Source organism: Castanea sativa, chromosome 1, assembly GCF_040712315.1.
Source record: "Castanea sativa cultivar Marrone di Chiusa Pesio chromosome 1, ASM4071231v1".
Classification (NCBI taxonomy): Eukaryota; Viridiplantae; Streptophyta; class Magnoliopsida; order Fagales; family Fagaceae; genus Castanea; species Castanea sativa.
The window spans coordinates 27,366,044-27,438,132 of record NC_134013.1 but is presented as its reverse complement, the minus strand read 5'-3'; the positions used below and the strand labels follow the sequence as shown (position 1 = coordinate 27,438,132).

Below are 72,089 nucleotides of genomic sequence, written 5' to 3'. Positions count from 1 at the left end.
AAAAGTCATTCTTAGTGTCACTCCAAGTAGAAACCAACCCTTTATCTTTTGACTTTTTGGTATTTTCCTTCATAAGGTAGTTTGGGCACTCTATCCTTATATGACCAAAACCTTTGCACTCATAGCATTGGATGAGGGGTTTCTCATTCTTGCTCTTCCTTGAGGATTTAGATTTCCTAGAAGGTTGCCCTTATCCTTTTTCTTAAATTGAAGAAGCTTGATAATCTCCTCAGTTATGAAGGTTAGATCGTCATCCTCATCTTCATCTTCATCTTCAGAGTCCTCAATCTCTTCCTCTATACCCTTAAGAACCAAGTTTTTACTCTTTCCACCTTTTCTCATTGAGCTTAATCCTATCTCATAGGTTTGAAGGTTCCCTACAAGCTCAGTCAAAAGAAGTTGATCAATATCATTCACTTCTTCAATGACAGTGATCTTGGCATGGAATCTTTCAGGTAAGGACCTAAGGATTTTTCTAACAATTTTGGATTCTGCTATAAATTCTGCAAGGTTGAAGGCAGAATTCACAATATCTTTGAGTTTAGCATAAAACTCATCAAAGGTCTCATCCTCCTCTATCTTTATTTCTTCAAAACTAATAGTGAGTCTTTGAAACTTCACAGTCTTTATTGCCTTGATACCTTCATAGGTGGTCTCCAAAATGGTCCATGCTTCCTTGGCAACTTTTGTGGATGATATTTTCTTGAATTCCTCATTGGTTGCCCCACAAAACAAAGCATTCAATGCTCTACTTTTGAAATTTGCCACTATGATTGTTGCATCATCCCAATCCACTGGCGATTCCTTTAGCTTAATCCAGCCAACTTCAATAGCTTGCCATACCTGTTCACCTAGAGCCTGCAAAAAAACTTTCATACAAACTTTCTAGTACGCATAATTAGTGCCATCAAATAAAGAAGAAATCAAAAGAGATTATCCACAATCCATGACAACGGGGGTCAAGGATCACACTTAGGAAATTAATCCAATCAAAGTGTACCGGCTCTGATACTACTTGTCGGGAAATTTAGACCCGGTTGATAAAATTAACAAGTTTTAAACTCAAGTTGTTAATTAGATTTATTATGAATAAAACTTGTTAAAACAAACAAATATCAATATCATGTCAAAATCAAATGCAGCAGAAAAGTAAATAAGATAAGATATGATGACCCTAGAAAACCAATGAAACAAACTAGTTTCACAGTTAAAAACCTGGGGGGAAACCTTCCCGAAAAGCAATTCACTATAGTAAATAAAAGTTTCAGATTTAGTACAAAACCTTTGTCTCTAGACTCTACAATCTCCGTGGATGAACTCACAGTAGAAACCTTCTACCACTTCAGAACCTTTAAACTCTTCAATATATGAACGCCACCCTTTTGCACGAATCCCAGTACGTGACTAACTCCTTTGAGGAAGAGTACGTGAACTCTTTAAACACTTCAGAACCTTCTACCACTTCAGAACCTTTAAACTCTTCAATCCCACCCTTTTGCACGAGTACGTGACTCACTCATCAATTTGAGAAAGAAGAATGTTGACTATAAAGTTCTTCACTTTATCAACAATTAAAATCAAGAAGCATTTGGTTACAAAACCTTAAGGCGCAAAGACGCAGTAGCTTTTTTCAGAAAGAATAAGCACTCGGTCACCTTTTGCATATGTTCTCCTTGTATTCTCTTATGTGATGACCTTTAAAATAAGTTTTATACATGTCTAGGGTTGTGAGAAAAGAAACCCTAAACATAAATGTCAGCATGGGCCGAAAATCAAATCTGAAAATTATTATTTCGTAATTCTCAATAGATAGTTATCTGTTAATAGCTGTCGAGACCTCGATAGATAAAATCTGTCGAGAGCTGTCGAGACTCATTAAACCTTGATAGATACTAGCTATCGAGTTTTAATGAATATCACTTCTTCATTTGATTTTTGGACAGACTTGCATGTCTTTAATACTTAAACTTGAAATCTTGTTTCTTGAAGCATTAAATGCATCTTAGATCTACTCTAATACAAGTAAAATGTGTTTTGTTAAAGAATTAGCTAATACATAAAATGTTGACGTATGTTCCTAACATGAATCACATATGTCCTAACACCTATGAAACCCATTATCTTGAGTAAGTGAGAAGGGCTTTTAGCATTAAAATTCCATGGCTTTCGCAAAGAGTGATGTTCATCGAGAGTTTTTACAAACAATCAAATATCTCTCTAGTCTCTAATATGCTATTCTTTTTTATTCCTTTTTCTTTTTTGGTTAAAGTCTACTATGCTATTCAGTGGTGGACAAGTGGGGCTCAAAAATGCTTTTTCTATGTTGGATAGTTTAGAATCTGGTACAAAATAAATATAGCGCAAGTATGAAATCCTCGTCTAGCATTTTTTAGATAAGCTAGCATCTTAAAAGTAATTAGACTTTGGGTTTATGTTGGGCCAATAGATTCGGTTCAAACATGAGATTATTTTCAGCAATCTCTCAAAATTTTGGTACTATATGAAAAATAAATAATTAAATTTATCTTTTACCTATTTACTTTTTCATATAAACTTTTCAACAAATTCTTTATCATATTTAAATATTATTTCTTTGTTATTTCTTTTTTCATCCTAACAACAATATTTTTAAATCTCTCCATGTTAATATTTTCAAATTTTCCAAAAGCCTTTATTTTATTGGTCATATTTCTCAATGATTATGCATTTTTAGTATAAATAAAGACCAATGTCAATCCAACTTCCAATAATCATATTTCCCAATCTTTTTTTTGATAATATTTTTCAGATAGTCATATTTTACGGAAAATTCTTAGATACTCTCAGAGTACTGAAAAATTGTGCTCTCTCATCTCATGTTCATAGTAGACTCTACCATGAATTTGATGAGTGAATCTCACTAAGAATTTCTATTTTATCTACCTACTTTTTCATATACACTTTTCAATAAATTTTCTATTACATTTAAAAATTATTACTTCATTATTTCTTTATTCATCCTAACAACTATATTTTTAAATCTCCCCATGTTAATATTTTCAAATTTTCCAAAAGCCTTTATTTTAACGGTCATATTTCTCAATGATTATGCATTTTTAGTATAAATAAGACCAATGTCAATCTAACTTCCAATGATCATATTTCCCAATCTTTTTTTTTATAATATTTTTCAAATAGTCATATTTTACGGAAAATTCTTTGATACTCCCAAAGTGCGGAGAAATTGTGCTCTCTCATCTCATGTTCATAGTGGACCCTATTATGAATTTAATGAGTGAACCTCATGATGAATATGAGAGTAACGAGCATGATTCTCCGTACTCCGAGAGTACCTAAGAATTACTCATATTTTATAATGGTTATATATTTCAACTTAATTTGAAATGAAACTGTGATAACTAAGTGAAAATCTTTTTTTCTTTTTTCTTTTTTTGTGTGCAGGTTTTTATCTTTTGGAATCACTATCCATCAATTTCTAATTTCAATCATTTATATAAAAAAATTTCCACCTCCTATTTTGGATCATTAAAAAGTTAATTTCTATTAACTAATTTTTATCATTCATTATTCATAAAAAAAAAAATTGGATCATAATAAAAATTATTAAAAACCTTTACCCAATTACCCACTCCCATTTCACCTTTTTACATATATTTAAAAATATAAAAATCACCAAAAAAATTTCAAATTTAGTATATTGTTTTTTGATTGCATATCCCTTCCGTAGGCTGTACAGCTAGGGACAATTTCTCTGAAGCATGTAGCCTTTGTAAAAGCATTCACATTATTTTTTTTTATTTTACATACTTACTTTTCAAAATATGCAATATTAGATTATCTATTTTACAATACATTTTATTAAAATATCAGTTTTTCTTGTTTTTTAAAAATTTTCTCTTTCTTCACATACAACAATCATCCACTTTGCCACGACGCACCAATGACGCGATACTTACTTCACAAGTATAAGTGTTTAAAGTGGTGTGGGAGTAAAAGCCGGGGTTCAAGTATTCAGGAGAAAACTTTACACACATATACACTTAGATTAGATTATAGTAGAATTCTATTTATTTATTTATTTTTTAAATCATCATTCACTCTCTAACTTCACCATCAATACAAGAGAATAAAAAATTTAAATGAATTTATATTTTTTTAATTTGACTGATGTAAAGTGATTTTGAAAATTAAATGGGTAAAATTATATCATTTTCTATTTTTCTTCCTTTTTCTGTTTTATTTTTAAGCTTTGATACTAACCTGAACCCATAAAGAGTATCATTTAAAGCTAGCATGTTTTGCAATAGACTTGTAATTTCCTAGTTTAATGTTTATATCGTGCTTTACCCACAAAAAAAAAAAAATCATTAATTACGAAAGGACAAATACAATAGCTGAGAGAATTGCACGCAAAAGTGGTGGGATAGTACTCTATCAGATTGAGTCTCTTCACACCAAGAGCAGGATCTCAAATTCAATCCCCAAGAGCATTGAGATGTTTATGTAGTGTTCAGAGATGTTACAAACTAACAATCACAAACCGATCAATGTGTTGACCACTGACTTGAATTGAAACCCAACATAAAACGGATTTGATTTCCAATTCAAATCCGCCACTCACACAAACGCATTGAGATCTTTAGCTTTCTTCTTCATGCTGTCTTTGTGTTTGTGAATGTGGTTCACACGCAGCTTTATTATATGTACAGAGTATTTATTCCCTCTCTCACCAACCAGACTTGAAAACCCAATCACCGCAATGAGTTCTCTGATCGAAAAATGAAGTATGTGAAGATGAGGTGATAAGAGCATCCATCAGATCGGAAACTTCTACTAATTTGAATCAGAAACTTCGCAAGAAAGAAGAAGAAAACTATTAGAGCTATCCACAGATCGGGTTTGGGCCTGAACAGAACATTTGGGTTAGACTCAATGTTTTGGGTCATCGGTTAGGCGGGTCTGAGTTGTTGGTTAGCCGGTTTGGGCCATAGATTAGCCAATTTTTTTTGTACTTTATTAAAATTTTCATATATTCATTTTTGGAGGGGGGGGGGGGGGTATTTTTAGCCCAGACTAAAAAGGTTTTGAAGTTTTATATATTACCTGTATTACAGATTATTTGAATCTCCTACACATGAAAATGGTCCTCTTTTTACATAATTTATTTTGAAATTGGCCTTCATGCTAAAATTATATTAAGAACTAAACAGACTACTTTTACATTTTTTGGGCCTCCAGGTCCAGGACATATCAATTCGAAAATAATCATTCTCACATATTAACTACAAAAAATAAACCCAACAAAGTAGATTGTAAAAATTGGACAAAATAACACAACTCAATAGTCAAAACACACCCAAAAAAAAAAAAAAAATCTTATTTTTACCACCTTTGATCTATTAAACAACACAATAGAAGCACCTAGGCAGTAAGCTAGTAGCTCAACACTAGCCATTAATATTTTACTAATTCTAGTAAGATACTAAGATAGCTCAAGATGTCAAGAAAACCTATAGGCTAACATATCAATCCAAATATAATCTTTCTCCCATATTAACTACAAAAATTAAACACAACAATATAAACTCTAAAACCTGGACAAAATACAACGCAACACAAAAAAACATGTTTTTACCACCTCTGATAAACAACAGAAAAATAAAGCTAGTAGCTCAACACAAGTAGTCATAAATATTCTAGTTAGATGGTCAAAAAAACCTATAGGCATAAAAGCCAATCTTAACACCTATTAAACTTCCCAAAAGCAAATAAATCACAACCACAGCAAGCATAACAGTAGTATACTTCATATTTCCATATATATATAGTAAGCCATAAAGGTAGTTACTGCAAGTTTGTAAGGCAGTAAACCAAAAGACAATAAAGCCTATACAATATTTTTAGCAATATAATTAGTTACAATTATGAATACCACAGGTATTTCCAAAAAATAGTTTTTCTAAAGCATTGAATGACAACTACTCTATTGTTAATAAGTCTATATAACTTATAAAAAAGAAAACCTATAAACTAAGATTTCTTTTCTATAAACATTAAGAGTTGAGTTTGGTGTTTTCTTAACAATTTCATAAGAATGTCTTATAGAATGGTGATTCCTGTGAGGGCAATCTTACAAGTGAGCAATGCACATAGCTCACTCGTAAGATTTGGGCAGAGATTAGAGAGTAAAAGAGCCTCTTAGAGGTAGAGCCTTAGAGAAAGGAGTAATGTTACAAACACAAATTATTTTCCAACATTTTTATAAATTGTTGATGTGACAAATTCTTACTAATTTTCATTTGGTCCCACCACAAATATTACATTTTTGCTTGCTAATAATCACTCACAATTTACAAAAAAATAATAATAAAAAATTTGTAAAATGGTTGGTGCCTTTAGCATTTTTACAAAAAAAAAAAAAAAAAAAAAACGTTTGACCTATGAGTAGTGACTACCTACTATAAAAGAGCTTAGATTCATAAAGATTAAAAAAAAGGTTAAAGCTAATGTTTGGAGTTTTTACCCCAAAAAAAAAATCAAAGAGCTTTTCAGTTATTTTGGCCAAAATGGGCAAATGCCCTTTTTGCACCTAAAAAAAACAGCATTGTACCCCTTTTCCAAATAAATTAAGGAACTGCTCCTCTATTGAAACTCGATTTTCTCAAAATCGAGTTAAGCCCTATAGTGACGTTTTAAGGAGCCTATAGTGACTTTTTAAGGACCTATAGCAGCGTTTTGTAACTCGAGTTCTTGGAGCTCGAGTTATAAAACGCCGCTATAGGTCCTTAAAACGTCACTATAGGATCCTTAAAACCTCGCTATAGGACTTTAGAATTTTTTTTTTGAAACTCGATTTTTAGAAAATCGAGTTTCAAAAGAGGGGCCCGTTTAGCAAAGGGGGCATTTGCCTTTTTTTTTTTTTTTTTTTTTTTTTAAGAAGAAAGATATGCAATCTACTACATTAATTGCTACTGTTTATGTAGCCTAATGAAACATCAGCTGAGGTCCTTCTGTCTGTACATCAAAATTTGTTATGGGGATTTCTTTCTTGCATTTTGCCCACCATTATTGCAAGAACTGACAGTCTGATAATAGTCTTTACACAGTCCACGTTTACTGTATTTTTCACAGGATACAGGAATATGGCTGTCTCATCCATCTCTAGCAAAGTTTCTTGCTCATATATCGTGTGCCAGTGGCTTGTCGTCAACCATAACCATGTAGAGGCCTTATCTATCGCAGTTAATGTTATGTATGGACCCATGTGGAGCCTGTTGAATGAGCAGATGATTGTTGGGACCTCATGTAGTTAGCCTATAACGTCCTTTTCATTATCATAAATTTTCTAGGCTTGGAACACTGGGTTGGATGCCAAATTTGATTAAGTTGAGAACCCATTTGATGTCTTTATCTGGTGGAATCTCGTTAAAAACCAGCACAACAATTTTATAAGTGATTTAAAATCCATTTTTAACAAAGGGAATTCTCATTAAGCTTTTGGAAATTGGCTCCCAAGCCTTTTTATTCATAGAAAGACCATTTTGTAAATATTGGGAAGAAATACATTAATTTTTTGTATTGTATGTTGATAACGAGGTAAAATCCAATTCATTCATATAAAAATGGATGAATATGATTTCATGAGTTTCATGGTAGAGTTATAAGAAGTCTAAAGGATGTTAATCCAAGAACATTAAGAAAGATGCTCCCTTGCATCACTAGGTTATATATATATATATATGTGTGTGTGAAAAAAGTAATTTTATAAAATATTTAAATTACATAATTATAACATTGTTCATATAAATGGAGAAGGGGAAAAAAATGTGCATCCCCATTCTATGGAACACATGTAATATGTAACATAAAATATAAATTATTATATAAGTTTAGAATTGTAGCCTTTTTTTTTCCCTTCCAAATACAAGTATAGTGTTTATATTATTTAAACTTGAATTATAAGGTAATCTTTTGAATATTTCTCATTTTTATTACTTTTTTAAAACCTTATCTTTAATTTCTAATACCTATTTATTTGTAATTTTTGGCCCAAAATTAAAGAGTTTGTTCCAAATAAAATAAAATTTCATATCTTTCAACCCAAAAATTAAGGAAAAAATATTTTGAGCCAAAAATTGAAAAGGAAACTTACAAAAGAATCAATTTAAGGCCCAATTAGTCCAAAAATGGACCACAGAACCGAATGAACTGAAGTGAACTAAACTGCACCTAGTGGACCAAAGTAGACCAAATGGGTCCGAAGTGGACCTAAGTGGACTGAAGTGAACCGAAATAGATTGAATAGGCCGAAGTTAACCAAAATGCTACTCTAATGTGGCTTAAAAAAATGTAACAACAATAAATACTATGCTTCAATTTTTAAATATTATATAGATTTATAAAATTTATATGTGGTAAAATTTATACTAACCATATTATCACTAAAAAATAATTAGAAATTTATTTATTATGTTGTTGATGTGAAACTAATAAGTTATGTCACTTTGTAAATTTTTTTAGTTGGAAAATAATCTTGTTTTAAATTTTTTTGACTATTAAAAATTTAATTAAATGAAAACATTCATAAGATGCGTTATTTAAAAGATCTTATTGTTTTATTAATATTAGTTAAAAAAATGCTTAAATGATTTCATGTACTAATAAATTTGGATAAAATAATTATATTAACTCAATTAGTTATTTACTAATAGATCACTTACAATTGAAATGGACTGAAGTGGCCTAACAAAGTGAAATGCTACGTTGATGTGACTTAACATGAGTGTAGCAACAATAAATACAACATTTTAGCTTTTATATATATATATAGATTTGAGTGATAACCAAAGCTTGATTTAATAGTGAAGAATAAATTGAGTGATGACCATATAGTAATTATCGTAGAGCAATGGTTATTGCACAGTCACACACTAATTTCCAGTTTGGTGTTTGCTTAACAAGTTTATAAGAATGTCTCATAGAATGGTGATGTCATTAAGGGCAATCATACGAGTAAGTGACGCAGATAGTCAAGCTCTTTTATGGAATCTAATAGAATTTGGGTACAGATCAAAGAGTAAGAGCCTCTCAGAAGCAGAGCCTTAAAGAAAAAGAGTGCTTGATTACTTGCTATGAAAGAGCTTTAACATTATAGTTAGCGTAAATTTCATTAACATATTATGAGATTTGGGCTAATGCCAACTAAGTTCAAAATTTTTCAAAATTGACAGTTGAGAAAAATGACTATCTAGCCTAATAGTGTTTGGAGACTAAGTTGACTTTAGGGAACAAATTGGTAAATTTTAATTAATTTTGGACATGGTTGGCATTAGCCCAAACCTCAAAGTATGTTAATGGAATTTCCCCTAGGCAAATATTTAGAGATCTTAGGATTAAAGTTGTTCATGCTTTGTAATCTAGAATAAGGGACTATTCACTATAATTTGTCAAACACACACAACAGTAAAGAAATTTTATGTTAAAACTCTAAAAGCTATAATACAAGAAAGACCTGCAATTTACTGCAATAATCGAGACTGTTTATGTAGCCTATTGAAGCATTAGCTTAGCTCATTCTGTTCATCAAAATTGTTATGGAATTCTTTATTTACCCACCATTATTGCAAGAAGTGATAGCAGTCTTTGCACAGTCCACATTTGCTATAATATTTCACTGTATTTTTCACACGATACAGGAATATGGTGTAGTTTTGTGGTCTGTCCAATCCATCTCTTATTAATCAGTTACACCTAGCGAAGTTTCTTGCTCATGCATGTGCCACTTGCTTGTAGTCAACCATAACCATGTAGAGGCTTTATCTATCGCAGTAAATGTTATGTATGGACCATAAGAGGCAGAAAAATAGAATAGTGAGACACCCATGTGGAGCCTGTAGAATTAGCAGATGATTGTTGGGACCTCATATTAGCCTATAGCGTCCTTGCCTTGTTGTCTTTTCAAGACCCTTTTCATTATCATAAATTTTCTAGGCTTGGAACACTGGGTTGGATGCCAAATTTGATTGAAGTTGAGAACCCATTTCATGTCTTTGTCTGGTGGAATCCAGTAAAAAACAACCAGCACAACAATTTTATAAGTGATTTAAAATCCATTTTCAACAAAGGAATTTCTCATTAAGCTTTTAAAAATTGGAATTCTCAAGCCTTTTTATTCATAGAAAGACCATTTTGGGAAGAAATGCTTTAATTTTTTGTGTTGTATGTTGATGACGTGGTAAAATCCAATTCAATCATATCAAAATGGATGAATATGATTTCATGAATTTCATGGTAGAGTTATAAGAACTCTAGAGGATGTTAATCCAAGAACATTGAAAAAGATACTCACTTGCATCACTAGGTTACATGTGAGGCAAGAATGATTGATCAGAGATACATGAACGGCCCTTGGTAATAAATAGCCTCGGATGGATTGTTTATCTCACTATGATGAACGAGATAGACTAATTAAACATTAACTCAAAGTTTAATTAAGCTTAAAAAGCTTAGCTCTTGATGCAAAGGTCAGTGCATGTTTAGTTGCTTCATCAAATCTCCTTATGTACAACACCCTGTTGATTGCAGTGCAGTGAGTTGGAAATTTATATGATTATAGAATGCAAGTCTCCAACCACATCGGTTTACAATTTTTCTTTTTCATGTAGACTAAAACTTTTCTAAATTGTTGATATGATTTGATAGAGGAGTAGTTCATTTATATGTTCCTGTTGGATTTCCTCAAATTATTTTGACCAAACAGTCAAGGTATTGGCTGGCATATTGGGGCCACCCTTGCATTAATCAATCTAGGTGAATCATTGTGAAACTGTGAAAGTGGCCGGTGTGGAGGGGTAAATAAATACTAATGTTAGGACAACAGTTTTCATCATACTTTTTTTTTTTTTTTTGCCTTGGTCTATCACTCACATTACTTTAATTATGCACCAATCACCATAAACCATATCAAACACTTACGAAAATTGCAGTCTCCCTATATTTATTGTGTAAACAAAACAAGAGAGATTCATTAAGAAATATAGGGCACCCCCACCGCAGTTGGTATTAATAAGGATAAGGTGCATGTGATGTAACTTTTTCCTTTTGCAATACACAACCTGAAAGCAAGTTCCAGGATCAAATGGGCCTACCCCAATTGCTTTCGTGAGAGGGAAAATCCCCATTAGAAAAAGGAAAAAGAAAAAAAAGGAAGCAGCAAAGGAGAAAGCAAAAGGCTATAAAGAAAAGAACAACACATATAGAAAGAAGAAGGACATGGAGGAGATGATGGTGATGATGATGATCAGTAGCCCAGAAAATCCCAGAAATGAATCCATTTCTTCTGAGCCCATCACCACCTCCACTTGCCCCAGCTGGAAACTTTATGAAAATCCTTTTTATTATTCTCAGCATCATCAACATAATCAACAACAACAATGTCATAGTAACAAGCACCTTCATCACCTACACCTTCCTTGTTCTACACGTAAGATTGCTGCCTCATTCTGGGATTTAACCTTATTCAAGCCCATCATGGAGTCTGAGCTTGAATTTGCTCGAGCCCAGATCATGGAACTGAAGGCTGAGCTTGAATATGAACGTAAGGCACGAAAGAAGGCAGAGTCAATGAATAAGAGGCTGGCTAAAGAGCTTGCTGAGGAGAGAAGAGGAAGAGAAGCAATAGGGAGGGTGTGTGAAGAGCTTGCCAGAGAAATTTCATCAGATAAAGCTGAGATGAATAGGATGAAGAGAGACTTGGAAGAAGAGAGAAAGATGCTAAGGATGGCTGAGGTGTTGAGGGAAGAGAGAGTTCAAATGAAACTTACAGAGGCAAAGATTCTCTTTGAAGAGAAGCTGTCAGAATTGGAAGACTCTACAAGGATGCAAATTGAGAGTTCACCTTCCAAGTTAAAGGAAAAGAATCAAGAAGCTGATAATCCACTAGGAACTACCACCACTGCTTCGAATGATGTTGCTTCTTTTTCAAGGAAATTTAAACACTTGGTCTTGAATGAGAAATCGGCTCGCAATGACTATAGTAGTGGTGTTGATTCAAGGGAGTCCGCAAGATTGGTTTTTGACGAGAAATCAGCTTATTCTGACAATAATGGTGTTGATACAAGAGAATCTACAAGGCTGGTCTTGGGTGAGAAAGTTTGGAACAATAATGGTGGTGGTGTTTCATTCATGACAGTTCAGAGAAAAGCTTCTCCAGAACCTGAGAATCCTCATATAAAGAGAGGGATCAAAGGGTTTGTTGAATTTCCACGAGTTGTTCGAGCAATTGGATCCAAAAGTAGACATTGGGGTACAAAGCTGGAGTGTCAAAAGGCTCAGCTAAGGATTTTACTCAAACAAAGGAATCCCAATCCAATCCAGCAATCCTATTATGAGCTGAAGATATGAATGTCTTTTGTTCCCACCTCTCTGCATCTTGATTAATTTTGTTTGTTCTTCATGTGTAATTCTTATTATTGTTAGTTTGTTATGATTTTGCAATAGGGCCACAACCCAGTACCCCAAATTTATTGGTTTGAACAGTCATAAGAATGGAGTAAATATGTTTTGATTTTGTATCAGTTGAAAGTGTGGTTATGTAAGAATAGAAGTATTTTGTTCAAATGTCTGTGAATATTAAATACAGTGAAGTGTTGCTTTTGATCTGAGCAAGTGTTATTGCGAGATCCTTTAGATAGGCTCATTTGTTGAATTCTGAAGACACCTGCACATGTACTGATGTGCATGCTTGACCTTCACCACAAGTGGTGGTGGCCCTTGACAAGTCTCAACAAGGTATAACTAAACAATTTTGATAGAAGCGTTGAAATCTCTAGGAAGGAAAATGTCTCAAGTTTCTTATGATTTTATTGTAAAAGCAAAATCACAATAAATGTGATGAGTGTCACTAATAATTTTTTTTTTTTAATAATAGTGAGCCCATTGTCAAAACTCCTAATTTTTTTGTTGCTAATTCAATAGTTGAGGGAAAAAGGACCTGAATGTCTTTATTGTAAACACCACTAGGTGCCAAGCAATTCGGGTACAAGACTCTTGGCGTCAAGAGTCCTTTTAACTTGATGACATTGTCTAGTTTTTTTATGGTGAACATCTGGGTTTAAATCCCCTCATCCTCACTTATTATATGCACCCAAACACACACACACACACACACACACACACACAAATAAATAATTCAAACGTTTATTTATTATATTGTTAAAATGACACCAATCACATTAATTAATATGTCAAATTGTAATTCTCTTATAATACAGTTGATAGTAACTTTTTTTTTTTTTTTAATTTATTGAACCCCTAACATCACTCAAAAAGAAATAAATTATTGAAAAGAAATTGAGAATAAAATTGCTTATGGCTCATGAGTAGCTACAAACAAGTTGAGTGTTAAAAGTTCAAAATTGCTCTTTTAAGTTTTGAGTACAAGCCAAGCTCGAGCTTATTATCAACCTAGATTACATGTTTAAGTTTAATTCATTTTCTTATCGAATAAGCTCGAACTTATTCATGAGTTCAGGCTTGTCTTGAAGCTGATTTTGAGGATATTGAGCCTATGTTACTTCGTGATATGATGTATGTCTTATTTTGTCATTGGATAAAAAATAAGTAAATAAATTAAACCAATCTTGATTCTTTTTCTGATGATTCGTGTAACTTGTTTCTACCAAGAAACGATATCCTCTTTTTTTAGCTAGAAAAAGAAAACGAGTCTTTTGGCTAAAAATTGTAAAAAATGGAGTTTATTATTGTTATATATACTGTTCAAAGTTATTTAGCAAAATGAGGAGAGGAAAATTGAATTTCGATAATGAGATTACCGAAATTCTTGTCCTGCCCTCACTCGCGAGCCTGCCCGTGAAGTGCCCAAAATGCTGAAATGAAAAACCAATTGTGGCAATGGCATTGCCGAAAATGGGAGGAAAAAAAAAATTTGTGGCAACCAAGTTGCCGAAAATGGAGGGGGGAAAAAAAATTCTACCTCCACAACATTTTTCACAACAAATTACAGGTGGTTAGTTGTTATTGGTTCAAATTTGAACCTAACACTAAGATAACTTTTTTGCTCCAATAATAACAATAAGTAACAACTTGTCATTTATGATTTGTTGTAAAAATATTGTGAAAATGTTGTGAATGTATCATTTCTATAAAAAATTGTGGTGCCGAAATAGAAGGAAAAGAAAAAAAAAAAAAAAAAAAGTGGCAATGCCATTGCCGAAATAGAGGGAATTTTTTTTTTTCCCTCTATTTCGGCAATGGCATTGCCACATTGCCACTTTTTTTTTTTTTTTTTTTCTTTTCCTTCTATTTCGGCTCCACGATTTTTTTTGAAATGATACGTTCACAACATTTTCACAATATTTTACAACAAATCATAAATAGCAAGTTGTTACTTATTGTTATTATTGGGACAAAAAAGTTATCTTAGTGTTAGGTTCAAATTTGAACCAATAACAACTAACCACCTGTAATTTATTATGAAAAATATTGTGGACGTAGCATTTTTTTTTTCCCTCCATTTTCGGCAACTTGGTTGCCACAATTTTTTTTTTTCCTCCCATTTTCGGCAATGCCATTGCCACAATTGGTTTTCCATTTCAGTATTTTGGGCACTTCACGGGCAGGCAGGGCAGGACAAGAATTTCGGTAATGTCATTACCGAAATTCAATTTTCTCTCTCCCCTGACACATTCTACTTTTTCTTGCAATTTCGGCAATACAGTTTCCGAAATTCAGTCTCTCTCCTTATTTTGCCAAATAACTTTAAACAGTACCTATAACAATAATAAACTTCGTTTTTTGCAATTTTTAGCCAAAAGACTCAAAAGAAAACAACATCCTTTGCTAACATTATCTCCAGCCAGAAAATGACACAATTTCAAGATGTGTCAGTGTCAACATTGTATAGAAGTACACAGTTGCATGTATTCTTTTGAGTGACATGTCATTTCCTTTTGTTGGTTTTACACTATGTTTAATTGGGGTGAAAAGAGAAAGTATGGAAAATAGGAGAAGGAAAAAGAAGAGAAAAATGTAATTTATCATTATTTAATTGGAGTGAAAAGGGAGAGGAAATGAAATGGAGTGGATTGAGATTTCTATGTAACATTATATAGAAACACATTTTATTGCATTATATATGATTAGAAGCAACTAAACTTTATATATGATTACACATTTTATGTAAGTAATACTGTTTACTCAAAAAAAAAAAAAAACTTTTGCTTAAGCTTTTGAGGTTAGACTTAACTATGTTATATTAAATTATTAATTACTTATTCTTGTAATTATTATTTAATGCGGGACTTTACTCACATGTGAAGTGTATACACCCAACAGTATATTTGCATTTATAATATAATTTTTAAACTGATACTAGAAATATTACAAATTTTATTAAATCTTACTAATTAATGCATCACCAATTACAAAAATAAAAATAAAAATAAAAATAAAAATAAAAATAAAAATAAAATTCAGATATTTATTTATTATATTGTTAAAATAACATTAATCATATTCATTATCAAATTAATACCATAATTTTCATATTAAGGCACCCTCTTTGTTGCAGCACTTTTTTCTGATTATAAAAAAGGTATGATTATATATATATTCCAGTCTTTTTGTGTGTTTGTGGAGGGAATTCGAGTCAATTGCTTGAGGGCAAGAAGCATGAACTAGTATTATTTAAGTGATCATCAGTTGATGCTCCAGCTTAAAAAGGAACATTATTGAGTCTTTGGCTATGATTATTTAACAATGTAATAATGCATTGTAAAGCAAGAAAAGCAATGGCATATGATCAAAAGCCATGAACTTAAGACAGATACACAACCACTCATAATGAAAGCTATGATGCCAGCCACCACACCGTGGCATCTTTTCCGTGGAAAAGCAGCCTAACTTTTGGGGTTCATATCCCCTTAATTCAGTTCCCGTTTGCCCCTTTGCCTCTCTCAATCTCACCTAATCCGAAGCATGGGATAATTAAGTTTTGTTGCCTCTGATGAGATATAAAATGTTAATAGTACCTCTTTTAAGTCTAATTTTTCTTTATTGTACCAGTGATTGGGACCCAATGCATTGTCAAAGTATTTGAGTTTAATATCCTTGATTATGGCCATCACAACACTAAGTTCCCTTGTGGTAAAATAAGCTTATATTTTAAAAGCGTTACTGAAAGCCTTTTCTAGGCTGATAAAAAATAAAAACAAAAACAAAAAAGAAGAGCCTTTCTAGGTGTTGTGGATAACTAAATACCTTGCTACTTCTTCTCTCTCTGAGACCTTATCTCCCCGTGTCCATTTAGTTTGAATTTTTACCTAAAAGTTAGAGTCTAACATTTATTGTTACTACGCTCCTGATCAGCATAACACTTCGGTCCATTTTGTTATATTCAGTCCATTTTCGTCAACTTCGGTCCATTTCAATCTAGTTTAGTCCATTTCGATACATTTGGTCTATTTCAGTCCACTTCGATGATATTTTGGGAGGAGAGGTTTGAATAGAAAAAGGAGCTACTTCATTGACAACAATATCACATTCTTAGCATAAGGTTTGTAGTAAATGATAGATTTGCTTATATCTACTTCCTCTTTAGGCCATTCAAGACTCTACTCTAGTAGCATCCACCATCATGACAGAAGCATGGTTTACAACATACAATAACAGCATGCATGCAATGTCCTAGAGGTATCTATTCACTTTCTTTCATATATATTATTAAATATGATTTATTTTGATTTGAAGGAATTTCTTGATATCACGTTAGTATTATCTTTAAAGGGATTCTTTTCATACTAGGAGTGTGTTTGGCAAAAATTAAAAAGCCAACTTATTTTTCTATTCAGCTTATTTTTTGCTACTATTCATGAGTCCCACTGCACTTTTTGGTACTATTTATGGGTTTCACTATACTATTTCAACTAATTTTTACTTTTATCTATAATATTATCAGCAAAAAGTTTTCAGCCTCAACAAAATAAGCAAATCCTAAACAAACCCTATTTTCTGTTATGGAAAAGAAATGATAAGTTGACAATTATCAATTTGAATAGTAAGCACTTCTTCTTGGACCCTACAATCCATATCCCATGTGAGATTTGTTAAGTTGAAAGTACCTTTTTGCTTAGATTTTCAAGAATTTAAATTAGCATTACAATTATCGGTATCTCATAAGGTGCAAAGATTTTTAATCTAATGTCAAGCATTTTTAAGAACAAATGACATTGTATAAAGTTCATCATCTTCACATCTGCATCTCACTTTAATAAACAAATAAACATGATAAAAAGGGAGGAGGAAGAACATAAGATGATAAACGAGGCGTGACAAAGCAGAAACTTCAGAATACTGTCAGCATTGTAAAATTTTCATTGAGCTAAAGCCACAAGAGAGCATAAAAATTCTCTCTTGTTTGTCTATAAGCATTTGTCTCAAAAGACTCAACTAACCTTGTTTGGTCATGCTCGAATACATTTTTGATGTTATTGCCTGGTCTACAAAAGCTAAATATACAAAAGCATTTTACAGTAACATCATTGAATACCACCACTCTTCCCTCTTCCTCAAGAAAATAAAAAAGTATATGAGAATGGTAATTCATACAATCTCTTCAATCAAAACCTTGCCTTTGGTTTCTGACGTATTGTTCATTTTGACAGATTGCCTATTGCCTTCATAATTCATGACTGAACTTTTCACTGCCCCTACAATGGTTGCTAGGGAAGACCAAGCTTCACTTGGCTGCTCATAAACCCAACACATGATGAAATAAATCTTCCTCTCAGCAAATTTGAGCTTACTCCTAAGTTCTACCCTTCTCAACTTTTTTTGTTTCTCTGACTTCAGTTCCCTCTCCCCAGCTTGAATCAACCTATGCATATCAGAAAGCAAGCACACCAAAGCAGAACTTCCTAAAGAAAGTAGGCTTATTACATCATCAATGAGACCCAATCCAAATTGCAAGCCACCCATGTGCCTGTAAGCTGGAGAGCAAATTTGCTCTAAGCAATAAGACAAAGCTTCCAACACTGTTTCTGGCTGCCCACCTTGACCCAAGACAGAGGACATGCTCAACACCACCAGGGCTGATCCTATGGCATCTGATTGCCAATCTCCATTGTAGAGGCGAAGTGTAAAACAGTAGCTATATAAAATGTCCACGAAGTGAACAGCTAATAGTGGTGATGGCTCTGCAGAACTAAGCTTGTTAACTGGAGGTAGTGGGCTTTCGGGGCCATGAGGAATCTCACTTGATCGGTAACTTTCTAGATCATCATCTTGCAGTGATACTGATGCTTCATGTTCCGCAAGTGGTTGGACAAGTTGAGTTCCTTCCTTGCTAAGAGATATTCTTTGGGCAGAAGGCTTCAACCACCATGGTTCCCATGGCTCAATCATCTTACTCAATTCTCCAGATGCAATTGCTCTTTGGAACCTTTTTTTCTCTTCTGCAGATAAATCATCAAAACTTATTTGATCTCCTGCAGGGGAAAATCAAATTAATTCTAAGAAGCCTTAGGCAACAGCATAAAATCCCGAAAACAAAGGGAAAAAAAACCATATCAGATGATCTTCACACTCCAACTACAACCAAATGAGTGCAGAGATCTTGCTTTATTTGGCAATGTAGAAAAAGTAAAAAGATAGAAAAGAAATGAAAAGCTAGCATCTAGAATTATAACTGTACCAGACAAAATCTTTTGTATGGTCTCCTCAGTCAGAGTTGAATCTGCCAAATATAAGAGAAAAACTCAGTCAGAGCCTTTTTAAACAATCAGTCAATCAGCTTAACATGTCACAAAGTTAATAAAACAAGAAGCAAAAGGTGGCAATTTCTTTAGTTTATTTTGGGACTCTAAAGCATATACAAATTTAAAAGAAAATTTACCCATGTAGCAGAAACAACAGCTTACATACTGGGCAGCAAATATTTTTATGTCAGAATTTTCTATTTTCACTAAGGATGACATAAACAACTACATGCAATTCTTTACTAAACCTGATTAATGTTGGTCAGGCACCGTATCTAATTTAAATCCAATATAATCTGTAATAACCATATAATGAAGCTAGATCACCACTGAATATATCACAGTACTGGTATACCATCTGTTAGGATCACTTTGTTGAATGGTTGTCTTGGTTTGATCACTAAGAATAAAGTTTCAAAAACACAGGCATAACCAACCTGTATGACCAGAGAAGCTTTTGCAGACCCAAGTCCTTTCAAAAATGACAAAACCACTACTTTCACTAGTTCGTCAAAGGCCCTATAGCACCTTCTATAATCCTGCTGAAAGCATTACTTCAAATAGTTCTTTTATGAAACTATTATAAGAGCTAGTTGATCTACAGCATTTTCAAATACTAAAATCATTTTTCTGAAAATTCAACCAGAAAGCATTACATAAAATAGCACTCCTTTAAAACATCATCTCAGATATTACATAGCATTTTATCAATTTTAAAATCATCATTCTCAATAGTTCAACAGATATGTTATTACTTACAGCTTCTAATTCTACAACTTTTTTAGGACTTCTAGAGCAATTTTAGATGCGGTTCAGATTTTTTGGCAGTAAACATGCCTCAAATATGTGAAGTGGCACTAGCCTGGACCACCACCAAAAAATAAAATTCAAATGATCATTGACTTTAGATTCTAGCTGTGCTCTCATGATCTCATCCAATGACTTTTTTTTCCTTCAAATGAACTTTGATAATATAGCAATGCATGTACTAACAGATTTGTGAGCTTGGGATTAGACACATTCATTTCACTTTACTATACACAGATTTTCTGCATCACAATTAGCCTATTTCCTTCATTGAAACACAGTTGGTATAACAGTGCCTACAAAATCTTAACTTCATTTGTTGGAGATTTTTTTTTATTTTTTAATTTTTTACCCTTAACATGGCTGCTTCCTAACCTATATATGAATTTTGAAATTAGTTTCATGTTATATTCTCTCCAATAGTTAATAAGAGCCAACATTCCCAAAGCAAACAAAAGTACAATAACATACCATCCACATCCATGCTATCAGTTTCCTCTTCTGAATGGAACCGTTTCAATATGTCCAGCATTTTCTGTTTAGTTTCATCATCAGGTTGCATCTGTTGAAGCTCCTCAACTACATTTTCTCGCATGAAGGACTCAGTACATTGAAGACTATGAGACTGCCAAAAGAATTTATGTAATATTAAACAACAAAACAACCCACCAACAATGTCCACCAAAAAAAGATAAAAGAATCTCTGAGGAATCTTCAAATGATATGATACAAATCTAGGATAAGAAACTAGAACACACTTGTTGGGCTGCATTCAAAGTGATCAATAGCATCAAAATCCTTTCTTAACTCAAGGCTAAGCATATTCGATACCCTCCTTGCCTTTTCAAAATTTCCAAAAATGTAACATTTGCTTACAAAAGAACAGGAAGCACATTTTAAAAAAAAAAAAAAATGACAAGTACATTAAAATTACACTTACCTTATAGCATTGGAGGGAACAGTATCGCGAATTGCATCGGGGGCATGTATATTGTGAAAATTGCTTCTGACAACTATCTCAAAACAAAAAACATACATGATTATATAAAACAAACTGCCAATTAAGACCCCCCCCCCCCCCAAAAAAAAAAATCCCAACAAATGTAAATAGACTTCGCCAACAAGATAAGAGTCTAATATAATTAAACATAAATAAGCTATAAAAAAATAAACTTATTGTAACAGAGACACACTTACTGCAATTAATAAAAATCATAGTATGCTTTACTATGAAACCAATACCAACATTCGAAATGCAAATGAACATATTTCATGGGTTAAAAAACATTAAAAAAAAAAAACTAAAATATACCGAAAACAAAATTGTATAAAATAAAAAAAGAAAAGAGGGTTTGGGGAGGAACGTACACATGGCAAATGGACCTGGAAGGAGGGTTGAGTGGAGACGAGTCGGATGGTTTATCAGAGGTAAGGATTGTCTCGTCCATGACTCGGAAACTCGATTGAGAAACTCAGTACAGTTGCTCTTCGCTCTTTGGTTTGAGCTTCAATGGTTTTCTCCTCTTAAAACTTCTTTCCCCTTCTACTACTTTCCTCTCTTACAACCCAAAAAGCGACCACCACCGATTCAATACCGGAACTGAAACCCAGTAATCATGCATTCAACCCGGCCCGGCCCGGCCCAGACCGGCCCAATGACTGACTTTGCCGGGTTGATTGATTGTTTATATTTTTATTCTTGGTAGAGGTTGGGTTGGTTTGGGTTTCGATGGGCTTCTAATAACTCCAATCACTCAACCCAATATTATTAATAATTTAATAATTGTACAACTTGTAATACATTTACAAATAAGTACTGTATAATTGATTTAGTATTAGAGTTTTACCAAGTATATAAATAATATATATAAATTTTTTATTTGAAAAATATAAAATACCTACTATAAAATAAATATAAGTTTATTTGAAATAAATGGAAAAAAAATAACTATTTACATTGTTAGCTATGAGATTCTCAATCTTAGTTTTTTTTTCATCCACTATTTGTATAATACTAATGATATTGATATAAGAAAACTGAATCAATGATGGTAATTTTTTTATAAAAAAATATATATTAATTTTAATTCTATGTTTGTCTCACTTAATAACTCATTTAGCACAAAAACTTAAGAAAATTAGATTGGATTCCCCAATTTTTGTAGTATAATAAATAGTTACACCAAAATTAAGAAAATTGGATGTAACACATGACACAAAATTGGACTTCTAATTTAGATTCTAGTTGGATTTTCTCTGAATTTGATATGTTATTTTGATTTATTTTTAGGAGTTCTTAACTCAGTTTAAATTTATTATTTTGATTTATTTTAGTATTTTTAGACTTAAGCTTTAATGACCGTTAGAATATTAAGGTTAAGGGCGTAAATTGCAAATATTTATTTAATAATGAACTTATAATAGTTAATTATAAACCCAATTTTTTATAGACAAGATAAAATTGCCTCAATCCAATGATTTATGAGTTGGATGAACAAAATTTTAATACAATTTCTTAGGTATTGTACCTTAGATTTCCCATTTAAATTGAATGATGTGGTTACTTTGACCAATTAGTCACATAATTAATTTAATTATTCTTTGAGGAAGATAATATATTTTGTATTGCATTGGTCAATACAATCACATGTATGATTGGATTTAATTGGGAAAACTAAGGTACACCACTTAAAAAATCAAACCTAAATTTTGTCCAAATTAAATTGATTTTTCATTATGTTGATTGGATTGTTAATTCCTTAGGTTAGTAAAAATATACCACAAACCCAACATCATCCACATTGCATTGAACATTAAATGGTAAATAAATGATTTTAGGACATTGTGAGAGGTTCAGGGCAAATCAAGTTGATTCAAAAGAAGGAACTTTGAATTTGTTACCGCTAGACTACTGTGTTGATCTACTTATGCATTCATATTCGCATTTTGTCCCTATTCCTAGTTTACTCACCCCATTGGTAAAATTGGTCATATTGGAAAAGGACCGTTTCTTACTAGAGAAAATTTTGGGATATAATTTTTGTGCCACAGCTTTGATGTGGTTAGCTATGAAAGTAACATATAATTCATGATCTATAGCAAAAGTTGTAATCCAAAACTCATTCAATTATTGCAAATTTTTAATATGGATGTGCTCAACTTTAGTGAATGTGAAATTATTCATTGCACCTTTCAATAAATTGGACTCAATTTTAGAATTAACCATTGCTTCCATTAAAACCATTCCTTCTCAATTTCAAATAAGACAATGATAATAATTAATAACCATCTTCATCATCACCTTCACAATTATGTCACTTCATGACTTCAACCACCTTAGATCAGTTGTTGAACATGGAGAAATTTGTCCCCCAAGGCTCTCACTCGTATTATAACTAGCAGACAAGTTTGTCTGTTGCTCCATTCCGTAATAATAATACCCATTAAAGCTGGGGCTTCTCAAGTTCTGGCTAAGATCACTGCACTCAGTGCCAACACTACTACGAACCTCATGAACTGGGTATGATAAGCGCTTCTTTGCTGAACAAACTCGCTCTCTCTCGGGTGTTGAGGGCCTATGTCTTGGTGTACTTTGTGATGATCGAGCTCGAGCCTTTGCAGACTCAGTGGCAGCCATGTAGTTTGGCATTGCAGCAGTCATGCCACCACTGCTGTAGCAGTAAATGGAGCCTAAGTTTGGTGTATGAGCTGCTGAGTAACATTTCTCTTCTTTTAGGAATCGAGGGCTTGCTGAACGCACTTGCAGGGGTTTGTGTTTACAGGGTGAGGGTGTGAAAGTAAATTGTTTTTGACGATGATTTAGCTCTTGTGGTCTTTGAAGTATTGGACCAGAATAAGAGTGCGGCATAGAAGTGTCAATTTCTACTGTCTTTATAAGGTCTCTTTTATCAGTTGAAACTCTGTCGTTGTTCTGTTGCTTTGTGGCCATCCACCTTTCTAGCCATTTTGTTCTTTCTTCAAGCTCTTTTTCATCTCCTGCAGATATGTTCCGGCTCCTACGGGATCCCCATATCTTGATATGCAATAGAAGACATGGAAGAGATTAAGTTCCAACTTCCGCACAAACACAAAAATAAAGAAACACCAAAATTATTAGGTGTTATACATTATGTTCCCAATTAAATAAAATCATGTGGCTGACCAATGCAACATAAAATGTGTTATTTTCCCTCAAGTACAATCAAATTCAACTTAGTGATGTTAAGTATGTCACCAGCCACACAAAAATAATTAAGACATTTATTTATTATTTTGTTGAAATGGCACAAATCATTTATTTATTATTTTAACAACCATGTGGTTCATGGGCCACTTTAATCATATGAATTGGAAATCTAAGGTATGAAAACTGTACTTAAGTTTTGTCCAAAAACAAATTGTGAGGAAGAACAGACCTTGTGAGAGAAAGCATAAGCAAGAGCCTTTTCACGTTTCAAAGCAGCTTCTTTTCTACTCAACAACATGGCTTCAATCTCCTCACTTGTATGCGGGCGGTCATCCCAATCATCCACATCACAACATGTATCTTTGGACTGTGATACAATAGCAAGTTATAGTACCCATTTAAGAAGAATATGGTGTACTAAGAAGGATTTGAGAAGAGAGCTTAATTACCATGGACTTTCTGTCCCGGATGTCATGAAGATATTTGGACTCCCATAAGCTGTTGGTTTCGGCAAACATGGACCTTCTTCCCCCTTCATGTGAAAGCCTTGCACGTTGATCAGCACGCACCCGATCTTGTGCTCGAACCAAAGCTTGCATGCATTGTAGTGTTAACTTGGCCTGCTTTCGGACATTGTGCCCTCTTACTAGAGCTTGAAGTTTTACTAGCCCCTTTAGTGCACGAAGAGCTCTCCTTGCCTATAAGAAGTCAATATGTACTCTAAGAACAACAATATGTAAGAAATCAATACTACTACAAGAGACTTTTCTTGTAGTGATAAATGAAGAAATAACTATGACCCGCAAAAGTATATATGTTTCTTGCACTTCTTTTTTTATGCAATTGGTTTAGGGTCACAATATTTTTCACAATTACTGATATGGTCTGTGATTCATGCATAATAGAAGTGTTGTCAATGACAAGTTCGGATGAAAGTGATGTTGCTGCTATCAAAACAAGCCTTATCAGCAGATGCAGTTGTCAAAAATATTGTACCGCTAGCATTATACTTACTAAGTATCCTCTAAAAGCTGTTTGAATGACTATAGCAGCATAATGTTCTCTGACAAAACTGGAAGGCCTAGTTAGCCGAACAATCTCCACCGCTGCTTGGGCGGTTGCCATAGCAGCTTCAGCCGCCGCTGCAGTGGCAGCAGCCACTGCAATTGCATGCCGATGCTCTGCAGCTAAAACTGGAACCACGGGTGCAATTGCAGCAGTATTTGTTCTTGCATTTGCTTCACATTGTTGAACATGACTACCTGGCTTTCTGAAAAGCCATCTTCTTTTCTCTCTTTTCTGCACAAATTAACCCAAAATTAAATACTTTAATTAACAATTTTCATATAATAAAATAGTGTTATCTGCATGGTAAAACATAGATAACATTGATAATATTTGTTACTTTTTCTTCCTCTTCTTGATCATGTTCATCTCTCCTTTTGCTACTCTTTTTCTCATTCTCTTTAGTAGGAGACCTGAATGCCCTTTTCACTATTGTCAACCAAGAGCTACTGCTCTTCTTTGCCATATAAAGGTGTGAGAAAGTTTTGCTACATTACAGCTAAAAAGGAAGCATATGAGAGAGGTGTGAGTACTGTATTTGATATCTTTACTATTATAACTGTAGAGGGAAATTTATGAGACAGAAAGAGGGAAGAAACTAGTACGTTCATTTGTGTAGATTGTAATTTGTAGAACCTCTAGAGAACAAGCTCCAATATATTTGCAAAGCCTAGGTGTTTCGTAGTGGCACAGGCAAAAACTAATGGAGGTGTCAGAATTTAGAAATCATCAAGAAATTAAAAAAAATAATGCGTATTAAGATAGAATTAGATATTGAGAGAGAGAGAGAATCCAAAGTCTTGTAAAATAGCAGGGATTTTGATGAGCATGCTTTTATTTTTCTTGTAAATAACACTGACGAACTCTAATGGTTTCACGTGTTAGTATCTGCCTTTTTGTAAGTTCTTTGTTTGGCTAAGTTAATAAGACTTAAATACGACAAATGTCACGAATCAATATGGAAAACAACTTAGCTATCACTTATAAGGTCGCCCCAAGAAGACACTAATAAGTTCACTGAATTAAGAGTCAGAAGGGGACCCCTTTTTTGGTAAAAGTGACCGACTTGGCTTCATTTCCCAGTTGGTGGACTGGTCAAACTGTTTTGATTCTTTGGTCTGCTTCCCTATACTGATTCTTACACAAAGTAAGAGCAAATTACACCTACGCCTCAGACAAAACACAAAATACAAACTCATATAATAGTATTAGTACTACTGTACATATTCAGCCAAATCAAAAAATTACTACTAGACATAAACAATGACAGTATTTATAGTTTACCAGAAAATAACAACTATAAGTTTGGTAGCTCCAATGCTCTCCAAGGCTCCAACAATGGACAAGACAAGTCCTGCACTTCTTCAGTGAAATGCTGCGTTTATCAAGTCATTTTTCCTCTGCATTTCACATGGGAAATGAAAGAATAGGAAGAGCCAATCAACAGAAAACAATAGTGAAAAACTGCCTCCCTCCATTTTTCCATTCAAAAACAATAAACACCCTCTTCTGTCTACATCTTCTGCAACATATTTAAAATTCCTAGTTCACAATTACAAAATTATTTTTGCTACTGTGGGATATAGTCATGAAAATATTGAGGCAATCCTAAAAGCTTCCCATATTGTTAAAAATTCACTTCAATTATATTCATGAACCAGGGTTAATCAAAGACAAATTTTAAATTAGCCAATAAAAAAAGCCACAAAATAATAAAGCTAACCTGAATTTATTGTATTAATATGCCCACTGAAACTTTAAAGCTATTCCCAGTTGTTTTGTAACTCGTAACGGGGATTGAAAAATGAGCCCAACCCATTTTAAGTTCCCTTTATTCATACTCCTGGCCTTACCATCAGCAATAATAATTGCACGTCCAAAGGCAAAACATTAAAGTCTTTTTACTTTACCGATTCTGATTCTTTAAATTGAATCACTGGACTCCACAAACTCGCATTGCATTTGCATATGAAGAGTAGTACGGCGAAGCACCTTAAAACGCATCGCCCACTTCTTTCTTCGCCTACATTAGATTAGCCCAGACCTGCTTTTCTTCTTCTTATAGCTCTGTCTTTCTATTATTATTAATTTTTTTTTTTTAACAAGCTGGTAATAACTAGTGACAAATTATAACTTTTCCATCCAATTGTTTAGAAATTCTTTATTAAAAAATAAATGAATAAATAATTTCAATTATGGTAAAAAACTTGACCATAGAAAATTGAGTTCAAATATTCTCTCCAACTTTATCTACTCTACTTTATATTACACAAATAAAAACTTGCCACAAGTCTATCTACTTAATTAAATCCTAATTTTGTGGCTTCATTATTTTAGTTACCTAAATTAAATAATTAAAGAAAATAAGAAAAACCCAACAGTCAACATCCCACCACTAGCACCGCCACCATCATTCGCCGAAGCCACCGACACCTTCAGTCACAAATTTATAACTATAGTACTAAGTTCCAATTTCAAAATCCAAAATAAGTTTGCAACTAGCAACTAGCTAAGAAGCTAACTATAGTACAAAATTCGAAAGTAAAATCCAGTCATGTTGATTTTAGGGGTTTAGGGAATAATTTTTTAATTTAAAGACAGGTTTTTTATTTTTTATTTTTTATTTTTTATTTTTTTTTTTAGTATAGGGTATATTGGGTCATTTTTATCCATTGGGTTGATTGTACCTTTTCTTTTGTATGCCAATTCAAAACAAAATTGAGTTTTTAGTAGGACCATTTAGGATCATAAGATCGGTTCAACCCCACATGATCCAGCGATCCTACATGGGATCTTGAAAAATGAACAATCCTACTACAATCTAAGTCATTGACCTTAGGATCGTACAATTGTACAATCCGACTCCCTATCCTGACAACCATGAATATAGTGCACAATCAAAATTTTGCAAAAATCTACTAATTTCCATCCATAGGCTAGTTTAGTATAAAGTTTTCTAGCTCTATTAACATGTAGGAAAGTGTGACTCTTCATGACGTTTGATGGTCTTATACAACGTACATGATATGTAATTCTCATATACTAATTACATAGTGTAAAGTTGTAATTTACAACTATTTTGTGTTGGTTTTAATTCCATGCCAAATTTAATTTAATTTTGATCAATCTTTTGTACCATGTATTTTATGTGGGATTTATTTGTAAGGGTTGTGTGTGAGAGAGAGAGTGTGAAGACTCAAGGCAACATTGAAGACTAAAGAAGTTTTCGCGGGTAGCTCACGAGTAGCCTTCCCGCAAAGTGAAGCATGTGCTTAGCACATGACTGGAATGAGAAGAGTCAACACAGATGGTGACAGCTGGTTTTTGTGAGTGTCTCGCGGGTAAGGCCTTCCCGCAAGATACCCGCGGGTAAGGCCTTCCCGCGAGATATCTGCGAAACAGTCTATTTTGCTATTTTGTTATATCTGCTCCACTACATCCTCATACACACTATATATACCATCATTACCCACATATTGAGAGGAGTGCTTTTTAGAGAAAAAACTCTAGCCACAAACCCTTGAGAGTTAGAGATTGTCATACCCACAATCCTCTACACCATCCATTGTGGTTTTCCTTAACTCCTACCTTTCCATATCTAAATCCTTGAGAGGTTGATAGCCCAAACACTTACCACACCTATACTGAGTGTCAAGTGAGGTTTTGGTGCTGCTGAGAAGTATTGGAAGAAGCCAAGTTTTGGCAGATGCAATCGGGCGCATTGCAGGATCCGAAATGCTAGACAAGACACAGTTCCGAGAAGCCTTGTTAGTGTAGGAGCTTGGAGGGCTTAGGTGCACTGGGTAGATTAGGCTTGGAGGGTTTCTTGCTATTTGTGTATCCCAACTTATTGTCTAGTGGATCGACTTACCACTTGGAGGGCGGCGGAGAAGTTTTTTGCCGAGTTTTTCGGTTTCCTCTTCGATAACACATTGACGTGTTATTTTGTGTTTGCATTTCTCTTCCCTACTTTTTTAGCTTTCATTTTACTGCTGTGTTGTGATGAATATGGCTTATAGTAGTTGTTTTGCTTGTTCGCTCACATTTACTTTATTCCGCACTTAGTTTAAGTTAGAGTAAAATCAACCAAGCCGTAATTTGTTAATTTGGAGTCTAAACAGCTCTTGTGTTTTTAACACAAATCCGAGCTTTCAATTGGTATCAGAGTCGGTGCACTTGTTATGGTTTCATTACCTAAGTGCGATTCAAGACCCCTTTTGTGATGGATCGGTCACAATCTCTCAATGCTTCACCATATTTTGATGGGAGCAACTATGCTTTTTGGAAAGTTAGAATGAGGGCATTCCTTTGTGCTATAGATAAGTCCGTATGGGACTTTGTTGAGAATGAGTATGTTAGACCCACGACAGCCAAGTCCGAATGGGACAATGCAGCCCTTACTTTGGCAAATGCCAATAGCAAAGCAATTAATGCTATCTTTTATGGTGTGTCTACTGATGAATTTCACAGGATATCGCGTGTGAAAACCGCCAAGGAAGCTTAGACGATTCTTGAGACTACCTATGAAGGTACCAAGAAAGTCAAGGACACAAAACTCCAAATGCTTACTACCCGATTTAAAGAGCTCAAGATGAGTGACGATGGGCCATTTGACTCATTCTATGGGAAGCTCAATGAAATTGTGATTGTCAAGCTCAATCTCGGTGAAAAGATTGAGGACGCTAAGGTGGTGAGAAAGATTTTGAGGTCCTTACCAGAGAGCTACTGTGCAAAGGTCATTGCTATAGAAGAAAGCAAAGATTTTGATGAGATCAAGATTCAAGAGCTTATTGGATCTCTCCAAACATATGAGCTTGGATTGCCTTCTCACAAACCAAGCAAATCACTTGCTCTCAAAACCATCAATGAGAGAATGGACGACTCCTCTGAAGAAGACGATGTGGAGAAGGAGAAAGCATTCCTTGCGAAGAACTTCCGAAAATTTCTGAAGATGAAGAATAGTGGGAAATCTTTCAGCAAGGGAAAGTTTTCATCATCCAAAGGTGGTAGGAAAGAGTTCAAGAAGAAAGATAGGAAGGACTCTCAACCCCCCCCCCAAGGAGTTGTGTGCTACGAATGCAACGGTAAGGTGTTTGCCACTAGACTTAGCGACTCCGAAAGCTTAAATTCAGACACTAAAGAAGAGTGTGATATTGACGGGAACTATAGGGCTTTCATGGCAATTACCTCCGTTGATTCTAAGGATGAATTGAGCAATTTGGTAAATGAACTTGGTAAGTATTCTGAGGGTGAGGAAGTTGAAGATTCGGAAGATGAAGATGTATGCCAAAATGAAGATGATAACAACCTTCAAGAAGCATAAAATTCTTTGCTAGAAGATTGTGGAAAATATGCCAATGTTGCTAACCATGTTGTGAGAAAAATGAAGAAGATTGAAGAAGAGTATAAGTGTACTCTTGTGCAACTTAAAGAGGCAAAATGTGAAGTAGAAGGACTCAAGAGAAAGCTGGTTAAAGCTTACTCTAAGATCAAGTTTCTTGAACTTGAAATAATCCAAGCTAATGTCAAGGGTAAGCATATCTCCACCAAGAAACTTGACAACGTGCTGTCCTCACAAAAATTTACACATGACAAGACCAATTTGGGTTATACTAGAGAAGAAAGCTCCAGTAACGAACCCAAGAAGGAAGTGAAGTTCGTATCAGCTAAAAGTGTTGAGAAACTTAAAGAAGTGAAGCCTGAGACTGAGACCCCTGCTGCTGAGAAGAGAACCACTGGTACAAAACCAAAAGATAAAGGGAGGTCATTTCCCAAAACCAAAGGGGGCCTCAAGTGAAGCATGTGTGTCATCATTGTGGCATTCAAGGGCACACAAGACCCAATTGTTTCAAGCTTCATGCACTCACGAAGGCTGATTCCAAGCGTGGCCAAGAAAGTTTAAAGGAACGGGCAAAGGGAGCACAACCTAAAGGAGAAAATGAAGGACATCTAATTGGAGATTTCATGGAAATGTTGAAGAACATCTCCTTATGCCTTGCTAGCTTCACTTCGAGGTTAGAAAGTTATGTTGATCGTACCTCTCCATCCAAGGTTCTCACCCAAAACACTCATAAAGTGTGGGTGAAGAAGGGTACTCATGCATGATTACTTCCTATGCCCATGCATTAATACTTCCAATGTTTAGGGTCATAGGTTTATGCATCATATCATGTAAAATCTTCATGTGTCATTGCTTTCGGTTCATAGCATGTTTCTTTTGCAAGTTGCATTTTGTACTTGTTTTTGTTAATCTTACTTTTGTTGTTATGTTTTTTAGTGTGTTGAAAAATTCAAAAACTCATAAAAATTTGAAAAATCTCCAAAAAGTTTGATCGCTTGTGTTGTATATATCACATCTGAGTTCGGCCTAGTATCTTCATACTAATGGCGTAGTGCACATTTATCTTTGTGGGAAAAATCTTGAAATCTATGTATAAATGTTGTAAATCGATTTTCAAGCTTGTCATGAATGATTAGTCAATAGTCTTGAATGATTAGTCAATAGTCTTGTTGGTCTTGATATATGCATAGACTTATGCCTATATATTTTTCCACATTTTTATGTTTTTGTTTATAACTCATCAAATGTCTAATCTCGAAAAGAGAAATTGAGCTGCAAAAGCCGTCGCACATACTAGTATTTGACTAGGAAAAGGGAAAGCGATTTGTATTGAAATGTATGGTGCCTCAAAAAGCCAAAGGCTTACTCACAAAATTATAATATCAAAAATTGCAGGCATCAATCTCAAAAATGAGATGTATTGTTCAAAAATGATCAAATGTTATGTTTTGTAAAGATGCCAAATGAAAAGCTTCAAAGCGATGTAATCATTTTCTTGTGGGAGATCATATATGTTCATTTCTATAATTGAGATAGACCACTTGCCTTAGTGCTAATTGTGTATAATTTGATTGAATTGATAATTGAAGCTTCAGTCTAGTCTAAAGATTATTCCACATTTGATACTCACACACAACACACAAGACTTTGTTTAATGAATGTTTATTTCATTTGTGTGATTGTACGTGTTCAAATGTGATGTGTATACTTAATCGATTTTTGATCAAACCCAAAAAGATTTTTAAATATTTTATTTGTTTTTGAAAGTGTTTTTATGCTTTTGTGTTTTGAGTTTTTGTTCAAAGTGCATTTTTTTGTGTTTTTCAACAAAAACTTGTTCAGAGGTATTTTCGCGAGAAGCTCACGACTCAGCTCTTCTCATGAAAATGGGTAAAGGCAAAAATATGAAAACACAAAATTTAGACAGAGACTTTCGTGATTGTCTCGCGACTGTTTCGCGAGTAATGCTTACCCGCGAAAAACTTTGTGCTTCAAATGCATTTTTCGTGAGTACTTCACGAGATGGTAACCCGCGAAAAACGTGTGTTTTCAATTTTAAATGGTTGATGTAGATATTTTTTCAAACATACCCTATTTCACCCCTTTTGCCTCCTTCGTGCCTCTCTCAACCCAAAACTGTTTTTTACTCAAAAATCCAACCAAAACTCAACATAAAACTTTTTCAAATCATATCTAAGGTATGTCTATACAATCTTTTCTCTTTATTTACTTAGATTATGCAGAAAATTCTAGGTTTTCCTTAGTTGGGTTCATTTTTGGAAAAGGGTTGGGAATTTTAAATTTGTGAAAATTCTTTCAATTTCTTGATTGGGCTTTGTCCCACTTGGTTTGTTGGTGTTTGTGTTGGCCCTTTATGGCAATTTCAACATGTATTTAGGCAAGATTCACTCGTGTTCATGCATTGCCTACATGTTAGTTTTAGTGCATATTAAGTGTTTGTTAAAATGTCCAAATGACATTTTGGCGTTGTTTTGGACTCCATTGAGTACCAAACTTTTGGAATTACCATGATTGAACTTGTTTATCATGTCTTGATCATTGGGAATGTGTTTTATATACTTTGACCCAAATGTGATTAGTCATGCCTTACACATGCATCACATATGCACATCACATGCACACCACATGCTCACATACTTGTTCACTTGTCATGTTTTGCATATCATTCTTGCTAGATATTTGTTGTTACATGTTTAGCACTTTTCAACATGACTGTATTACATTGTTTGTTCTTTTTAGGACTTTGTGCTTATTTTTATGGACTAACTTGACACTAATCAAGTTTGTGGTCTTGTCTTTGTGTTTTTGCACTTGTTTTTTGTGCCCTGTGTTTGTTTGTGCAGATGTCTCCTACAAAGCATTCTGTTATCAAGAAATCCTCAAAGCGTACTCGCACGGACTCAGCAAATTTCCGCTCCATTGAGGCAGATATGGCCTACAATGACTTTTACAAAAAGGCAACAATCATTATGGAAAGGGTTGTAAGAATGGAGACTCTTGAAAACACTACCATTCCTGAGATATTCAAGGAGAAAACTTGGACAAAGCTGCTGAATCCAAGTAGAAATGTGTATGCTAAACTCATCAAGGCATTCTTTGCTAATGCCATAGTGGAAGGAGATCACATCAACTGTTGGGTGCGACGGAAAGAGTTCATTATCACAAGGGATTCAATTCAGGAGTTTCTAGAAGTTCGTCCACCATCTTAACCAATCTCTATACAATATGATGATAGATCAGACTCTCTTGAGCCAATGGCGAGGCTACTCGGTGGTACTCTAAAAAAGAAGTCAATGAACACTAAGATGAGGACATTGGCTTATGTAATGATCCCCAATCTCTACTCGATGACGAACTTGACAACATTGTTTGCACCAAGAACTATATTCCTGCATTATCTCTTCACACATAAGAAGATCGACATATATGGTCACATCTATCACCTCCTGACAAAGAGCATCACCAAAAGGAACTCAAGGACAATAATGTCATTCCCTACTCTCATCATGGGTCTCATTACAAAGACAAAGCTGAAGGTTCCAAGCGGACTTACTGTCGTGCAAAGGGACTATCCCATTGGTGCTCATACAGTGACCCGGAGCCAAGCCCACATCACCGGACCGAAAATTGGCATCTCTCAAATCCCAAGGGCTAATGTTGAAGAAGAAGGTAGCGACACAAAGGATGAGATTAACAGATTTACCTCAGCCCCGGAGAGTTCTGCACAGCCATCTTCCCAAGCATAACCATGGGGACCCGATCGTCTTGATCGCCTTATTGCAAGGGTAGAGTAGATGTATGGCATGCTCGAATCTCATGTGCAGCACACCGCGGATCAGTTTGCTTACATTCAAGGCCAAATCACTGCATTATCATCACAGATTAAGGATATGGATATGGAGATGGAGATGGCGCAAGGATCCGATTCAGAATCTGAGCAATTCTAGCTCTTTTGGCCATTTCAGTCAAAAATGGGGAGAAAGTTTTAAGGGGGAGTTGCACATTTTGAGGGGGAGCATAACGTAGCACATGCACTTCATAGATATATTGATTAATTTTTGGTGATTTAGTTTTTTACTTTCTTTTGCCATAGTTTTTAGAACGTTTTTATTTACATTGTTTTCGTTTAAAGCTTTAAGTACTTTGGTTTAATTCTAATTTAATATTCAGTACTTTGTGTTTATCTCATTGCTTTGTAGCATTTTTTTGTACTTTCAGCTTATCTTTAGTACTACACACTTGTGCCCTTGTTGGATCTTGTATCCTTAATGCAAATACTTCGGTATTTTGCATTGGTTGTGTGTTTGGACATGCAATTGATTCTTGCTTTGCACTTAATTGTATTGCGTGTCCGGATGATTGTTTACTAGTTAGATGATCATTGTAGTCTTTCTTTAATGATTGTTTTTGTTATGTTTCATAGTTTTATCTTGTTGTTTACCTTGATCGCATTATACTTGCTCCTATACGTACCTTGTATTCAACTTGTCATAAGCTTAATGAAAGTTTTGTTTGTGTGCGAGTGTTTCAGGATACAGGTGCATTCGTGCAAGTGCTTCACAGCTTCTATATTAGGTGTGAGTGAGTTTTGCCATTGTTTCCAAACTCACGTTTAAATCTAGAGTCTGTTATAGGGTGTTTTGTCACGGAATAGCCAATGGGGGAGATTGCAAAATTGTAATTTACAACTATTTTGTGTTGGCTTTAATTCCGTGCCAAATTTGATTGTAATTTTGTTCAATCTTTTGTACCTTGTATTTTATGTGGGATTTATTTGTAAGGGTTGTGTGTGAGAAAGAGAGTGTGTGAAGAAGTTTTCGCGGGTAGCTCGCGAGTAGCCTTCTTGCGAAGTGAAGCATGTGCTCAACACATAACTAGAATGCGAAGAGTCAAGAAAGATGGTGACAGCTGATTTTCGTGAGTGTTTCGCAAGTAAAGTCTTCTCGCGAGATACCTGCAAAACAGTTTGTTTTGTTATTTTGTCATATCTGCTCCACTACATCTTCATACACACTATATATACCATCATTACCCACATATTGAGAGGAGTGCCTTTCAGAGAGAAAACCCTAGCCACAAACCCTTAAGAGTTAGAGATTATCATACCCACAATCCTCTACATCATCCATTGTAGTTTTCCTCAACTCCTACCTGTCCATATCCAAATCCTTGAGAGGTTAATAGCCCAAACACTTACAACACTCATACTGAGTGTCAAGTGATGTTTTAGTGCTGCTGGGAAGTATTGGAAGAAGCCAAGTTTTGGCGGATGCAATCGGGCGCATTGAGGGATCCGAAAAGTTAGACAAGATACAGTTCCGAGAAGCCTTGTTAGAGTACGAGCTTGGAGGGCTTAGATGCATTGGATAGATTAGGCTTGGAGGGTCTCTTGCTATTCATGTATCTCAACTTATTGTCTAGTTGATCGATTTATCGCTTGGAGGGTAGCGGAGAGGTTTTCGCTGAGTTCTTCGGTTTCTTCTTCGATAACACATCGGCGTGTTATCTTGCGTTTGCATTTCTCTTCCCTACTCTTTTAACTTTCATTTTATTGCTGTGTTGTGATAAATATGGCTTAGAGTAGTTGTTTTGCTTGTTCCCTCGCATTTACTCTATTCCGCACTTAGTTTAAGTTAGAGTAAAATCAACCGAGCCGTAATTTGTTAATTTGGGGTCTAAACAGCTCTTGTGTCTTTAACACAAATCCGAGCTTTCACATAGTGATGGATGGTTAACAATATTTTCTCATCTGTTTGTTGTCCCATCACATCGAGGTATCATATCATACCTATGCTATAAATCTTCAAGATATTCTTTTCAATGCACTTTTTAAGAACAACAACGAAGATAACATGGATAACTACCTTGATTTCATTTGACTTGTTTACATCAACTTTATGTGCAAGCATGACCTCTACCTTTTTCTTAAAATCATGAGTAATGCTTAGGACACAATTTTGTGTTACAACTCGTCACGTGGTGAGTTGTGAATGGTGGAAGTGTGTCTTTATGTGGCCCACCATCACACTTCCACCACTCACAACTCGCCACATGGCAAATTTGTGGCATAAAGTTGTGCACAAAATTGTGTCCTGAGCATTAGTCCAAAATCATACTATAATAAGAATTTTTAGGGATGCTCGAGGTTGCCATGTTTATATCCCCTCACATGTATAGTTGCAACAACAATTAAGAGTGCCTTAATAATGACATGGGCCGCAGCAGATAAGAGATAACAAGTCTTTCTAAAGTCCTCAATTGTCAACCAAACCCATGGTGCACTACAAGAAAAGAGTCTACTAGCGAGGGTAAAATACCCTCGCAAAAATTCAAATATCATCGCAAAAGGTTATTAGCGAGGGCATATGGTCCTCGAAGGCTGTCGTATTTGCTCTTGTTGCTAAAATAGATTTTGCGACCATACATTCGTAAATATATAATTTACGAGGGTAATCCACCGTCGTTACTGAACAAATCCGCACTCACAAATAAATTACCAAACGACGAGAAAAGTCGACAACTTATTTTTATCGAGGGGAAATAGTCGTTGTTAACAACTATTTGTAAGGATCTTTATACCCTCGCAATTAGTTATTTGCGAATTCTAAATTAACGACATACTTTTTAGTGACAAATAATGCCATCGCTAAAATTTATTTATGAGGGTTTTTAACCCCTCACAACTTATCTTTAATAAGGGGAAGCAGTCGTCGTTAATAAATATTTGTGAGGATTTTTATACTCTCGCAATTAGTTATTTGCAAATTTTAACGACGAGACAAATAATGACGTCTCTAAAATTTATTTGTAAATGATTTTAACCCCTCGCAATTAGTTAGGAATAATAGTGACGACATTAAGTTGTCACTTAAAACAATTTTGCAAGAGGTTAAGGAGTGTCACTATTCTATTAATTGCGAGGGACTTTGTCATCACTATAAAGTTATTTATGACCAAATTTTTATGTCATTAGTAGTAATATTTTATATAATTTTTGAAATATTTTACTATTTATTTATTTTTAATTTATTTTATATCATTTTTGTTTAACTATCATGTTACAAGAGTACAATAATTACTAAAAATTGATACAATAGTCCAATAATTACTAAAAATTGATCCATCAAAAGATAAAAATTCATATAAGTTCAAACTTTAAAATATAAAATATACAAAGAAATCCTGAAATTAAACCTTGTTTTAAACTTAAACAACTAGAATTATGACAAGATTTATATTGGTCTTCTTCTGAGTCACCCTCCAAGTTGTTTTCAACCTCTATGTTATTGTTTAAGTTGTCCTCTTCATCTCTGCTAGTACCATCCTAAAAAATAAAAATAGAAATAAAAAAACATTAAACATGAGTTAAAATGAAACAATTAAAGTGAATTTGTATTTGTGTTTGTATCAATGCTTCAATAAATATGTGCACATATACCATATCAAATCTAATCATATAATAATATATCATAAATAACAATAAACTCCTTATGGTCTCGGATAAGCTATAAGCAAGGAAAGCTGTATTGCAACTTACCTTTTTAGTAAAGAGGTTCTGAGATTGGTTAAAAAGTCAGGTTTGCTATTCACTGCTTTGTATTTAAAATAGTGTGCAGCATCCCTATAGATTGCTTATATAGGCCTAAAGCGACCACATGAGCAGTTACCAGTTCCAGTATCCCTAAACCACTCAGGGTAACTTTTTTTTTTTAATTTAACAATAACAATAACTTAATTTGATTACTTAAACCACTATTAAAATTAAATATAAATTAAAATAATATAACAATTGTGAAAAACATAAACCACAAAACACATATGATATACAAAATTAAATACAAAACCTATACACAGCTGTCAAAACAGTAGATAGTGTCATAGTCCTATTATCATTTATCAAAACTAAATATAAAATAATATTATATTATAATAGATGTAAGCTGTAAACCACAACAAACCAATAAAAAGTTGTAGAAGATCCAAGAGGCAAAAGCATAAGTTTGAGATTGTACCGTGGTAGCTGGATTTATGTTAGATCGTTGTGGTATGCCCATTGATTGCAACTTTTGTGCAAACTGGATTTATGTTAGATTGTTGTGGTATGCCCATTGATTGCAACTTTTGTGCAAACTTCTCCTCAAGCTTCTCCACAACTTTTGCAAGTTTGGAATCCATTTCCTCTGTAAGACGTGCCTCCAAATCTTCTTTTTCTTTTGTAAAATCTTCTTTGCAATGTTTGCTACAACCTTTACCAAATAAAGTTAAGCCGTACACATCCTTAGCCCTAATACCTATTCCCATGCCAAAAAATACAACCATGACTTGGTTCACCAACCACTTCACGAAAGATCTGATAATCATTTGTCTTAGTACCTTTAGAAACAGCTTTGGCCTTTATGGCATCCATTTTTTCCTACACATAAATAAAAACCACGTGGATAATCAAAACAAAAAAAAAACTAAAGTTGATAACAAAATTAAAATTTTGGTATAAGCTGCATACACATAATGTCTTAGCATGATCAGTTGCCCATTCTTTGTGTGAAATTTCTTAAAGCAATCAATGGGGCTAGGCTTAGAGCCCATCTCAAGATACTGCAATATTTAAAAGAAAAAAAAACATTGGTAAAGTTATGAAACTATGTAAATACACAATAAAATGTAAAACTATTTGATGATAATATAATATACCACTTCATATCTATACTTGGCCATTGGTACAGAACCTATAGTGGAGAAAATTTTAGACTTATTTTTGTTTTCCTTATTTGTCGAACTTACCTCCTGCACGCAAAATTCATACACTAAAACATTAGTGTCTATGAAAATATTAACAAATAATGGTTAGAGAGAGAGTGAGAGAATTTATGACATGTATTTCATTTATACTCACCCCCAATCTCCCTCCATCCATTTATCCACCATCTCTTTCCAAAAAGGTGTAGGAATGAAGGAATGACCATTCTTGTAACGATCTTATTACTTTTTGTACTTCTGAAAAATAAGATTTCTTATGTGAAACATACAATCAGAATAGCGGTATTTCATTGATTCTATAAACGCTTTCTTGACTTCCTCATCTGGCTGTTTATGCTTAAAGCGTTGAGCTCTGTATCGAGCATATAAAGTCTCTAGCTCAGAATTTGGGTATTCTGTAAAAGTTGTCCAAGCTCCATTAAGTTTTTGGTGAAAAAGAATGATAATCTCTCGAGTGGCTTTTGGTGTAAAATTCTGAAAATTGAAATCAAACATGCTAACAATATCATATAGCTATGATACCATAATTAATTTCAATAAACCAACATAGCAATAAGTCACTCACTTGCCATCATAAATCTCAACCTCTATGTCACCATCTCTGGCATTGATGCCTTTAGCCTTTCCTCGACCCCCTTTTTTTTTTTTTTTCCAACATTAGTACCTATTGATAAAAAAAATAATAATAAAAATTTAATAAAGAACGTGTACCTATTGACATAATTATCTAGAATTATGTCAATTTTTAAATAAATAATGCTAGTGCCACAAGAAATTGATTCTTCCTGTTACTTGGAAGAATAAAAGAAAAGAAAAAGAAGCTCTCCCAATAAGGGAAAGAATCGTATAATAATATTGTGAAATAAGTTAATAACAAAAAATATATCACATTTAACATTTGTTCTTAATCTCTCACATATTCAAGCACAAGAATATTATTTTAACAAAATAAATTAACCAAAAAAAAAAATTCATGCTTAAAGCCTAGATTCCAGCTAACATTTAATTTGAGTGCATGGTTGCATACCCTGCTACTAGATTGAAGAATTATTAGGCAGCACAAGAATTTCAATGCTAAGGATATTTTACCTCATATTAATAATAAAATTCCCACTCACACTATCTAATTAATGAAAATTATACCATGAAAAAAAAGCTAGAAGAATTATTTTTCCCTCCAAAAATAACACAATGATTTCATCAATTTCAGTTGGGTATGATACAGCAATTCAGTAGATGTAAAATATGGACATCCATTTGATAGATTTTAACCAGAATTTGAGCTGCCCCTTTTTCATAACTTCTCAAATTTTTTTTATAGGTAAATGAACCATTCAATAAGCGCAAAGCACAACCCAAGTACACAGAAAATACAACGTCTTAAAATTTGCATGTGTCGTGAACAATCTCAGCAAAAGGTGCATAACAAGAGAGACAAAAACTCATATCTTCAGAACATCGTGTACCAAAGAGAAATGAATTTTAATAAAAATACTAACACACAACATTCGACACTAGTTCCATGATTGCAGAAGGGGCAACTAAAGACAATATTAAGCTTGTCCATTTTATTACTGAACTTCTACTCCCTCCCCTTCATGGGTCTAAAACTCCCTACATACTAATGTTATTGTTCTATGTACATCAATTGTCCATGACTTATTTCATTTCATCATCTTTGATACATCATTTACCTCGGTCATCTTAATTCTTTGAATAAATCAACAGTTTTTATCATATGAGTATCCAATCACACAATTAGAGTATACTAAATGGAATCCTTTTTTATTACAATTGCAATAAGTCAAAGTCATTGCAATAGGTTATTGTCAGAAAAAGTTTCGATGCAAGATTATTTATTTATTTATTTTTTTTTGCAATAAAAGGTTTTAATTTTTTTTAAAATAAGGTTATTATAGTGATAGTTTTTGTGTTGAGACGTATGGTGCACAATTGATGAAATGAAATGGTAACAAAAATTTCGTTGCAATAAATTAGTTATTGCTTTGATAGGTTGCAACAATAAGATGTTGCATCGACTCATCTATTATTGACATGTGGCAGATACTTATTGTGAAATATTGACATGGACAAAGTTTCATTCTCCATGAAAAAATTAAATTGCGGTCCAAATCATCTTTAATCTAGCCGTATTTCAGTTTTTTGAAGAAGCAAACAAAACATGTGGCAAACTCGTTGAGCTTTTGTAATAATATATTATAGTAGATTTTAAGGGTAATGCTAATGTTATTACAATTTGTACGACATATATTACAAAATGATGTAAAAAGAATATGATTGGTGCTACTTAAATACCATAATAAATTGATAATGTATGAATTACTGTATTATTTTTAGATTGATGATACGCTAACTTGTAAGGCTTATATTGTGGACTTTTGTAATATCCCTAGAATCACTCAAATTTTATTTTTATTTTATTTTTTCTATAGTAGTCCATAATGATAAGTATATATTTTAGAAAGAGTGAGTTGATCTAAGTTTAGGAAACGAAAAAATATAGAAGAAGACCAAAAATAACATTAGTAAAAGTAATTACAAAAACTTTTCAATTAAAGAATTAAGAGAGAGTACGACTTTATAGATAGAATTGAATAGAGAGAAAAAAAAAAAAAAAATACATGTGCCCAACTATAACTAATTTGTCAATGATTTTTATCCCAAAATTTTGGGATTAAAACTTATTGCTGTAAAAAAAATATTGGGTTTGAGGTAGACGAATTAATATGTGGACTAGAGAGCCATTGGAGAACAGTATCACTTGGTCAAGACAAGTTGGACTTGATTCATCGCAATCTAGGTTGAATAAACATACACCTGCACTATGATATTCTCAAAGATCACATAAGAAAATTTAAGCAATGTAAATTAGGGTTTTTTTGGGTCAAAGTTGGAATATTTTACAAAAATCCAAGGCGAACAAAATACAATATCAACATTAGGCATTGATGACATACATTTTCAATTGAAAGTCCAAGTTTCTTCTTCTTCTTTCCATCTCTTGCTAACTTAGACAAAATCATGGAGGAAGAGATTAGATGGTAATTGTTCCTTTAACATTATAGAAGGTAGTAGCCATTTTAGGAGGAGCTGAACTAGAAGTTCTCAAAATATAGAAAACACCCAATAATAAATAATAAAAAAGACCGTTTCCCCAATATCATAAATAATAGGAGCTAAGCTATAGTCCAACGCCAATAGGGCCGATAACATTAAAGACATATCTTGTTGGGCTTTGTGGAACTTAGTTGTGTTTGATCCAGATTATAACTCGGCTCGAAATAAAAGTGTTATGGAGTAGAGGCTTGGGCCGATAGCCCTGGGAAAAAATTTTGGCTAATTTTTTGGCCCATTGTGAATCCTATGCACATGATAGAAAAATTTTTGTTTGGAGATTAGGGTTTTGGGGGTGTTGTTTTGAAAGAGAAAACTATATTGCTGCATCTTGTATTTTTCCTTGAGAATAGTGAAATTCTTGCAATTTTGTGGACGTAAGCAAATTGCTGAACCATGTAAATATTATTTTGTGCGATTGTTTTCTTTGGTGCATATATATATATATATGTATATATATGTATATATATATTTTATTTTACATTTCACAGATTTTGAAATTTCATGTATATTCCCTACATCCCCTCCAAAATAATGGTAGAGTAGCCAAAATCCATGGCCTTCAAGACAGCAAGCAAAGCAACTTGAGCCTAAGCCCAAACAGGTTCATTAGGAAGTAGGAAGATCAAAAGCAGTTCAAGCATGGAGAACTTTAATTGACCTTGTTCATTATGATCAAAATTAACAAAATATTAACTTCTTTAATATAGAATATAGTCTATATTAAATTTATAGTAATTCTAATTTCTCTTATGTATAATGTTTGATTCGGAGAATTTTCATAGCATTAATTGAAAATAGAAAATAATGGAAAGAATATACTTCAATTTTTTTTTGAGTTACTTTTTATTTTAGATAGATAAGATAGAATTAATCTATGAGATCTACCCAATATGTCAGTTGGTTTTTGGCATAAGTGGGGTTCGAACTCAATTCTTTTCTTTTTTTTTTCTTTTTTTTTGGTTGATATTTTGGTAGGTACAATGAGGGAAGGGAAATTTGAATCTTGGAGGTTATAGACATATCTGAATGTGCCAACTATTTAAGTTACAAGACTTTTAGCATTAAAAAAATATCTTATTTGATGACAGAAGATTTTATCAGTCAAAGCTAATCGAAATTTACAAACATAATTTGAATTTAAAATACCACCAACGATAACCTAATCACCAAAATGTGGACCCATCTTTGACATACCATAAATTGTAATTTGTACATCTCAATCCAAAACTAATGCATGACCAAAAAAAGAAAAAAGAAAGAGGATTAAGTTTTCCTTTGCCAGTTTATTTGTTTTTTTTTTTTTAAATTGTTAAGGTTCACAAGAGAGAAAATAAAATTTATAACTTTCATACGTAAATATGAAAATAATACACCATTACTTACTTCCTATAATTTTATAAAATTTATGGGTGAAATTGAGCACATTTAAGATATTTCCACCAAAAAAAAAAAACTCCCCAATGAATATCACTGTTCTATAACCATAAGTATGAGCCCAAGGCCAACAAAACCCAACCGGCCCAAGACCATCAAAGATATGATTCGTCTCAAAACGTGTCTTCATTTATCAATATCATCATTTCACCAAATTTTGAATTATAAATTTTAGGCGCTCAAAGCTCGTGCACTCCAGCGCCTACACGCTACACCTACACAGTTGCCAAAAGCACAAGATTCAAGATTTCAAAAAAAATTGAATGCAACAAAAAAGAAACCACACTGCTCATTATTTTATTACTAGCTTTCCCAAAAAATCAAAAGTCCCAAAAGTGTTTCCCTGTATCTCAACCTTTTGTCCTTATTCTTTCTCTAACTTTCTCATCACTCTATTTTTCTTTTTTTGAATTTTCAAAATCAGAAACAGAAACACAGACAGTGAGAGAGAGAGAGAGTTTCATCTTTCATCAAATCAAACTCATGGGTTGCGTGTCTTCCAATCTGCTCCACCACGATGAAGAGTTCTCCCAACTCGGCAGTTCATCACTGAGTCAACACATTGTTTCTCTCACTTCCACCACCTATGGCCTCCTCACTCTTGACCCACCGCCACAAAACTCAAACCCCACCACTCCTCCTCCACCCACAACCCCACCCACTCGTTTCACCCTCTCTGAGCCCAAGTCCCTATGGTCCGAACCCAGGTCTCTCTGGTCTGAACCCAAGTTCCAGCCTGCTGACGTCATCAACTCGTGGGAACTCATGGCTGGCCTCGACAACGTAAACAACTCCGAGAGTTTCCGTTTCTTCAAAAACCTTAATAACAACAAAGAAAACTCAAACCCCAACAAGCCTAATGCTAACTCAAGCGACAACGTTTTTGTTCTCGACAAGTTCGAGAAACTATGTCCACCAAACGGAGAAAACAAAGTGGTTCTCTACACGACGACGTTGCGGGGCGTACGGAAGACCTTCGAGCAATGCAATGCTGTGAGGGCAGTGTTACAGAGTTTAGGAGTGTTGTTTACAGAGAGAGATATATCGATGGATCGTGGGTTCAGAGAAGAGCTGAGAGAACTAATGAAAGGGAAAGAAATGGTGCCTCCGAGGGTTTTTGTGAAGGGAAGGTATGTGGGTGGGTGTGATGAGGTGTTGAAAATGGTGGAGGAAGGTTTGGTTGGTGACATTTTTAATGGTTTGCCTAAGAAAAGAGGTGGATTTGGGGTTGGTGGGGTTAGTAGTGTGTGTGAGGGTTGTGGGGATGTGAGATTTTTGCCTTGTTTTAGGTGTAGTGGGAGTTGTAAGATGGTTATGGTGGTGAAAGAAGAGGTGGGTCGAAGAGTAGAGAGGACTGTAGTGGTGAGGTGCCCTGATTGTAATGAGAATGGCTTGGTTCTATGTCCTATTTGCAGCTAGCTTAATTGGGTCTCATAGGGTAAGAATATTTGCCTATTTAGTGTTAATGTATGTATTGTTGATGAAAGTCTGTTTCATGGTTAAGATTTTATTTTCAGTATCTAACCGTGTATACGGCATCATGTCATTTAAAGTTTTATATGATGTGATATTAGATTCACTTTTAGATTCTATATTTAATCTGAACTATGAAATGGATGTATTTGAAATTATAAGATCTGTTTTTATGATATCATCTTATGGAATAATGGGAAATTAAGCATAATTGTGAACAGGGAAAGAGGCTGGGCTGCTTATTTTGTGCTGTTTAGTTATAACTATGTGTTAAACTTAAATATGGATGGTCAAATTACAATGTTCTGAGCTGAATATAATTGATTGGCAATTATAAAGTTATGCACATGGAGAAGAATTTGGAATTGGATGATTTGTATTGTAGGAAAATATGTTTGCTTGCTGCTAAGATTATCCGTAGACATATTTTTCCTAGGACGATATTATGGTGCATATGGAGAAAACTGTGGGTGCTGGCTGGCCTTGTGGGTGTTTCAGACAGAGAAAGATGGGAGTTTTAAAACTTAGTATTCATCATAATCCTCCTGTAGATCTCATACAGAGAGTAGTAGTGAGCTCAATCCTCTTTCAGAAGGTGATTTTGATGCACCAACAGGAGAAAGTCCTCTTTCTGAAAAGGCTATATTTGTAATTGTACTCCACAACTGTAAAGATATTTGCTTCAATATGTATCAAAATTTTACAAGCAAACTCTTGCTTTAAGGAAACTAGGCAGAGTATAAGTATGAGATTTGATCCCTGCCAATTGGTATCTTAGTCTGATGAAAAAAAGTAATCATCAGAAGCAGATGCAGATGTCATATGTTAAAATTCAAAAAAAAAAAAAAAAATTTGATGGTCTGAATTGCATTTTATATGGCTGGTCAAATTACAATACTTTGAGCTGCATAGAATTGATTTATTGGCATGTATAAACATATGCATATGGAGAAGAATTTGGAATTGGATGGTTTATTGCAGTACAATATGATTGCTGTTAAGATTATCCATTGACATTTTTGTCCTACAATCATATGGTGAATAACAATGCTTTTGGAGCTTGTGTTTGAAATGATAATCTTGTATGCTGTTTGTGCAATGGTTTATACCATTCAAATGCACCATTGTATGCATCCTTGGAGATAGTCCATTTTACTGCTAAGTTTTTATTTTTTGAATCTTTACGCGGTGTTATGTCATTTGAAATTAGAAGTGATGTGATATTAGATGCACTTTTAGATTTGTAATATTTAATATGAACCATGAAATTGATCTATTGAAATAATGGGAAATAAAGCATACTTGTAGACAGGGGAGGAGGCTGGACTGTTTGTGTGTGCTGCTTAGTTATAACTTACAACTACAGTGTCAAAATTTAGTTGACAGTCTAAATTCATATTATATGGCTATTCAAATTACAATATATTGAGTTGTATATAATTGAGTGGCAGATATAAAGTTGGAATTAATTAATTTGTAAAGTATCAAATATAATTGCTGTTAATGTTAGGAATTTAGCCCAATTCCTAGATGAGATGAGATATGGGGCCAAAGAAGAACAATTATACAAAATAATATTTACGTGGTTTGACAATGTACTTATCTCTACAGAGGTGTTGTGATTTTGCGATTATCAAATCAAATACAATATCCTTACAAGTTTATATCTAACTTAAGATCCACACTAAATACATTAATATCTCTCTAAGAATAATATGCACTCACTTAAAATCTTCATTCACACTACGAAAACAACAACTACATGTGGTTCTAGATCTCTAGAGAAAAACCCTAAATTAATCTTCTTTTTGTGTTTATCTCCAGCTAAAGAATATCTCCCTGTGTTTACTGCATCACACATACACTTGTCTCCTGTTCTTTTTCATGCAACTAGCTCTCTCTAGCTTTCAAGTTTCAAAGGCACTAACAGCTCTACTCTTGGCCGTTTTCTATATTATGCGGCACAAACACTTCTTATTCTTATATAAAAGACTTCACGCTCATTTTATAAAAATAAAACCTTTGCTGCCTTGTACTCTAGTAGCACACAACTTCGTAATTCAAGTATAATTAGGACTCACGTGTGACTTATTAGCCATGGCTCTTATTACAAGCTCATTAAAGTGCTTTGATTTCATATGGCTGGACTTTGGTGCCCGCATGCCCCCAGCGGTTAAAGATCATCCACAGACGTAGGTATGGAGCATAATGTGTGTGCGAGGGCCGAGGGAGAGAGGGAAATGAAAGTTGCAAATCTCTAGCATTCACCATAATCCTGCTTGTTCTCCACACAATTGAAAATGTATTGGCTTGAGTATGTACAAAAATTTTACTAGCAATCTTTTAAGCAAAATCTTGATTTAAGGAATTAAAACAAGGTAAAAGCTCAGATAGAGTAGAAATCTTGCTTGAACTTGTATTGATTGTCAACACAGTGGGATAGCTTTTTACTCTCAATGAAGAAATTAGCATGTCATAGGAAAAGCCTAGGATGAATGTATCATAAGCATTACTAATATCATATTGTCCTTTAGTTTTTTTGGTAAAGAGCCACCATTCAATTTTGCAAATACCACGTAATTTACCATTGTGGGTGATGTGATTTGTTTATGGCATGGAATATCAGTATGTTTTTAAACCCACACTAAACAAGCGGCAAAGTTAAAGTTAAAACAAATGCAAACAGTGATCACTAATGGATAATACAAGGATGGTTAATTAATCCTTGAATTGGCTGAGAATTGTTTCCCATTCAAGAATTTTTGTTCATATAGATGTGCACTTTTAGGTTGTGATCATACATACAAGCAATAAGGGATACATAGCTGCAAGACTAATTTTATGCCCATTTTTTTAACACTACTGGGCCACAGAATGAAGCCCCAGGCCCAACCGAGGAAGCCCAAGAAGGACGAGAGAAAAAGGGGTTGAAGGGCCCACCAGGCCCATTTCTATGCCAATTTGACTAAGTGACGAAAGAAGAGATCTTGCTGCAGAATACCTTAGGATGAGAAAAACAGCAGAGGCCTCGTTACCTACAATTAAGAAAAATAGGAAAAAAACAATATTCACCGCAAAGCCCATGAGAGAAGCAAAAGAGGGCCCAAAAATGGCAATAACACCTTAAAGAAAGTGGAAGCTCACAAAAAGAGCTTCTGCAGAATGGCCCAAGGAATCGAACCTAGCCCAGAAGGCCCTAGACATTTGATATAAAAGATTGGAGGCTCTGAGCACTCCCGAAAATAAAGGGAAAGAAGGGGGAGTCACTGAACACAGAGAAGGTACATGAGCATCAAATTTAGTTATGAGCATCAAGGGGCGAAAAGAAAAGAGTATGTCCTGCTTTTTCGCGTCCCAGACCTGGAGGAATGAGAATTAGCGGCAAAAGAGGACAGTCATGGATTAGTGTACTTCAGGAATGGATTAATGTACCGCAAGAGGAAGAGAGAGGCTGAAAGGCTCTCAAATTTGTGAATAAATAAGGGTAGGCATCATTCATAAAAAAATAAAAATAAAAAAACACAACAACTAGAGCTACACAACAATAGTGAGAGGTGAGAGTCATCAAGATTGGTAGAGAGAAATCACAGTAGAGTAGTTTGAAAGAGTAGAGAAAAGAAAAACTCTTTGGCAGAATATCCTAGCATTCAATATGGTTAAGATTGACTAGAGTTCCAAACTGCATAATTTTGTGCTGACTCGAAGCAATATAAGATTATGGGAGTTGGGGCTGAGTTTTTTCTTGACTAACTCTCATTCTGCAAAGGGATATCTCATATACTTGTAAAACATATATGTGTTAATGTATTTGATGGGGGATAAAACCAACATGATGGTACCACCACATGTAAAAATCGTTATGATAGGGTGACGGGTGATATGACCAAGGAGGACGGATGCGTAGTGGACGGACAGGTAGAATGGATGCACATAATTTCCCCCGTCCTTCTCCGGGCTACCTCAAGTCACACTATATGATTAGGGCTGACATGGTCTTGATTGTAATTCACGTCAATGTGTATATGAAGAACTCTTGCGCTACACGTTAAGCCTTGATTGAAAATTCATATAAGGAAAAGAACTCTAAGAGATACAAAATTTCACGAGTCACTCTCCTAGAAGGAAATGATTACTTGACCAAGGCGAGAATCTCGGCCCTACGCTACTATATATACTCCAAAACCCTCACAAAGCAAGGTACGCACATTTAACTCCTAGCACTTTAGGGTTGAAAAGAAATTCTAACTTGACCTTCGGAGGGTTTTTGGTCGGCACCACACCGTGCTCTCTTTTAGGTCTCTTTGTTTTTACGTTTGCGGGTTTGATTCGAGTTGGAGAGTGCTCGCGACTTATTGGTGATATTTTCGACATCATCATTGGGCGAGTACTTGTAAGGAAACGAGAGTGAAAGGAAAACTAATTCAGCCTTTGCTCTGTTCCAAAGACAAAAAGTTGCATGGTACTCACCAGATCGATGGCAACAGTCAACAATCAAGGCGAAGAACCGCATGCTACAGCGCTAGAAAGGCAAGTTCAGACACTTGCTGCTGCTGTTGAGCGCCTCACTAAACAGAATCACGATTTAGAAGAGCAACTACGGCAGAGGAATGCGCACCAAAGTGCACCGGAGGAGGACCGGGAAGTCGCGAGCCGGAGGAGGAATGCCGTCGAACTGAAGGTACACCGCACGGCAAGCCAGCCGGAACGGCCGGAGACAAGCCCGCCATCCGCCTTGGACTCCTGCCACCTCGTATCACGGCCGAGATGCGGGAGATGAGGGAACGCATGGATGTGATGATGAACGCCCTTCCGAGGACGGGTATCCGGCAGCCTGGACGACCTAGTCCATAGAACGGATTTGCCTTTCACGGCGTTGGTGAATTCATGCCCCGTTCCTCCAAAGTTTCGCATGCAGATGTGGAAAACTACGACGGATCCAAAGACCCGTTGGATCACCTGGAGTCTTTCGGAACCCTAATGCATCTTCGGGGTGTACTAGATGAAATCATGTGCGGGGCTTTTCTTACCACCTTGAAAGGGCACGGACGGGTGTATGGTGACACCTAATTCTATCGGCACTTTTAAAGAACTAGGCGCACGGTTCGTATCACACTTTATTGGAAGTCATCGACACGAGAGGTCTATTGCGTGTATGCGAGCATTAAGCAACGAGAAGACGAGACATTAAGGTCTTATATAGCCCGCTTTAACAAGGAATCCCTGCTCCATAGATGAGGCGGATGACAAGATACTTGTGGCGGCATTCACGAACGGGCTACGAGAGGGGTAAGTTCTTGTTCTCATCCAAGAATGACCCAAAAGACTATGTCCGATGTATATTACGGGGCGATGAAGTATATGAACGCGGAGGATGCCTTGCGGCCAGAAGACGACTATAAACCAAGAAAAAGGGAAAGACGGGGAAGATACGAAGCAGATAATGGACGAAAAATGGCAAGAACCGAGAGATCGACGAGAAGAGCGGAGATCCAAACCACCTTCGGGGAGGTTTACAAGTTTCACCCCCCTCGCGGCCCCGATTGACGGGTATTAATGCAAATCAAAGATGAAGGAACCTTGACGTTCCGGGCAAGTTGAAGGGAGATTCAAACAAGAGGCCAAGAGATAGATACTGCCGTTTTCATCGTTAACACGGCCATGATAAGACGGACTGTTGTAGCACTGAAGCAACGGATCGAAGCCACTATCGGGCGGGGAAGGTTGCGGAGGTTCGTGAGGAAGGAGAGAACGGATCAACCCCGGGAGCGAGAATCCTAGACGGGAAAACGAACATCCCAGACCACCGGTAGCAGACATACGGATGATAATAGGGGGCAGTACTTCAACGGGGTCGTCTAAAAAGGCCAGAAAGACCTATTTACGGACGGTACAAAGTGTCCAGTCGACGGGCTCTTCACTAGAAAGAATACGACGGAACGGCACCAGTATCGAGTTTTCTGAAGAAGAGGCCCGGCGCCTTCACCACCCCCATGACGACGCGCTTGTGGTTAGTATACAAGTAGGAGACTTCAACGTCCACCAAGTTCTAGTGGACAACGGGAGCTCAGCAGACATCCTTTACTACCCCGCGTTCCAGCAGATGGGGATTGCAAAAGAGCACCTGATCCCGGCATGCACGCCCCTCGTTGGCTTTGGGGGAACCCGGGTCCATCCTTTAGAATCCGTCACATTGGCGGTGACAGTAGGAGACTACCCGCAGCAAATAGCCAAGGATGTTTCCTTTCTAGTGGTTGATTGCTCCTCAGCGTATAATGCCATACTCGGACGACCCACTCTCAATGCATGGAAGGCCATCACTTCTACCTACCATCTGATGATCAAGTTTCCCACTGAACACGGAGTTGGAGAACTGCGCGGAAATCAGGTGGCTGCACGAGAATGTTACGTAGCCATGATGGAGATGGATGACCATGTACAGGCAATGAGCATCGAAGAACAGAGAACAATGGCAGAACCCGTGGAGAAATTGGAAGAGGTACAACTGGATGATTCGAGGCCCGACCGGACCACTAGGATAGGAACCTCGCTCCACCAAACTGTTCGACATGCGCTCCTACTGTTCCTCAAAGAGAACCGAGACGTATTTGCATGGAGCCATGACGACATGCCGGGAATAGACCCGGCAGTCATAGTCCATAAATTGAACGTGTCACCTTCATTCTCTCCAGTTCGACAAAAGAAGCGCGTGTTGCCCGAAGGGATCGAGCCGCGACGAGGAAGTGCAGAAGCTACGGGAAGTGAACTTCATATGAGAGGTGTACTACCCAGACTGGCTGGCAAATGTGGTAATGGTCAAAAAGTCAAATGGGAAGTGGAGAATGAGCGTTGACTTCACTGATCTGAATAGAGCGTGCCCTAAAGTCAGATACACGCTCCCACGCATTGACGCCTTAGTGAACTCCGCCGCAAGACATGAGTTGTTGAGCTTCATGGACGCCTTCTCAGGGTATAATCAGATTAAGTTGGAGAAAACAGATCAAGAGAAAACATCATTTGTGACAAGCCAAGGGCTTTTTTGCTACAAGGTGATGCCATTCGGGCTCAAGAATGCAGGAGCCACATACCAGCGATTAATGAACAAAATGTTCGCGCACCAAATTGGCCGGAACATCCAAGTCTACGTAGATGATATGTTGGTGAAAAGCGCAAAGGTGTCAGATCATTTGAGGGACCTCCAAGAGACTTTCAACACTCTTCGAACGTATAAAATGAAGCTGAATCCAAGCAAATGCGCATTCGGAGTGACCGCTGGAAAATTCCTAGGATTCATGGTGTCCTAGCGGGGCATTGAGGTCAACCCTGAGAAAGTGAAACAATTATGGAGCTATCTCCTTCGAGGACGGTGAAGGAAGTGCAAAGCTTGACAGGAAAGATAGCAGCCCTAAACAGGTTCGTATCAAGAGCAACGGACAAATGTCTACCTTTCTTCAGAACACTAAGGAGATCTTTCGAATGGACGGACGAATGCCAAAGGGCATTTGAAGAGTTAAAAGCATATCTCTCTGCCCCGCCATTGCTTAGTCCGTCCACGCCGGGGGAGGAATTGTTCTTGTACCTTGCCGTCTCATCAACAGCGGTAAGTGCAGCTCTCATCAGAGAGGAAGGGAAGATACAAAAGCCCGTGTACTTTGTAAGCCGGGCGCTAAGAGGCGCAGAGGAGAGATACCCACGGATGGAGAAACTTGCCTTCGCACTCGTCCGCTGAGCTCGGCGAAGCCCTATTTTCAAGCACATACAATAATAGTCTGACGGATCGAACCTGCGGAGAGCGAATAGACAATCACAGCTAAGCCGGACGGATGGCTTTGTGGGCTATCGAGTGAGTGAGTACGATATCCAATACCAGCCACGAACAGTTTGTGAAAGGACAAATGGGCCGAGACTTCATCACGAATTCACTACACTGACGAGCGAGGGGCGAAGAAGACGCCCGCATGGAGAATTCACATAGACGGATCCTCCAATAAGCATGCAAGAGGAGTCGGAGTTGTACTCCACACCCCGGAAGGAGATAAGGTTGAATGCATGATCCATCTGGAGTTCCCCACTACAAATAACGAAGCGGAGTATGAGGCCCTGGTGGCAGGATTGGAACTTGCAATAGCGGCTGGGGCCAGGAAGGCAGTAGTCTACTCCGATTCTCAAATCGTAGCCAGCCAAGTTAATGGGAGCTATGATTGTAGGAATGAATGAATGAGAAGGTACCTCGGAGAAGTGAAGGATCTAACGAGCGACCTTCAATTCACGATAGCTCAGATCCCAAGAGAAGAGAATCAAGAGGCGGAACGACTCGCAAAGGCTGCTTCGGCCGAACCCATGATCGCTCCAGAACAGGTATTGTCCTTCGTCCAACATTCATCGCTACTAGATAACGTTCGAATGCAGGAATTAAGCACTAAGGACGATTGGACGGTTCCAATTGTGGCGTACCTCAAGGACGGCAAGTTGCCAGACAGTAAGGTAGACGCAAGGAAGTTGAAGGTTAGGGCTGCCCGATTCATACTGATTAAAGGCATCCTCTACAAAAGAGGATTCTCCCGACCATATCTAAGATGCCTTGGCCATGACGAAGCAGACTACGTGATGAGGGAAGTTCATGAAGGAATTTGTGGAAACCACTCGGGATCAAGGTCTGCGGTGCCTGGCTACTCGGCGAGGGTACTGCGGCGGAGCAATGCGAAGGATGCCCATATGTACGTTAGAGCCTGCGATAAGTGTCAACGGTTTGGCAATCTTATTAGACAGCCAACGGAGGAACTCACACCCATGACGGCCCCATGGGGGTTAGACATCATAGGTCCATTTCCAATAGCGGCAAGGCAACTGAAGTTCTTGGTGGTTGGTATTGACTACTTCACCAAGTGGGTGGAAGCAGAAGCTCTCGCTACTATCACGGAGAAAAACATTCGCAACTTTGTATGGAGAAGTATTATTTGCCGATATGGGATCTCGAGAGTACTCGTTTCAGACAATGGGAAGCAATTCGACAACGATGCATTCCGAGACTTTAGTTCTCAGCTGGGAATCAAGAATCACTACTCGTCACCCACCCACCCACAGGCCAACGGACAAGTTGAAGTCACGAACCGGTCCTTGTTAAAGATTATCAAGACCCGGCTCGAGGGGGTAAAGGGCATATGGCCAGACGAACTACCAAGTGTACTATGGGCGTACAAAACAACGGCAAGAACGCCAACGGGAGAGACACCGTTTCGATTGGCGTTTGGTGCTGAGGCACTCATACCGGCAGAAGTGGGATTGACGAGCTACCGCGTGGAAAGCTATGACGAGAGCAAGAATATTGAAGCATTACGTCTAGAGCTTGACCTTGTCGATGAAGTCGGGCGGCGGCGGCAGCCGAGGCTGGCGCGGTACCAAGACATGATGGCAAAACACTACAACTCCAAGGTCCGGCACCGAGACTTCAATATTGGAGATCTAGTGTTACGAAAAGTACTTGGCTCTACGAAGGATGCATCCCTAGGAAAGCTGGGTCCTAACTGGGAAGGCCCGTATAGAATCATCTCATGGCACAGGAAAGAACGTACTACTTGGAGACATTAGACGGAAGGAAGTTGGGCCATCCCTGGAACAAGGAGCACCTGAAGAAGTACTACCAGTAGTGCAGCAGTCATAAGACGATACCTACTGCCTTATTTTCAGTTTAATTTTAGACAGTCAAAGCTTTTGCTTTTTAACTCAAGTTTTCTTTTCCATTGACAATTTGGTTTGTTGAACTTATGAGAGGGATTTTTATTTAGAAAATACGAAATGCATGCTGTTGAAAAACCTACAAGTCCACAAAGTGGACGGATCATCCAAAGGATGAAAAACCTACAAGACCACAAAGTGGACGGATCATCCAAAGGATGAAACCCTACAAGTCCACAAAGTGGATGGACCATCCCAAAGGATGAAACCCTACAAGTCCACAAAGTGGACGGATCCTCCAATGGATGAAAAACCTACAAGTCCACAAAGTGGACGGGTCATCCAAAGGATGAAAAACCTACAAGTCCACAAAGTAGATGAATCATCCAAAGGATGAAATTCTACGAGTCCACAAAGTGGACGGACCATCCCAAAGGATGAAATTTCGGAATCCACAGAGCACACAGATCCTTTTTCCCATACAGTCGACGGGTCATACAGAAGGACAAAAACCTTCTGTCCATACAGTGGACGGATCCACTGAAGAGCTAAATAAATAAGCAAAATAAAAAGCAAAATTCAATCAAAGTGAACGGATAGTCCAAGACATACTGAAGATAACATGCAAAGCATAAAACGACGGGTCAAAATATGAACGGATTACCCAAGAAGTATCAACAATACAGTGCAGTTCAATAACAAAAAGTCCAAAAGAGTTGAACAAAATACAGAAAGTGAAATTGTTCCCTATTGCTACAAATTACATTAGTCTTTAATTGTGACGGGTTCCTCAGGGCCTTCAAGCAACGGCTGGATAGAGTCAGTGATGGTCGTTTCTTCTGTAGCTTTAGCGACCCCGTCATCACCTGGAACCTCGCCAAAGAGTTCCTCCGTCCCTTCAGAGTCGACGGGGTGAGCAGGGGTTTAGGCCTCAGCATCTATGGTTATATGAGCTAAGTCCAAGTCAGGGAATGACGCCTTCACCTGACGGATGCAGTCATCGAATCCGTCGCTAAAGGAGGAACCAAGCTCCGTTAGAAGTGCGTCGAAATCTCGGTACTCTCTGACGGCATCAATTTTCGCTTGAAGAATATTGTCGTCATGGGCTTTCACTGTCTTCCTGAGCAGCTCCACCTCCTTCTCTAAGTTCTCGCGAGCCTGCTCAGAGAGTGTCAGCTTCTTCTCATGACGGACCCTCCATAGCTTCAACTCATCCAGTTCTTCCGCCGTCGCCTTTGCCTTAGCACGTACCCGTTCAAGGGCTCTTTCCTGGGCCAGGCAACGGTCTGACAGGCCCTTCGCCATTAACACACCCTGCAACGGTTCGGATAGAAATAAATTCAGAACGAAACGAAGTTAAAATGACGGAATGGGCCTATAACGGGAGCTAACCTGGGCTAAGCTGTACAGACATGTCTCCCCCATGGTCTCGGTGGCATGGTTCCCTAGGTCTTCATAGTCTTCATCGGTTATGATGGAACCAATACGACGGAGAGCGTATTGGGGGTCTTCTTGAAGCAGGACGGGGGGCTTCTCCTTCACGGGGTCCGGGTTGGTCATCAAACCCTTACCCTTGCCAATTCCCAGCTTGGGAGCTGGTTTTGCCATGCCGGACCCCTGATCGGCGGGTAGACCCGTCACAAGTTTTTGCTTCTTGGAGTGACGGTCCCACCTCTCAGAAGATGGCCTTTTAGGAGCCGTCTGTGATGGATCCACCTTTGAAGCATCGGCCCCCTGCTTCTTTTTTGCTGCTTGCTGTTTGATGATAGCCCGTCTCCTGGCGTCATCCATTTCTACAAGAGAAGACAGTCAACAAAGGAATAACATAGAGCCAGATTATCGACGGAAGGATTCCAGAACTTACGTTTGCGTACACCTGCGTCGTATTGTCGGGCGACGGGTGTAGGTTCGGGACCATCACAATACCAATGTAACGTATCCAATGTGACGAGCTTCGACCAGGTCCGTTCAGACAACTTTGTCTTTTGGAAAATTTTCTCCAGAAAACCGAACTGTTCGGTGGAGATAGGTGGACGGTCCCTCACTGTAAAAAAAAAAAAAAGGGTTAAGAGAAAATCCACGAAAATGAATGACGGTTAATAACTAGACGGACTCGTACCAGACGGGGGCATTATACCCCACGTTTTATCAACCGGCATGTAGTCATCGTCACCTGGACGACACATCCAGTTATCTCCTCGAAGGAAGAAGTAACGACCCTTCCAGTTACGGTTGGAGTCTGGGGTCTCGGATACTAGCCTAAGTACCGGACTCCTCGGCACAAAGCTGTACATCCCCCTTGACTTTGTAATTTCGGACGGACGGTAACAATGAAAAAATTCTTCCCGCGTCGGCCGTCTAGCTCCGTCGGACATAACGCCGTACGGTACCTCGACGCTCGGGAAAACCCTCAATGCGTTCGGAGATATGCGGGTGACGGCCGGACCAGTCTTGGAGGAGACGACGGTGCAATGCCTTAGGGAAATCGGAGACCCGCTTTTAGCATTTGCTCGTAGACACCGACATCTTGAGACGTAGTAATAGCATTTTTCGATTTGAATGGTAGACGGATGGATATGGTGTCGGGTATTTGGTATTTTTGCCTCGGCGTGTTGAAGTGCGTTGGCTTGATGGTTGACACAAAGTCATTCACCGTCCACGAAGGGAGCGGGACGAACTCCACGAAGCGTCAGGACCAATGACGGATTGGACCGGGGGGTCAACACCGTCCAGGTTGTCAGTCGAGTCATACTCTGACCCGTCCCTATCTTGCCCTTCATCTTCCTCATGGGAAGGAGAGCTAGCCGACGGTTCCCTCTCCCCGCTGGAGGTGTCTTGGTCTGCTTGACCTGACGGGAACACCTCTTCGTAACCCGCTCCCTCGCGGGCATAAGATTGACTACTTGACGCCTCACTAGACATCTGACACCTACATATGACGGGTAAAGGAAGCCCAAGGCTCTAGATTTATACCGACGACGGGACCAACAAGGGAAATAAGGAATGAAACGTTGTATAAGAATAGCTTACAAGCAGACGGTGAGAAAAACTTACAAGTAGACGGCGAGACGCTCACGACGGAGAAGTTATCAGCACGTTCTTTTCCGGCTTCCAAAGGAGACGGTTACTCTCTGAAAAGGGTTGACGGTTGCGCTCTGAACAGAAAATTTTCTAAAAAGTGTAAAAGTGAATACGGTGGGTGGTATATATATAGGGGGAAAAACACGGTAAACGAAGGGACGCCTCGATTCCAGCAAACAATCATTAAAATTCCCCCACGTGTCCCTGATCATTTATGACAGCATTCCAGCCTGTCCGTCAGAAATTATAACCGTCATTCCATGAGACCGCTTGGGCGTGATGACGGTATCATGGAATGAGGGGGCAACTGATGGGGGATAAAACCAACATGACGGTACCACCACATGTAAAAATCGTTATGATAGGGTGATGGGTGATATGACCAAGGAGGACGGATGCGTAGTGGACGGACAAGTAGAATGGATGCACATAATTTCCCCCGTCCTTCTCCGGGCTACCTCAAGTCACACTATATGATTAGGGCTGACATGGCCTTGATTGTAATTCACGCCAACGTGTATATGAAGAACTCTTGTGCTACACGTTAAGCCTTGATTGAAAATGCATGTAAGGAAAAGAACTCTAAGAGATACAAAATTTCACGAGTCACTCTCCTAGAAGGAAAGGATTACTTGACCAAGGCGAGAATCTTGGCCCTACGCTACTATATATACTCCAAAACCCTCACAAAGCAAGGTACGCACATTTAACTCAACTCTAGCACTTTAGGGTTGAAAAGAAATTCTAACTTGACTTTCGGAGGGTTTTTGGCCGGCACCACACCGGTGCTCTCTTTTAGGTCTCTTTGTTTTCTGTTTGCAGGTTTGATTCGAGTTGGAGAGTTCTCGCAACTTATTGGTGATATTTTCGACATCATCAGTATTCATAAGATATTTATTGAAAACATATGCTGACTCTGCTGTGAACTAACTATTATTGAGCTATACTCTGTTGTATTTTACCATCTGTTTGTAGTGTTTGTTTTGCTATAGACTGGTAGCGGAGCCCATTCTTCAGGACATACCAGGCCCAATTCCAGCAGGGCCTATTCTGTAGAACGAACTAGGCCCAATTCCCAATCCCACCACCCTTTGTCCAAAAAGTATTTACAGATATTCCGACAAGTGTATTTTGACAAAAAAAGAAAGAAAAAGAAAGGCCCCCTTCACCAATCAAGTACAAACATGCTGCTTAAGCAACAAAAACAAGGAAAAACCACCCACAAACAAAAAGTAAACACCACAAAGTAACAGCAACAGAGACACAAGCTATTGCTTCCAAGCCCACCAAAAAAGCTCAACAAGAGTTTTCCCACCTAAGAATGTCCCTTTACCTCTTTTTTTACTTGCTTAGAATAGAACTTGACTGGCCAAATTTGATTTAAATTGATTAGCATCAATTAGTTTTAAAGACTCTTCACAAAGCAGTTGCTGGTTTTATAACAACATACACATTAGATGTTTCTATCTAAAAATGTAAACTGAAATTACCAATTAGATGAACCATATATCAACCAAAATCAATTCAAAATTGAAAAGACTTTTCTTTTACTAGAAATTACTCTGGAGTTATGAATAGTGTGGCTCACAAAATACAGACACCTCTAACTCAACGATCATCTGCAGTTACTTTCACCCTCCCAAAGTTGGTGGAGAAATCAAAGCTTTTGAGTCGGTTCCAAACTTTGTTCAGGAGTGGATCTTTGAAGAAGGTAATCGAGACAGCATTTAGCAAAAAGGAGTACGGCAATCAAAACAACATAACACTTTAGGTACATAACAGTCATTAGTATGTAGCCTAAAGGAAGTACATGACAGTCATTAGTATGTAGCCTAAAGCAATAAAAATCCAATGTTTCCGAAAATCTTAGCAGCTTGTGGATCCCTGAGAGGTTATATTTTATGTAATTGACTAATCTTTTGACAAAATGCACTTTACTTGTATTTAGATAAATTTAAGTTGGTTTAATACATCAAAAAATATGTTGTTCAAGTATATCAAGTGTTCATATTAAAGACACAAAGATTGATCCAAGAAACAAGTGAAGAAAAGCTGTTTTATTAAGTTTCGATAGATAGTTCGACAGATATTGCTGTCGAGACTAAATGAGAAGCTCAACAGATGGCTCGATAGAAGCTTGTTCTATGGAGACTTACGATTTTCAAATTTCCAGATCTAATTTTCAGGCTAAGCTTATATATTTATTAAGGTTTCTTTTCTCGTAATATTAGACATATATAAGGCTTATTTAAGAGCCATCATACATGGGTACAGAGACCAAGAGTTTATTTTTCTCTGTGAGAAGCTACTGCATTTGTATGCCATAGGGTTTTGTAACCAAGTGCTTCCTGATCTTTATTGTTGACGAAGTGAAGAATTTAGCAGCCAACAACATCCATTCAAGTTGCTAGAGTTAGTCACGTATTGGGATTTATGCAAAAGGATTAGTTACAGATTGGAGATTTGTGCGTCAAGGGAAAGAATGCTGCTACAAGATCAAATCCAATTGGGTATTAGAGCAAGGGTTCAATTGTAGGTCGGTATTTCGGGATAGGTCAGGATAGTGGTAAGATTTCTTATACTTGTAACTGCTTGATTGTTGATTAGTGGATTCTTGGTAGTAGTGACATTAAAATCACTCGGTAGAGTTTTTGCCTTGTGAGAGATTTTCTCCCTTTGTCAACAAATCACCATGTCAAATTTATTTTCCGTTGCATTTAGTATTTTTGGTGATTTGTTGGTGCCTCCACGATTTGGATGCAATTTAACCTAATTAATCAATTTGGGTAATTGAATTAATTAACTAGGGTCAAACTATCTTAACCCATCGATTCCGAAATTGAAGCAACATGCCAGCCAAGACACAAAGGAAAACTAGTAGAGCCTTAGTAGAGAAAAATGGGTTGCACACATGGAATCCAATGAGGGCAGCCATTGTTTGAGCAGTGACCACAAGCTCAGCTCCAATATCTTTAAGATTTTGAAAGTCTCATTCTCTCTTGCCGGCAACACCGGGAGTCTGAGAGTAACCATCAATCCTACTTGAAATTATAATATCTTTATGGTGGCTTACGTCATTTGTCTACTATTTCACTAAAAAACTCAAATCTGTTTAAAATTGTTGAGTCAGAAAAAATTAAACAAGTGGGTGTCTTTTAGTGAAATAGTGGACAAGTGACGTGGTCCACTATGAGAACTGTATAATTTCTTCAGCCCTACCGTATTGCACAAAAATAATCTTGTAATTCAAAAATTTTATAAATAAAAATTATTTTTAAAATATTATACTCTTTTCGAATGTTCAATATTTTATTATTACTGCGGGGTATTAGAATTCCGAGTAAGGCCATCGTGCCACGTGTCATGGTATGGCCAAGGAGGCCAATCACAGTGCTGAGGAGTCCACGCCCTTGGATTCCATGGTCGTGTCATCAACCCATCATCAAAGGAGGCCTTATTGTGCGGAAAGAGCTTTGGAAAGGGGTCTAGCATTGACGTGGCTGAGGAGTTGGAGGCTGCCATCACATTCAATGCATTCTACCAAACCTCCTGGTCGCATTTATGTGGAGAAAACCCTTGAACAGTGCTGCCTCAGTTGTTGCATCTCACAGGGGTACAAGGAAGGTGGTTAATGGGACTGACACTTGAGTGATGGCCTTTGTGATAAACAAATGGAAGGACATGATCATTCAAAAGGGCTTATATAAGGTGGAAGGTCCCCCTGAGAAAGGGGACCAGAGAAAACAGCAGAGAAAAACACCGTAATACGAAAGAAAGGAAATTGTAAACAAGTCTGATAGTAATATATTCAAGAACAAAACCTCCTCGGACCTATCTGAGGAGAATTATCCTTCTTAATTTGGGGAATGCCTACTATTTTTCCTTGTCTCATTGTTATCCTTGGCCCATGGTAAACGCTATCTCATCCATGAAAGCCTAGTTTAGGAGTCCACTCTCTAACAAATTCATTGTGTTGGGCTATTTGGTTTGGGTCCTTCAATCATTTGGGCTCAAGCGCTAAATCTTCCTTACAATTGGTGCTGTTTGTGGGAATTTACTTGAGTTTTTAGGACATTCAGTGTTTAGCCGTGGCAGGGTCAAGGCCAGGGCCAAACCAGGAGGAGTTTGTTGGCTCCCAGCGCTAGGACCGCTTTGTTAACCGCGAGTGAGGGAGGGGATAGAGAGGTCAACGTGCATACTACACATACGAGTAGGAGCCAATCTCGAGGAAGGAGCTACATCTCCCTCGAGGAAAATACCAGAAGCATGCAGTGGGAAATTGACCGCCTCCGCAGGAGACTGCGACAGGAGAGGCGAAAAAGGACTCCCTCGCATTCCGACCACTCTTCCTAGGATGACCAAGATGGTAGCTACAGGCCCAGATCAATGACCCTCCCTAGTGAGTCTTTTTCAAAGGAAGAGGAGTGCCATTATAGGTGTAGTAACAGGGGCTCGTCCTGTGAAGGCTTGGGGAATGATGCCATGAGCAGGGCGTTAAACCAGATCTCCAAGTAGTCCTTCACATGTAGAATTGAGGCAGGAAGACTTCCTCATCGGTTTACCCAGCCTACGTTTACCATGTACAACGGTAGGACAGACCCCGTGGAGCATACGAGCCACTTCAACCAGAGAATGGCTGTACATTCCAAAAATGAGGCCTTAATGTGTAGGGTGTTCCCTTCTAGTTTAGGACCCGTGGCGATGAGATGGTTTAGCAACCTGAGGGAACACTCCATCGGCTCTTTCAGGGAGCTCACTCATGCATTTGAGGCCCGTTTTATCACTTGCAGTAAGGTTCCTCGGCCTCTGGATTCACTGTTGTCCATGGCGATGCGTGAGGGGGAAAACGTATTCCAACAGGTATTGGGAGATGTTCAACGAGATTGAGGGAAACTTCGATGACATGGCCATAAGCACCTTTAAGGTCGGCCCTCCCACTGAGCACGACTTGAGGACGTCCCTGACGAGAAAGCTTGTGGGGACTGTGTGATAGCTCATGGATTGCATTGATGAGTACAAATGAGTTGAGGAAGACCAGTAGCAAGGAAAAGGAAAGGTTAAGGTTATCCCCCAAGAAAGGAGGGATTTCAGGTCGGACTGATACAATAGCAACAAGACTCAGAGGGATTTCGCGGGGCTTTCGGGCCCGGCTGTTGCCCAGGCCATTAGCACCGTGTTTTAAGAGCCCATGCACCGGGTCTTGTAAAAGATAAGAAACGAGTTCTACTTTAAGTAGCCAAATAAGATAGCGTGAGACCCCATAAAGCGCAAACAAAGTTTTCATTCCTAATACCACCAGGAGCGTGGGCACACCACCGAGAACTATAGGAATTTGTGGAACCATCTGGAGCAACTAGTGTAGGCAGGAAAGTTGAAGTAGTTCCTGTATCAGCCAAATGAGCAAGGCAGCTAACCTGGGCCAAGAGTGCATGGAGATGCCTCTTCAAAACCCCTATTGGGCATAATTAGTGTAATCTTCGTCGCTCCGGGTGGAACCGGCTCCCTTCCCTCCAGGATAATGTCCATAGATTAGACAATTGCCGAGGACCCAACCCCTAGTCCGAAAAAGAGCAGAGTGGGAGTCCGACCAGCCTTGAGCTTTTCTGACGAGGATAAAGTGGGAACCTCGCAGCCGCATGATGACGCCTTAGTGGTCATCTTAAGAATTGAGGGATATGACGTAAAGAGAGTGCTGGTAGATCAGGGCAGCGGTGCAAAAATCATTTACCCCGATCTGTACAAAGGGTTGAGGCTAAGGCCGAAAGACCTAACTAGCTATAACTCACCTCTGGTGGGTTTCGATGGAAATGTTGTCATCCCAAAGGGGCAAATTAGACTACCTGTACAAACGGGATTAGAAATAGTGGAGGTGGATTTCATCGTTGTGGATGCCTACTCCCCTTATACCGCCATTGTGGTGAGGCCCTAGCTCCATGCCATAGGAGTTGTCCCCTCGACCTTGCACCTGAAAGTAAAGTATCCATAGGGGGATCGGATCGAAGAGCTGGTGGGAAGCTAGTCTATGGCCAGGCAATGCTTAGTGGCTGCGATCAGACATCAAGACGGAATAGAGCCCTTGGCCCCTGGTGGGCAGAGTTTATAGTAATTAAAGGTGCCGGTGTTATCCACGGATATAGTGGGAAGTGAGGTAGAGTGCGAGCAATTGGAAAAAATTATCGTTGGGGATGATGAGGAGAAGTTCTTTCAAGTCAGTGTTCAATTCCCTCCTCGGGAGAAAGAGGAGCTGGTGGATTTTCTCAGAAGGAATGTTGATGTATTTGCATGGAACCCTTACGAGGCTCCAGGAGTGGATCCCAACTTCATCTGCCACCATTTAAACGTTAATCCATCTATTGCCCCGAAAAAGCAACCACATCAGCGCTCATCCAGTGAGCACTTCAATGCCTTCAAGGAAGAGGTACTTAAACTTAAGCAAGCTGGAGCTATAAAGGAAGTGTTCTACCCCGAATGGCTGGCCAACACGATGGTGGTAAAGAAGAAAAGTGAGAAATGACGGGTATGTGTGGACTTCACGGATTTGAACAAGGCTTGCCCGAAAAACCCCTTTCCCCTACCTTGGATAGGCAACTGGTAGATGCAATCGTGGGCCATCCTCGGATGAGCTTCCTGGATGCTTTCTAGGGATATCACCAGATACCGTTGGCCCTGGAGGATCAGGAGAAGACTTCCTTTGTCACGCCTACAGGGAATTATCATTACAAGGTAATGCCCTTTGGACTGACGAATTCGGGGTCTACTTATCAAAGGATGATGACCAGGATGTTCAAACCACAGCTGGGCAAATGTATCGAAATCTACATAGACGACATGGTAGTAAAAATTAAAGTAGAATCCGAGAACGTAAATGACCTCAGAAGTATCTTTGGTGTATTAAGAAAACACAAGTTGCGCCTCAATGCTTTAAAGTGTTCTTTTGGTGTCAGCTCCGGAAAGTTTCTCGGATACCTGGTCACTCATCGGGGAATTGAGGTCGACCCTAATTAGATCAAGGCAATCTGTAGTCTTCAGCCTCCTTGGAACCCTAAAGAGGTACAGAAATTGACAAGAATGACTGCCACTTTGAACCAATTCATCTCCTGATTTGTAGATAGGTGCCAGCTTTTCTTCTAGCTATTGCACAGGTGGAAGGGATTTGAATGGACAGAGGAATGTGCCTCGGCCTTCCAGTAGTTGAAGGAGTATCTCTCTCGGCCACCTATTATGTCCAAACCTGAGAAGGAGGAAGTTCTTTTCGCCTCCATCGCAGTAGTGTCGCAAGCGGTGAGTTTGGTATTAGTGCGAGCCGACAATGGGGTGCAGAGCTAGTCTACTATGTAAGCAAATCGCTACACAAGGTGAAAGTCCGTTACCTACCCCTCGAGAAGGCCATCTTGGCAGTAGTGTACGCTATGCGAAAGCTCCCGCATTATTTTCAAGCACACACAATTGTGGCTCTAACCCAACTCCCACTTCGATCGCTGCTTTGGGCAGTGGACTACACGGAGAGGATTGCAAAGTGGGGGAAAATCTTAAGAGCTTTCGACATCAAGTATATGTCACGAACTTCCATAAAGGGCCATATCCTGGCGGACTTGGTGGCTGAGTTTGCTGAGCCTTTGCTAGTAGAAAACAAGGAGAAGCCAAACGTGGATGGAAAATTAGTTGGGATGGTCGCCGTACAGGAGCTTCCGCCATGGCAGGTGTACGTAGATGGTGCAATTAATCAGAGGGGATCAGGAGTGGGGCTAGTTATTGTATCCCCTGAGCAGATCACCATTGAAAAGTACCTAAGGTTGGGCTTCTCTGCAACAAACAATGAGGCGGAGTATTAAGCTCTGTTGACCGGAATGGAAATGGTACGGAAGATGGGAGGGCGAGCAGTGGAGATGTTTTTAGACTTAAGACTGGTCGTTGGCCAAGTCAATGGGGAGCTGGAAGCTTGAGAAGAAAGGATGCTGGATTACGTGAATCAGGTTAAACTCGTGCAGGCAGAGTTTGAGTCTTTCTCCTTGCAGCAAGTTTTGAGGAGTAGAAACACGCATGTTGACTCCCTTGCTACCTTTGCGACCTCTTTAGCGCAAGATTTGCCTTGGGTTATCCTAGTTAAAGATCTATACAGGTCGGATGAGGGCAAAAGAGAGAGGGTCCTCCTTCACCAAATTAGGGTAGGGCCCAGCTGAATGGATCCTATTGTGTCATTTCTTAAGGACGACATCTTGCTTGAAGAGAGGGGGGAGGCTGATAAGGTGCGGAGGAAAACTCCCAGTTTTTGGCTATCCGAGGACCAAAAATTGTATAAACGCTCTTTCTCTAGGCCTTACTTGTTGTGTGTACACTCTAACACAGTGGAACCTCTCCTAGAAGAACTGCATAAAGGAATTTGTGGGAGTCACATAGGTGGCAGATCTCTGTCTCATAGGGCTCTCACACAAGGGTACTGGTGGTCGGGTGTGCAAAGTGAAGTACTGGAATATGTGAAGAAGTGCGACCAGTGCCAGAGGTTTGCCCCAAACATCCATCAGCTTGGGGGGTGTTCTCTACCCCCTCTCCAGTCCCTGGCCTTTTATGCAATGGGACTTGGATATTGTGGGACCTTTTCCTAAAGCAGTAGGGAACAGGAGATGGCTTTTGGTCGGCACCGATTATTTTACCAAGTGAGTTGAAGTTGAACCCCTGTTAAACATCAGGGATGTGGATGCTAAGAGATTTGTGTGAAAAAAAATTGTTACTTGGTTTGGGATTCCTCATATCCTCATCTCAGACAACAACCTTCAATTTGATAGCAATGCCTTCAGGAGGTACTGCTGTGATCTGGGTATTATAGATAAGTACTCCACCCTGGCTTACTCGCAGGGGAATAAACAAGCCGAGGCTGTCAATAAGGTCATAGTCAATGGACTCAAGAAAATGTTGGATGATACAAAGGGAAATAGGGTAGAGGAGTTGCCGCATGTCCTTTGGACGAATCAGACTACGCCTCGCAGATCCACAGGGGAAACACCTTTTTCAATAACTTACGGAGTCGAGGCTGTAATTCCTCTTGAGACCAGGTTCCCAACACTGAGAACAAGCTCCTTCATTCCGAGAAACAATGACAGGTTGTTAGAGAAAATCTTGGATATAATTGAGTAACGAAGGGAAAACGTCATGGTCCAACTAGCCTACTATCAACACAAGCTCAAGCAGGGGTACGACTCAAATGGTAAGCTAAGGCCACTGACACTTGGGGATTTGGTGCTAAGAAAGGTTTTGGGAACTGCAAAGAACCCAGCATGGGGGAAAGTTAGGGCCCAACTGGGAAGGGCCATACTGCATCACTTCTGTAGCTAAAATAGGGGCTTACTATCTTGAAGATCTAAATGAAAATGTTGTACCACGGCCCTGGAATGTAAACAACCTGTGAAGGTATTATAATTGATGAAAGATTTTGCTATCGTATATCGTTTATTATATAATGCGCTACACATTTTCCTTTAGTGTTAAAACAGAGCCTTAAGTTATGTTTGGTCCCTCGGACCACCTATTTTCGGATAATTTAATGCTTCGAGTCACTTCACGTGAGTGTTAAACAAAACCTCGGCCATGCATTGGGAAAATTAACACCTCGATCAGATTTCCTAAATGTTAAACAGAACCTCGGCCATGCCTTGGGTAAATTAACACCTTAGCCACCTTTCCTAAGTGTTAAACAGGACCTCGGCCATGCCTTGGGTAAATTAACATCTTAGCCAGATTTTCTAAGTGTTAAATAGAACCTCGGCCATGCCTTAGGTAAATTAACATCTTAGCCAGATTTCCTAAGTGTTAAATAGGACCTTGACCATGCCTTGGGTAAATTCACACCTTAGCTACCTTTCCTAAGTGTTAAACAGAACCTTGACCATGCCTTGGGTAAATTAACATCTTAGCCAGATTTCCTAAGTGTTAAACAGAACCTCAGCCATGCCTTGGGTAAATTAACACTTTAGCCACCTTTCCTAAGTGTTAAACAAAATTTTGGCCATGCCTTGGGAAAATCAACACCTTGATCAAATTTCCTAAGTGTTCAACAGAATCTCGGCCCTGCCTTGGGTAAATTAACACCTTAGCCACCTTTCCAAAGTGTTAAACAGAACCTCGGCCATGCCTTGGATAAATTAACATCTTAGCCAGATTTCCTAAGTGTTAAATAGGACCTCGGCCATGCCTTGAGTAAATTCACACCTTAGCCACCTTTCCTGAGTGTTAAATAGAACCTCAGACATATCTTGGGTAAATTAACATCTTAGCCACCTTTCCAAAGTGTTAAATGGAACCTTGACCATGCCTTGGGTAAATTAACATCTTAGCCAAATTTCCTAAGTGTTAAACAGAACCTTGGCCATGCCTTGGGTAAATTAACACCTTAGCCACCTTTCCTAAGTGTTAAACAAAACCTCGGCCATGCATTGGAAAAATTAACACCTTGATCAAATTTCCTAAGTCTTAAACAGAATCTCGGCCATGCCTTGGGTAAATTAACACCTTAGCCACCTTTCCAAAGTGTTAAACAGAACCTCGACCATGCCTTGGGTAAATTAACACTTTAGCCACCTTTCCTAAGTGTTAAACAGAACCTTAGCCATGCCTTGGGTAAATTAACACTTTAGCCACCTTTCCTAAGTGTTAAACGGAACCTCGGCCATGCCTTGAGTAAATTAACACCTTAGCCACCTTTCCTAAGTGTTAAATAGAACCTTGTCTATACCTTGGGTAAATTAACATCTTAGCCAGATTTCCTAAGTGTTAAATAGAACTTTGGCCATGCCTTGGGTAAATTAATACCTTAGCCACCTTTCCTGAGTGTTAAACAAAACCTCGGCCATGCCTTGGGTAAATTAACACTTTAGCCACCTTTCCTGAGTGTTAAACAGAACCTCGGTCATGCCTTGTGTTAATTTAGCCACCTTTCCTAAGTGTTAAACAGAACCTGGGCCATGCCTTGGGTAAATCAACACCTTAAAAGCTTAGCCAGATTTCCTAAGTGTTAAACAGAACCTCGGCCATGCCTTGGGTAAATTAACACCTTAGCCAACTTTCTTAAGTGTTAAACAGAACCTCGGCCATGCCTTGGGAAAATTAACACTTTGATCAAATTTCCTAAGTGTTAAATAGAATATCGGCCATGCCTTGGGTAAATTAACACCTTAGCCACCTTTTCTAAGTGTTAAACAAAACCTCGGCCATGCCTCGGGTAAATTAACACTTTAGCCACCTTTCCGTTGCATTTAGTATTTTTGGTGATTTGTTGGTGCCTTCACGATTTGCATGCAATTTAACCTAATTAATCAACTTGGGTAATTGAATTAATTAATTAGGGTCAAGCTATCTTAACCCATCAATTCCGAAATTGAAGCAACATTCCAGCCAAGACACAAAGGAAAACTAGTAGAGCCTTAGTGGAGAAAAATGGGTTTCTCACATGGAATCCAATGAGGGCAGCCATTGTTTGAGCAGTGACCACAAGCTCAACTCCAATATCTTTGAAATTTTGAAAGTCTCATTCTCTATTGCCGGCAACACCGGGAGTCTGAGAGTAACCATCATTATAATATCTTTATGGTGGACTACGTCATTTTTATACTACTCCACTAAAAAACTCAAATCTGTTTAAAATTGCTGAGTTAGAAAAAATTAAACAAGTGGGCATATTTTAGTGGAATGGTGGACAAGTGACGTGGTCCACCATGAGAACTGTATAATTTCTTCAGCCTTACTGTATTGCACGAGAATAATATTGTAATCCAAAAATTTTATAAATAAAAATTATTTCTAGAATATTATACTCTTTTCGAATGTTCAATATTTTATTAGTATTGTGGGGTACTAGAATTTTGAGTAAGGCCGTCGCACCACGTGTCATGGCATGGCCGAGGAGGGCAATCACAGCGCTGAGGAGTCCATGCCCTCGGATTCCATGGTCGCGTCATCAACCCGTCATCAAAGGAGGCCTTACTGTGCGGAAAGAGTTTTGGGAAGGGGTCTAGCACTGGCGTGACTGAGGAGCTGGAGGCTTCCACCACATTCAATGAATTCTATGAAACCTCCTGATTGTATTTATGTGGAGAAGACCCTTGAGTACAGGGAAGGTGGCTAATGGGATTGGCACTTGAGTGGTGGCCTACGTGATCAAGAAATGGAAGGAGCGGATCATCTAAAAGGGCCTATATAAGGTACAAGGTCCTCCTGAGAAAGGGGACCACAGAAAACAGCAGAGAAAAACACTGTAACACGAAAGAAAGGAAATTGTAAACAAGTCTGATAGTGATATATTCAATAACAAAAACTCCTCGAACCTATTCGAGGAGAATTATCCTTCTTCATTTGGGGAATGCCTTCTATTTTTCCTTGTCTTATTGTTATTCTTGGCCCATAATAAACGCTATCTCATCCATGAAAGCCTAGTTTAGGAGCCCACTCTCTAACAAATTCATTGTGTTAGGCTATTTGGGCCTGGGTCCTTCAATCGTTTGGGATTAAGCGCTAAATCTAGTCCTTACAAGTACGTTTTACTATGTTTGCAATAGTTTAAGAGTATAAAAATTTTCAATCTCCCAAAAATTTTACTCTTCCTCTCTCTATTAAAATTAAAATTAGAATGAATAGAGTTTAAGGGAATAAAAATTTTCAATCTCCCAAAATTTTTCTCTTCTGCTCTCTCAATCAAAATTAAAATTAGACTGAATAGTTTTTGAGACAAATTCATTACCGAAATTTATTGTTCAATAACTAAAGTCCAACATTGTCAAATGAGATGGTAACGATCTAAAATATGATATTTATTTTGATACTGATTGTTTTGATATTTTTGAAATTAAAAATTTTAAAATACATTTTATAAATATATGAAAATTGCCCAATTAATGTATTTCTAATTCATATATTGCTTTATAAAATATTAAGTAATAATATATTTTACATTTGTGTCTAGCTCCAAAATGTGTTGAGTCAGCCATAGATTAGGCCCTATTTTTGCGAACCGTGAATTTGAGCAGATTTGAAAAGAATTTGTATGAAATTGAATTGAGGTAATCAATAGAAATGACATTATTTAGAATTTAATTTTTTTTAATTTATATTTAAAATACTCTATACGTGTAAAAAAATTTCATAGCCATGTGACCATGTTTTGCATGAAATACATTTAACATTAAAATGTCATAGTTAATATTTCATGATTTTAGTATGATCAAAGTATTATTAGTACAAATAAATCAATTCAATTGAGGCCAAAATTGTTAAAAAATAATGTTAAATTGATGGCTTTGCAAAGAAGAGTTCAATAAGTATTACCTTTGGGATATTGGAATAAACTAATTATCACTTTAAATTGTCACCTTATACCACAAAATATATTGAGTCGATCCTAACACCAGTATATCCTCCACATGTTGGTGGAGATAATGATGGGTTGAAGTTGGAAGAGAAGGTGAATGTAAATCCATTCAAATGACTGAAATATGCAGAAGCGTCGAGGAGGAAGTAGAGTTTTGACAAAATAGACAAGTGCATGTAATGTATTATATTTTAGAGGGCCTTAGGCCATTTCCTAAATGATCTAAGAGCACTAGTATTGGTGGTTCTAAAAAGCTATATTGCTGTTTTTAGTACCACTAAATACCAAAATGTGGCTACATTAGTAAAGTCATAGCCTTTTTTTTTGCTCCACAGCTTCAGTGCATAGCTACTTTGGCTATGCACTGTAGCTCATATGTAAAAAAAAATTATTAAATTGTTATGTTCACGTTTCTTTTTAATAAAAAAAAATCTATTTTGGTTGTGTTTACATTGCTTTTTAATGAATTTTTTTATATTAGTTTAATTGAATCGCTAAAAATATAGATCCATTGATATTGAGTGTATTGTAAAGTGAGAAGATAAAGTAGATAAAGTAACTTTTTTTGAAACAATATTGCTAAATTTATGGCTCCACTAACGTAAATGCTCTAATAACTGAGCCTCCCCTGAATGGTGTTGCCACCACTTAATTCGATTCGTCTGAACTATTATTGGGACAAGTAAGCAAGAAGAAAAATGCATCAATGGTGCTGGAAATGCAAATCATTTCAAAAATCATTGTAGAGAAATAAATTCCAGGTGTACCAACCTAAGTTTGGGGTTCCAGACCCAAATTTGAACACTTTTTTTTTTTACTTTTAGTGAGAGAGAGAGAAATTTAAAATTTTAGGAAAGAGAGGGCTTTTGATTTTTGAAATTTTGATTTTTTTCCTATTTAGTGTGTTTCTTTCTTCTTAAAAAAAGGTAAATTGTGTGTGGCTAACTAGGGAGCTGTATGGTACCAATATTTTAACAATAGTTTTTA

General features: G+C 37.3%; 4 protein-coding genes across 5 annotated transcripts; 2 read left to right on the top strand and 2 right to left on the bottom strand.

The window, feature by feature from the left end:
- Positions 1–11,077: 11,077 nt before the first annotated feature.
- On the top strand, positions 11,078–12,659 carry LOC142608184 (protein BRANCHLESS TRICHOME). The gene has a single exon (XM_075779903.1). The coding sequence runs from the start codon at positions 11,272–11,274 to the stop codon at positions 12,400–12,402; it is 1,131 nt and encodes a 376-aa protein (XP_075636018.1). The 5' UTR covers positions 11,078–11,271; the 3' UTR covers positions 12,403–12,659.
- Positions 12,660–17,354: 4,695 nt separating this feature from the next.
- Positions 17,355–21,152, bottom strand: LOC142638334 (uncharacterized). The gene is made up of 5 exons (XM_075812355.1): positions 20,949–21,152; positions 20,521–20,593; positions 20,052–20,205; positions 18,710–18,751; positions 17,355–18,503 (listed from the first exon to the last, which is right to left on the bottom strand). The coding sequence occupies exons 1-5, from the start codon at positions 21,026–21,028 to the stop codon at positions 17,620–17,622; spliced, it is 1,233 nt and encodes a 410-aa protein (XP_075668470.1). The 5' UTR covers positions 21,029–21,152; the 3' UTR covers positions 17,355–17,619.
- A 1,707-nt stretch (positions 21,153–22,859) lies between these two features.
- On the bottom strand, positions 22,860–25,420 carry LOC142622452 (protein IQ-DOMAIN 17-like). The gene is made up of 5 exons (XM_075795917.1): positions 25,172–25,420; positions 24,781–25,065; positions 24,216–24,464; positions 23,996–24,133; positions 22,860–23,613 (listed from the first exon to the last, which is right to left on the bottom strand). Exons 1-5 carry the CDS (start codon positions 25,295–25,297, stop codon positions 22,900–22,902), a joined length of 1,512 nt encoding a protein of 503 aa, XP_075652032.1. The 5' UTR covers positions 25,298–25,420; the 3' UTR covers positions 22,860–22,899.
- An 18,390-nt stretch (positions 25,421–43,810) lies between these two features.
- Positions 43,811–45,772, top strand: LOC142608359 (uncharacterized protein At5g39865). 2 transcript variants are annotated; one of them, XM_075780129.1, is made up of 2 exons: positions 43,811–44,960; positions 45,432–45,772. In XM_075780129.1, the coding sequence occupies exon 1, from the start codon at positions 44,006–44,008 to the stop codon at positions 44,939–44,941; it is 936 nt and encodes a 311-aa protein (XP_075636244.1). In that variant the 5' UTR covers positions 43,811–44,005; the 3' UTR covers positions 44,942–44,960; positions 45,432–45,772. The 2 variants fall into 2 exon arrangements, with proteins under 2 accessions (XP_075636244.1, XP_075636236.1); XM_075780121.1 differs by having other exon boundaries at positions 45,417–45,772.
- The last annotated feature ends 26,317 nt before the right edge of the window (positions 45,773–72,089 follow it).

Bases quoted from the DNA above. Each gene is read 5' to 3' on its own strand.
- LOC142608184 (XM_075779903.1), top strand. From the start codon at position 11,272: ATGGAGGAGATGATGGTGATGATGATGATCAGTAGCCCAGAAAATCCC.
- LOC142638334 (XM_075812355.1), bottom strand. From the start codon at position 21,028: ATGGACGAGACAATCCTTACCTCTGATAAACCATCCGACTCGTCTCCA. The intron at 20,206-20,520 runs GTAAGTGTAATT...TTCTTTTGGCAG, and splicing joins GTTCCCTCCAATGCTATAAG to TCTCATAGTCTTCAATGTAC. The intron at 18,504-18,709 runs GTACAGTTATAA...TTTCCCCTGCAG, and splicing joins CATACAAAAGATTTTGTCTG to GAGATCAAATAAGTTTTGAT.
- LOC142622452 (XM_075795917.1), bottom strand. From the start codon at position 25,297: ATGGCAAAGAAGAGCAGTAGCTCTTGGTTGACAATAGTGAAAAGGGCA. The intron at 25,066-25,171 runs GTAACAAATATT...TAATTTGTGCAG, and splicing joins ATCAAGAAGAGGAAGAAAAA to AAAAGAGAGAAAAGAAGATG. The intron at 24,465-24,780 runs GTAAGTATAATG...GACTTCTTATAG, and splicing joins CAGCTTTTAGAGGATACTTA to GCAAGGAGAGCTCTTCGTGC.
- LOC142608359 (XM_075780129.1), top strand. From the start codon at position 44,006: ATGGGTTGCGTGTCTTCCAATCTGCTCCACCACGATGAAGAGTTCTCC.